The sequence below is a fragment of the Talpa occidentalis genome, unplaced genomic scaffold (genome assembly GCF_014898055.3).
Source record: "Talpa occidentalis isolate TD23 unplaced genomic scaffold, MPIMG_talOcc4v2.1 talOcc4.3, whole genome shotgun sequence".
In the NCBI taxonomy this organism is placed as follows: Eukaryota; Metazoa; Chordata; class Mammalia; order Eulipotyphla; family Talpidae; genus Talpa; species Talpa occidentalis.
In genome coordinates, this window is record NW_023603184.1 from 28,035,375 (window position 1) to 28,088,043 (window position 52,669).

The 52,669-nt window shown below is 49.5% G+C and overlaps 1 protein-coding gene across 1 annotated transcript; it reads right to left on the bottom strand.

Moving 5' to 3' along the window:
• Positions 1–3,601: 3,601 nt before the first annotated feature.
• Positions 3,602–49,383, bottom strand: DKK3 (dickkopf WNT signaling pathway inhibitor 3). The gene is made up of 7 exons (XM_037522671.2): positions 49,148–49,383; positions 42,460–42,597; positions 39,817–39,900; positions 9,528–9,620; positions 8,099–8,243; positions 7,025–7,181; positions 3,602–6,085 (listed from the first exon to the last, which is right to left on the bottom strand). The coding sequence occupies exons 1-7, from the start codon at positions 49,358–49,360 to the stop codon at positions 5,866–5,868; spliced, it is 1,050 nt and encodes a 349-aa protein (XP_037378568.1). The 5' UTR covers positions 49,361–49,383; the 3' UTR covers positions 3,602–5,865.
• Positions 49,384–52,669: the final 3,286 nt, after the last annotated feature.

Genomic DNA, 52,669 nt, shown 5'->3' on the forward strand with positions numbered 1-52,669 from the left:
AATCAATCTTTAAAAAAAAAAAAGAATAACCAACTCATTATTACAACTTGCAAATTATAGTCTAGCGTACATAGAATGGAAGCTAATCTGAATCAAACAATTCTGTGTAATTTTGGAATACCAATAATTTTGTTGCTAGCAGTCAAAAGTCTTCTCAGACCATAAATCCCTAAATACAAAATTGTGTGCATGTGTAACTTTCTAGAGGACTAGAAAATCAGGCACATAGAGCAATTTGTGCCCCAAATAAAGTCACCTATGTTAATGTACATGAAATCAGAAGCTGCTGCTTCTGTGCAATTCATTTGGGGAAGAGAGGGATTATGGTCATTTGATTCGATAGGTGCTAATTTTCAAAACTTGGCCTTCAGATTGTTTCAGAAACAAGAATCCTTGGCAAAATGAAGAGTGCCTCAAAGTATGTGTGACTAGTAGAACAGAAAAGAGCCATGACTAGGTGGCCTCATTATTCCCTCCCCAGCATCTGCCTCCTGCCACCAGCTCATCAGTGCAGCGGAAACAGCTTCTGATTGGTCAGAGCCTGAGAATGCACGAGACCGGAAATGATTGGTGGAACTACAGCCTTGCCTGAAAGGTGAGGACATCTTTCTTTTCTCCCAACCTGCCCCTACCCCCAGTACAGTGGACCCACTTGGTATTCAGTTTAATAAGTGACAATTAAAGCATATCAGCTTGTTGAGATACAAATATGTAATGGTTCTCTTTCCAGTAATTATGCCAACTGTCCTGTACAATGCAGTTTCCCCCTGGAAGTGCACGCATACTCTCAGAAGCTATAACCTTAGTCACTTTGGATTGTTTCAACAATCATGTTAACATTTCAGCCATTAGATTCAAGTTTCTCCCCCATGCCTCCCCGCCCCCATGCACACACTGTCCATAGATGGGAAGGAAGGCAAGGACGTTATTCTCCCTCCCTCCTTTTCTTGCAACAGCTCAAAGGATAGTGAAACAGGTAAGAAAGAGGGGAAAACTCCAGGTTGTCATGGTGAGTATCACCTGGTCACTATTGAGCTTCTAGACTTGACAGTAGATGCCCTTCAGGTCACAGCATTGGCCATCTCTTAGGCAACGACTGTCGTTTCCAACCTGCTGGCAAGAGACAGTCCTCTAAAATGAGTCACTTCTTCCATACCTATGTCTCTGGGGGTGAGGGTATTAAAATCTTTGCCCCTTTTTCCTGGCTAGTACAACCAGCCATCTCTTCCTGGTGTTTCTTCTTCTATACTTGGTAGGTTGGTAACAGTCCATGTCTCCTACAGCTTCTGCACAGCCATCACTGAGGTATCAGCGCTTCCATACAAATTTTGAGGTTTTTAAGTTTTTGTGAAAGTTCCCCTATAGGTTTTAGCATCTAGCTCCCCCTCATGGGAGATCCAGAAGAAGAATAACGGGTCATCCAAATACTGCGATTTTCCAAAATTACCCCCTCCCAGTCTTCGTTATATAGGTCACCTATGCTGCTGCTGCTGGCATGTGCCTCTCAGGAAGCCCTGTATGAAGGTCTCTAGCTCCACAGCTGTTGATCCTCTGAACTTGGAAACCTAGGTTATCTACCAAAAAGTATTTCAAAATAATCCTGTTGCATTTCCTGACTATCTGGAGGAGATCCAGAGAACATACAAATGCCTAATTCCCCTTTTCTCAGCCCATCCTCTTCGTACAGCAAGCTGCTCATGTCTCTCTCCACCTCTGCCATCCCACCCCCACTCCAAAACCAGACTAATGAGGCTGGAAAAACCAGGAAGAGAAAAAGGAGGTACTGAACAGGAAGAGGGAATGTTCTGGGAGTCGGCAGGAGCTGTTTGTGTCCCATCCTCTCTTTCCATTCATTCTGAAACCTGTGGGTTGGCAGGCCAGCCATTCTTGTAAGTGTGAAGGTCAGGGAATAGACTCAGAGGCTGCACCACACCTGCTAACACTGCACTTTCTAATCTTTTACTTTTTCCAGAACTGTGCCTTGGGGTGGTAAAGTGAGTGGAGTGGGACTCATAAAGCCATTCTTTATTCCCCTTGACTGGTCATCTTGCAAGTAGCTCCTGTATTGGAAATGCTTCTGGCTTCAAATAACAGAAGGCTAACAGCAACTTTATAAAAATACTGGTGGTTTCTTTTAAAAGGAGTCCAGATATGGTTGACAGCAGGACTTGTTACTTCCTCAATGTCACGGAGGACTCAGACATCCTTCTGTGGTGGCAGAATAATGATCCCCAAAAGATGTTCACACCTTGTACCTTCATCCTGTGAAAATTTACCCTACACTGTAAAAAAAGGACTAAAGATGTGACTAAGGATAAGGACTTTGATATGGGAATATTATTCTGGATTATCTAGGAGGGTCCAATCTGATCACATGAGTTCTTAAAAGTGGAACACCTTTTCCAATTGCGAAGAACCAGAAAGATGGCACGCTTAAAAAAGAACTCAACCTGTAACTGCTGTCTTTGAAGATGAGAAGCAGCCAAGAGCTGAGGAATGAGAAGAACCTCTTGGCACTAAAAAAAAAAAAAAAGCAGGGAATTGATTTCTTCCCCAGAACTTCCAGAGAAGGCAGCCCTGCTAACACCCAGGAGCATTGCTCATGATCATGGGGTCTCAAGATGGCTGTCACAGAGCCAAACAGCACAGCGCAAACCCCTGTGCTCAGAGGTGAGCAACAAGAAGTGATGGACGGCAGCAGCTTTCATTCTCTGTGCCTCTTTGGTCACTCTGGGAAAGAGACCCTTCCCAGAAACTCTAGCAGCCTTCCCCATACAAGTCCTGGACCAGAACTGGGTCTTGTGGCCATCCTAGTAGCAAAATTCTAGCCTTAAGTCTCCTGGTTTGGTGGGTAAATGGAAAGGGGTGGGAACAGGTGTTGAGCAGCCAAAACTATTGGAACATCTGGTACACCTAAGCCCTGCACTCCCAGGTCCCAAGGCCAGCCCCCGCTCCCAGGCTTGGTGACACAGTCTGCCCTGAGCACCACATGTGCGCCCAGACTCCCAAGGTTTGCCCTCAGACCACAGCAGGCCACCCCTCTGTATGTTAGGCCGACTTATTCCCCACCATGTGCACAGGTTCCAGGTTTGCCTCAGCAACCCAGCTGCCATCTTGTCCCTACAGCTCTCGATCGCTCTCGAATACCTCCTGCCCCCCATCCCTGTTTCACTCCCTTGTGTAAATAAATACGCTCTGTTGTTTCTCCCCACATGGTCTATTTTGAGTGGTGTCCTGCAGATATAATTGTGAGGTCGAGGACCCACCAGCTAACTAGGTCACCCCCTTCTCCCCCCCTGAGTTTTGCTAGCTTTCAAAATAACAATATCCTCCATGGCTTCCTTGGCAGGAACTGTGGATTCCAGAGCAGCAAAGACAATAAGATTCAAGTATCAAAATCTCACCTAAGCCTGACCACGTTCCATTTAGAATGGTGAGTACAGTAGACATATCAGCTTCTCTCTGAGGATTTCTGCCAAGTATTTTGCAAAGCCTCTCATGTTCTTATATTTTTGTGCCCATGATGACAAATTTTATCTCATTTAACATTATCTCCCTGGCACCTAATAGTAATAATAGGGCCTGACATAAATAGGTGCTCAATAAATTTTTTATTAAATGAAATAATTTTCAGCCTCTTCTCCAAATGCTTGTTCAAATTTGTCTTGACTTGAAGCTTCCCCTATATGCCACCCCTCCTTCTATTCTCTCCCTCCCTCCTGTCCGTGCCTCAGAATGTCTCTTCCTCTATCTCTTCCTCTGGCCTCCTGACAAACTGCCATCTTCAGGTCTGGTTTCCATGCAGCTCTCCCAGGCTGAGTTTCCTGTGCAGCTCCCATGACCTGGGTTCACTGCTTTTTGCTCTGTTGGTGTTTGGCTTAGTGTATCTCTGTCACTAGACTGTGCCTTCAGGGGCGGGGCCCTGTCTGGATCGACTTGACATAATCACAGCTTCTGGTTCTGAGCAGCCTTTCCATAAATATCTGTTGACTCATATGATGTAGAGCGATCCTAATGATTTTTGACACTGAGTAGGGAACAACCCTATATTTGATCTTTTCATTATCACTATATCCTGAGCTCACTATACTAGATACTGAATTTTTTTTTTTTTTACTTCTATCAGTCTTTTTAAGCCTCTATTTTTTCATCATTATATGAGGAAAATATTCTTGAATTCAATGAAGACTCAATGAGTTAATATAAGTAGTTTATCAATACCGGAGTCTCCACTCAGCTAGCTGATCTTAATATATAGTAACTTTATAGCCTAAATAGTCTACTGCGTTATGGCTCAGAACTGGATATGATTAAAGAAGACTTCCGTGAAAAGGGTCATACTCACTCAGAAAACAGTGAAGCATTGATCCCCAAATGGTTAACATTTCTAAAATATTTTGATGCTAAAGAAGTGTGCTTCAGTTGTCTGGAAAATTTACTTAGATGGAAGAGAGGGTTGTTTTTTTTTTTTTTTTTTTTTTTGACAAAGTAGGTAATTTTATTTTTTCTGGCTGAAAGGGTTTTATATTTATTCAACATCAAAAGGAAAAAATGTCCAAGAACTGCAATAGTTTAAGTGATTTATGCTTAATTTTTAAATGCAACATATATGTTTATACATAATTTAAAACTCAATGAAAGCATGCTTATACAATCATGGGCAGCTTTAAAATTTAATAACTCTGGATGAATACATGATGGAGTCAATCCCTGGCACCTGGGAATATCATCTATGGAACAGCACAGTCCAGTGCTCTCAGTTTGAATATTACAACCATATTTCACAGAGCCTTGCTTGCTCTGATTTTCCCCATGTGGTTGATAACAGTCTTCAGACCACTTGCTGGTAAGTAAGTCTGCAAATTTCATTTCTAATCTTTACCCTACAATTACGTAAGTGCTGTTTCTAGCAAGCTCATGTACATAATGCTCCAGGCACATACTTTCTGAGGTAACTTCCATGGAGGACAGGGTCAAACCCTTGAATGCTGCCATTTCTAACAGTAGAAGTTTAATCTTACAGGGACTCGTGAACTAGTGTGACCTTAATTCCAGATACGCCTCAAAAAAAGAAAAATTCCATCCTTCCTTATTTAGAGGTTACTTCTGGTGGCACTGAGGCTGGTGAGGAATAGTGAAGAGAGAACTGAACTTGGAGTCACACCTTGGTGAAATCCTGCTCTGGTCTTCACTAGCTGTGTGACTTGGGCTAGCAACTTGAGGTCTCTGAGCCTCAGAGATCCTCACCAGGCTGTGGTGAGAGCTTGAATCAGTCATGGACAGGAAACTGCTGCTCTGGCACAGAGGTAGGAGCTGAGCGACTGGTGGAAAGGATGGATGCATGTACCAAGCAGAACAGTACATCTGCAGCAGCTGAAGGCACAGCTCGCTAGGCCTGGGAAGAACTGCCTGGAAACTTTGTTGCATTTTCCCCAGGTTTATGTTTGCAAAGCAGGGCACTCTTCTCATGTATGAGACTCAACATGATCCCAAAACCCACTATGGGGAAATTCTGCATCCTCTTCCCTCCCTGCATTCTCTTCTCCAGGCAATGGAACAAAAGGAAATGTGCCATCTGCTAAGCAGTATAGGCAAAGTGCTAATACTTGGCCCAGTTTAGCAGCCCTGCTCTGCCTTCACCCTCCCACACCCCTGTGTGCCCCCAGGCACCAGGACTGTGATGTGTGGGGTACGGTCTGGGAGAGTTGGATGGGCACAGAGCATCTCAATTTGCTTCAAGCCAGAGGGGGTATAGTACTGGGAAGAGACCATGGAAAAAGCCTGGTGAACTCGCCCTTGGAGGACACAGCTGGGGAAATAAATTAGCTGCTTCTATTGCACATCTACCCGCAGAAGAGCCCGCCTCTAAATCTCTTCTTCTTCCAGCAGCCTGGAGGCCGCGCCGGGCTCCCCGAGCACCATTTCCATGGACAGGCTCCTCTCCAGGTCCTCCAGCTCCTGGCGCACCTCCTCAATGAAGCCCCCATCTTCGTACTCATCGGGGACCTCCCTGGGCACCAGGCTGTCTCCGTCCTCGTCACGGCTCCCGACAAAGGCTGGCTTGCACACGTACACCAGGTTGTGGCTGGGGAGAGACGGGACTGGGCTCAGTCAAGGACTGTGTCTCCCCATGGAGGCAAACTGGGCTTTAAGCAGGGGGCATGGGGTGCAGGCCTGAAGCATAAGCACTGTCAGTCTCTAAGCACTGTCAGCCACTTCCTCTAACATCCAACAGAGCCTTAGCTTCATGTCCGCATCCTACCTTAAAGGAGATGGCTGAGGGAGGGTCAGTTCTGGAGCATGTGTTATAGTTGAGGGGCGCCCTCCTCCCCATCTGCAGGCCTGACTTCCCGTGACTGTCTCTCCAGCCCAGCATTCCAGGCACAGTCCCTGAGGACGCCGGGTCTGAAGCCCCCTGCCCATCCAGGTCTCCAGGCAGGAACAGCCCTGACCATAAGGTGAAACCTAACTCCCCATCTGCTGAGACTGGGGGGAGCTTTGGGACTCATGGGACCCACGGGGAGTTCTGTCTGTCTGCCCAGTCACCTGGATCCTGCGGGGGCAGAGGGCTGAGCGGTGGTCGCTGAGAGGTTCAGTACAATATGCTTGCAGTGATCGGCCAAGTCACAGCCCTGATGCTGCGCACTGTCTCAGTGGCTAGGGATGCCACGGGCATTGTCTCCATCCTGCTTTCCTGCCACTGCCCTGATTTCCCTCCCGCCTCTGTGCCTGCTCGGTCGCCTCCGCCAGCTTCTTCTCTGCTTGGCCCTGGGTTCCCTCCACATGCTCCCTGGGACACTCCAGTGGACACTCATGAGGCATCTGCACCCCTGGCCATACCTCCTGATCCCCAGTCCTACATCCTGACTGCTAGTGGACCCTCCATCCCAGCGACGTGAGGCTATCTCAAATTCAACCTCTTCTAAGCTGAATGTACATCTCCCCCTACTCCTGCTCCCGAGTCCTGACTGGGTGGCACTTCATGGGATCTTCTCCCCTACAGGGCGGGCAGGTGAGTCCTCACCTGTGAGGCTGGCAGAGGAGGCCACTGGCACATGGGCATCGGTCCAAAGCTCCCTCAGGCTCTAGCTCCCAGGTGATGAGATCCAGAAGCCGACTGGCGGGGTCATGGCACAGCTCGCCCTCCACGGGCAGCGGTGTGCACACAGGAAACAATAGACCTGCGAATGGCCAAGAGTCACCCCTGTGTGACTCTTGTCATGTAGGCAGGTACCAGGGAAGGGAGCAGAGAAAAGAGGTGCAGCCTCCCACAGGTGGAATGAGAGGTAGCAAAATGGCAGCATGGGCTCAGGAGGGAGTGAACCAGGCGGGCTGGAGCAGTTAGGGAGGACTGCCTGGAAGAAGTGGTTTGTGCTGGGTTTTGAGGTCAAAGGCCTGGGGAAATTAAGGAGATCAGTGTAGGTGCACAGCAACAACAAAGGCCTGGGGCTAGGCACAGTGGGAGAAATTGAGGGAGTGAGGGTCCCAAAGAGCCAAGGAGTGGTAGACAAAGAGGAAAAAACAGCAGGAGCTGACAAGGGCCTTGGCAGGCAGACTGACAAGTCTAACTGAAGTGAGAGACCAGGAGGGACTGGAGCTCCCAGAGGAGGGATACCTGGAGGGCCATCTTGAAGAAACCTGCTGGGGCAGCAGGGGCTGGGGGAACTAGGAAGGTGGGGGAGGCAGAGGGAATGCTTTTCAGAAGCACCTGTGGGAGGGAGCCCGGGCCATCCTCAGCAGGGAGAAGAGACCATTCACAGGAGTCAGGACTGAGGTCAGGGCCTCCCTTGTGGCCTAGAGAAGGTGGAGTGGGGTTGGAAAGGGGCTGCTGGGGTCCCACCCATCTGGGGGTGGCCCTCCTTCCCTGGACCTGTGCAGCCTGAAGGAATTTGACTATTTGAGGCATCAGCAGGGTAGGGGTAGAGAGAGACGGACAGACCGAGTGACTTCCGCCCCAGACAGGGCTGAGATACCTGAGTGAGCATTTAGGAGTCTGCCCAGGATGGGGGACCCTAAAAAATAGTCTGGTTGACATGAATAGGGCCCCAGGAGGCCAGTACGGTAGAGCTGGCCCTGCATCCAGCAGGGAGCCACCCACCTCTCTGGAAGGCACAGCACAGCCCGGGTTGGCAGTCCCTCTGGTTGTCGCAGATGGTCCCATTGCCGCCTTTGGTGGCTGTTTTCGTGCAGTGACCCCAGACGCAGAGCTGATCCCCACAGCACTCGCTGTCCCGAGTGCAGAGCTGCGGAGAGGCGGGAGACACCCTAGCCCCCCAGCTCACAGGTCCCAGAGAGCCCAGCGAGTCCCCGCCCCCCACCCCTGCCTGGGAGGTGTGGAGACACAGGGCGCTAATCTCCGTCCCCGACTGCAGAGAGCTGGAAACTGAGACCCGAGGTTGCTGGCTTCCAGTGGGAGGCAAGAAGTGAGGGGATACTGGGCTTGGTAGGATGTGAAGGGGGAGAACCCTGAGAAACGGCATCGGGGGAGTCTTGCTTCTGAGTCTTCCTACCCAACTGGAGATTTTACAAAGGACGGTGGCCCGGCCGTGCTCAGCGATGGCCCCGGGTGGGGCAGGCCGGCTAGTAAGACGCCCTCTGCTGTCTCAACTGTCGTCTTGCTGTGTGTGCTCTTTTTTTTTTTTTTTAATAGAGGCATTTTTTTTTTAATTAATTAATTTGTTTGTTTGTATTTGTTTATACAAGCACTGGGTACAGTCAGAAGCGTGGGAGGGTGAGAGAATTCACCAGAGCCAGAGCAGGGAGCAGAACAGGCAGAAGGACCGAAGTACACTGCTGAGGGGAGCAGCGGGCGGCAGGAGAGGTCTGCGCGCCATGTGGGACCCTCCTCCGGTGGCCGGGGAGCAGCCGGGGATCGAACCGGCACCGCAGAGGCCGCGGGCAGCTTCGCAACCCAGCGCTCAACCGCTGCGCCACCGGGGAGGCCTTGTATGTGCTCTTAATGTTGAGGACGGACTAAGGAAAGTCTGTAAGCCCATCTGGCTGGGTCCAAACATCTGTCTGGTGGAGGAAGTGCCCTCGCCCCTGGCTTCACGCTTCCCTGTGGAGTGTCCCTCAGGGATGTTCTCAGGCCTCCTCCTGGCCCATGCTCTGCCTTTTCCCTTTGGGAAGATCAGGAGCAAGATCTGGGGGACAAGGGGTGCAGGCCAGGAAGGGGAGAGGCTACACTCTTCCTTGCTGGGAGGCTGCAGCGGTCACTGGCCATGTCTCCCGGCCTGGTCTTGCCCAGAGGAAGCGATAGGAAGCAGGCCTCTGCCTTTGTGCTCCCTCCCCTTCTCTGCCAGGTGCGGGGCCAGGGCCAAGGGGCGGTGGGGTGGCAGCAGGCCTGAGGAGGGATTCCCAGGAGAGCTTCTCTCGAGTCAGCTCCCCTGGGTGTCATGCAGAGGCTCTTCCCAGCATGGACAAAGTAGCTCCCTGAAGGGGCTTCTGGAGCCAACTGGGAGCCCCAGATCCCCTTTTCTGGGCCCCCATGGCCTGCTGTGGCAGCCCAGAAGTGCGGGCACACTCACCGCCTGCTGCTCCCGGCACTGCTGGCAGGTGTACTCGAAGCTGGCAAACTGGCAGTACCTGGCGGGCCCACAGTCCTCATCGATGATGCACTCCTGGGAGGGAAGAGCAAGCGCTTCATCAGTGAAGGCAGATCATCAAACCCACAGTGTCCTGGAAGGGCAGGCCCCATTTCATCCCGCAGTCTCCCACGGGCTGAGGGTGCTCAGGAAGGCTCCCCAGTCTCCCCCACACCCAAGTCCTGCCAGCTCCCGTTGTTCAGCATCTCCACTCCTCCGGGCCAGGCCTCACCCACACAGCCTCCAGGAGGCCACACCCAGTTCACACAATCGCTGCCTGTGTGCAGGGCTCCCTGGCACTCACCCGGGGTGGGAGCACAGAGATGTGGGCCCAGTCGGCATTGCAGAGCAGATGGATTTAATAAAAAGAGCTAATGAGTTCCAGGCTGCTGCAGCTGCAGAGCAGGGGCTGGCAGCCAGGCCCCCGGGGGCCCTGCTGAAGGGAAAGGGCCACAAAGACATGCAACTGGTGGCCCCAGTCCTGCCTGGCAGGGAGCCTTCCTCAGGGCCCCGGGTCTGGGGTCCAGGCCTGCCAGGCAAAGGCAGCTCCCACCTTCCACAGAAGGAGGGGGTTTGCCGCTGGCACTGGGCCGTGTGGCTGCCAGCTTTACGGCTAGAGAAATGGGGAGTCAGTCTCCATCCACCAGAGTCCTGGGTCCCGAAGAGCGAGGACATGGGACGTGACCATTATTGTCAGGAGAGAGCTCTCAGCTCTGCACCCACCGTCAGGGTCAGACATGGTGTAGGGTAAATAAAAGGTATCAGGTGGGGCCTCCCCTGGTGGCGCAGCGGTTGAGCGCTGGGCTGAGAAGCTGCCTGCGGCCTCTGCAGCACCAATTCGATCCCCGGCCGCCAGGGAGGGTCCCACATGGCGCGCAGACCTCTCCTGCCGCCCGCTGCTCCCCTCAGCAGTGTACTTCGGTCCTTCTGCCTGTTCTGCTCCCCGCTCTGGCTCTGGTGAATTCTCTCACCCTCCCGCGCTTCTGACTGTACCCAGTGATTGCATAAATAAATAAATAAACAAACAAACAAACAAACAAATAAATAAATAAATCTTTTAAAAAAAGTATCAGGCTTTTCTGCCCTCCCACCATCAGGATAGATGACGGATCCCTGCGGTCCTGAATGCATGCCTGATGGCGGGCACCTGGAGTAGGGTGTGGGCATAGGTAGATGGGATTCACCTGGGCTCACACTGTGCTTATAAGGGCGGCGTCACGGGGACGCCAGCAGGATGAGAGGGCGAAATGAGCAGAGAAGCAGAGGCCACGAGAGAAGGCCGGAGAGCCCAGAGGAGTGAAGACTTGCTGGGGGCTGGGAGACCCTGCCTGCTGTGTGCCTGGTCAATCCCTATAAAAGCCTGCAAAATACACTGAGGGCTCCAGGACTCCTCCTTCACCCCGTCTGCTCAGGTCATAGAGATCCTGCCCTGAGCCTTCTGTCCACGGCACATGGGGACTGGCGACTTCAGAGGGAAAGAAGGGCAGGAGAAGTGGGGAAGTCAAGACAAGGACAATCACTGATGGTTCCCTCGTGCCACCACCGCCATGGACTCCTCACGCCCTGTCTTCCTCAGGATCTTCCCAGGAGACGGCAGGTAGGAACCCCTTCCCCGTGCTGCCGACAGGGAAATGGCTCAGAGAGGCCAAGGTTGTAGTGCTAGTTCCGAGTAGAGGGACTCGTTCACCACCCCTGGGGAGACCCAGGGGTCCAGATGCAGTTCAGAGGCATGTGGATGAGAAAACTAAAGCAGGAACTCTGGGTCCCAAAGAACCTTCTAAAAGGGTATGGAGAAGGGAAAGTCCAGGGCATGCTCATCCTGAAGGCGGATGTGAAGCCAGCCCTAGGAAGACCTGGGTGGGCAGCCTCAGTGAGCTGGGCTGGTCCCCACTTCTGCTCTGTGAACAGAGACTAATGGGTGTGGACAGGGAGACTGGGAACTGGGCCTTCCTTCTAGGGGCCCTGCGGCCAGGGAGTGAGTGCAGCCTGGGGCTAGGCAGGGGCCCTGAGCAGACAGCCTAGAATATGGGGCTCTGTCCCTGGAAAGTGGATCCTCTGGTTGAGGGTGGTGTGTGCTCTGACCAGCATGGCAGGCTGGAGGGGATGGACATATAGCCCTGTTGCAACTCCAGCCTGTGACCGATGTCCTGCCTATCACCCTTTGGAGCAGAGGTCCTACTCTGTTTACCAAGCAAGGCACACCCTACCCGGAAGACCATCGGGCCCTCTGCACACCACCTTCCTGCATCTCCTCTGAAGGGTAATGGGGAGGAGGCCCAAGTCTTCGGCTAACATTGTCAACAGGTTCTTAGGATCTGCAACTTTAAGTGAACAACAAACAGGGAAACCAATTTTACCATGGCTAATTGATATAAACAGGAGCCAAGGTCCTATTTCTGGTCACAGAAAATACCACCGAACTTCTAGATAAAGACCCAAAGCACTTCTAAATATTCAATAATTTGTATTCATTCATTCATTTTCCAACCTGCTTATTCCACTTCGGGGTCTCAGATGGTTGGAGCCTATCCCAGCAGCTCAGGACTCAAGGCAGAATGCAACCCTGGACGGGATGGGACACCCTTCCACGGCAGGACACACACACCTACTCACTCTGCCTGGGACAGTGGAGACACACGCCAGTGCACCTGACACCAATACCTTTGGGAGGTGGGAGGAAACCAGAGAACCTAGAGAAAACCAACATGCCCGCAGACAGTGGCCCAACCCAGTGACTTTGCTCACTGACAGTAGAGCAGAGTGGCACTGGATGAAGCAAGGGTATTCGAGCGCCTGCTGCCCAAGTCACTGCCACGAGCCAGGCCCTGTGTGCACCTGCACCAGCAGCTCCAGAGGAGACGGGGCTGACACCAAAAGAATTAAAGAGCAATTTAGCTGTTTATTGTCCTTTCTCAAAAAGTATTACAGCAGAGCACACTGCCTACCAGTCAGGAAAGCGACCTACAATTGCTCTTCTCTGTACCTAGTGGCTCTGCCCCCCACATGGCTCTACCCGCTGCTCCAAAGGCCGTGGCAAAGAGCGGCAGCTCAGCAAGGGGACTTCTGTAGAGTAAATTAATTAATTCTTTTTTTTTATGCTTCTGGCCTCTGTGACTATCTTGGTTTCCTTATTTGGTGGGATCGTGGGCGCAGGGCACGAGTACCTGACTGGGGACACCTGGGCATGTGTAAGTGTGCACACCTGAACCTAGAGGTGGGGACAAAAGCAGCGGCAGCAGTGGCAGTGAGAGGACAAGTGGTGTGACTACAGACGAGGTGAGATCAAGAGACAACACAAGAGAAAGAACCCAGAGAAAGAGCGCGAAGATTCACTGAGGGCTGGGAGGCTTGTTGCTGCCAGCCGCCCAAGCCCTGGCTCTCCTGCCAGACCCCTGCCTTGCCAACCTACAAGGTTGCCCCACACCACCTCCCTCTCAAAAAGCTGTGTTTCTATTCCCAGCAACCCTAAAATGCCTACATGACACCACTGCTGTTTTTCTGGGTGAGAAAATCAAGACTTAGGGTGGAAGGGCCACCCAAGTTAGGGCTGTGTTGGGGGTTGGGCACTGGTTCTGTTTGACCCCAGAGCCTCTAATGGCCTGGAAAGTCCATGGGCCTGTAAGCAAACCACAAGGCACTCTTTGTCTTGGCTACCACGCCCTCCTAGACACAGACTCAACTCAGTTTAGCAGGAAGTGTCCTGCTATTTCTTCCCAAGCAGAATAGCAAGAGAATAAATGGGGAGGGCTAGTAGGCACAAGCCCCCTCTCTGAATCTGGCTGTATATGGAAGCACTGGGATGCCAATGTGAACATGAGAAGGTCCCTACCCTCAAGGAATTTATAACTTAACTGAAAACAAACAAAAAAGGCAATCCGATAGAAAGAGAGATAAGGGCAGGAAGAGATAATAGAGAGTAACAGAAATTGTTTTGCCTCTTCACACGAAAAAGATGTTCAGCCTCTCCAATAATCAAGAAAATGCAACTCACCCGAGCAGGATATCATGCTTTCACTTAGAATGGAAACAATTTAATAGGTGCTAATATATGTGGTAGGCGCAGGTCTGGCCTCCAGATGTCCATATCCTGCTGGCTGGAACCTGTGGACAACACTTGTTACGCGGCCAGGGGAGACAAGGTTGCTAATCACTGCCCTGGTGAGAACGAGAGTAGCCTGGATTATCCGGGTGCAACCAGTATGATTGTAAGGGGCTCGGAAAATGGAGCGGGGCGGGGGGTGGGGGCGGCGCAGAAGAAGGGTCAGTGTCAGAGGCCACGAGAAAGCCCACCCTGGTCACGGGTCTTGGCTGGCTTGGGAGATGGGAGGGCAGAATCTCTCAGCGCCTCCAGAAGGCAGGCAGCACAATTTGATTTCAGCTCTTTAAGACTTGTGTGGGACTTCTGACTCCAGCACTGTAAGATGTTAAAAACTGTTTTAAAACCACGTGATGTTAAGTTATCACAGCAGCAATAGGAAACCAATAGAAGATGCAATGCTGGCAGGGATTTAAGGAAATGGGCATTGCCAGATCCTCTGGGACTCTAAAATGAAATAGAGGGTTTTGGCAGACAGTAGATCTGCAACTATCACATATTTAATTGCATATATCACTTCCAGGGGACCCTCAGAAACGCTTGCCCTAAGTGCAAATATCTGAAGACAGAGGTGTTTAAGCCTACAGTGTTATATTATTTGTGATCCAGAAATAGTGGGAAGTCCAATAAGCGGAAACAGATTAAATGATTGTACAGTCATTTCAGGGGAAATGCCACGTGGCAAACCTGAAAAAGAATGAGAGAGCTGTTTGCTTTGTGATGTCCACAACACAACTGTAATAGAAACAGTAAGTGGGGGCATGGGAGAACCCCACTTTTGCAATGCAGGATGACAATATGCAAGACAAGTGTTTGTGCCCAACAGCATCTGACTCACGGGGGGCCTGTAGCAGATATTGCTCAATGGATGGAACCACTTGTAGCTACTGAGACGAACAAACTAACCGAATGTTGACCACGAGCAATGTCTTCAGAACTGATGCAAAACACATGCACATTCCATTAATTTGGCTTCTCATTTCCCAAGAATTCCGTAGACTTGCAATTTTCACTGTACACTTCCTCTTCCAGATCTTAAATTAAAAAAATATGAGTTTAGCCCCTTTCAGCAAGCATCTCTGTGGTTCTGGAGTTTACAATCTTCAGCAGGAAAAGTGCACATTTGTCCAGAGGACTAGCTTCCCTTTCCTAAACTGGCGCCTCCATATGACAAAGCATTCCTGCAAAGCCACAGTGAAGTAATTTATTTCATTTCTAGGTATGGAAAAATCTGAAGCATGAGATCTTGCCAAAACAGTTTTGAAAAATCTAAATCCACTAAAGCTACTGGGTTCCTATGCTGATGTATTTCTGCTACTTACAAGAGCTCTGGAGGGTTAATCCAGCCTGTCTCTCCTGAAGAAAGCTCGGTATTTTGCTCTAAGAATCTGTCTGTTGTGGATGTGTGTTCCCAGCAATCCCTAGAAATGCTTTTTAAGAACTGTGATCATAATGGAAACCTTGGGCCTCCAAAGTGTGAAGAAACCCTAGAGGCCCCAAGAGCACAAACTTTGAATACTGACTGGGTGATTTAATTGCAATGTCACCTTAGGTTATTGATTCAACCTCTACAGAAAAATGACGTTGGGAACACGGCCTGCTGCACAGGGTGTTGTCAGTGCTCTATGAATGGTAGCCATGGCAACAGAAAGCTGTGCAGCCTCAGTCCATCCAGTGGATGGAGCTTTCTCCCTCCCAAAAGCCCCTTCCCAGAAGCACCCCTGCCAGGAGGCCAGCTTGAGAGCAGAAAGACAGGTCTAAACACAGGTCTCCACCTCTGATCTCTACTCCTCAACACTTGGGGAGTTCACATCTGACTTGTCTCCACTCAGAGCATCAGAGGCCTGTACTTCAATAGGAATAGTTTCTGGGGCAGAGGAGCCACTTATTGTCTGGAGACCAGGTATTTGATCAGCAGGGTGGTGAGTTTTGGGTCTCTCCTGAGGACCCCTTAGTACCAGAAGGTAGGATCGCACCTTTCTCATGTTAAAGTCCTGAGGAACCAGTCAGGTCCTCCCACCTTGAACAGCTGTGAGGACAGGATGTGGGTTGATGCCCTGCCTCCACTCCCCCCAAGCAGTCAGACCCAGAGCTGTGAGATCCATGGTTTCATTCTCTTCAATAATTCCAGTTTTACTTTATCTGTGCTCCAGGGTTATGCTCACCTTTGGGCTGATGTCTTAAAGAAGCTCAGCACCCTGAGGGACCTGAGCTGAGGAGGTGAACTCGGAAGTAAGGGGCAAGGAGGAGAGAGAGAAAACCCCAGCTGCCTCCCTGTGCAAGGGGCAATGAAGTTCTGGGCTTGAGGTACCTCTCAGGCCCAGCAGACTGGAAGAGGGACTCCACACTGCACTGATATGAAATTAAAGATGCACACCAGTGCAGAATATGGGGGCTGCAGGGCCCCAGGGAGCAGGTAGGTGGGATGCCACCCTGAGCTCCCACCCTCCAGAGCCTGCAAAGCGACCACTGGTACCCTGACATGGAGCCCTGGCCCCGCAGGGCCACCACGCCCACCACTTGGCACAGTTCTCCTTGATGTGGGTTTTAATATGCTCATTGCATATCATAGGAAAGTGAGACTGAGGTGGAGGATCTGCCCAAAGCCGGCAGCTTAGAGGTGAAGAGGGGAGTCCAGAACAGGCGGTCTAGCCCCAAGCCCAGGCTCCCTTCATGACCTCCTGGGAAAACGGTCATATTTCTCTTCCTTCCATCACAGCTTACAGCTTAACAGGAACTGCCTGGGACAGGAACCCGGCTCCAGGCATCCCTGAGACAGAAGGCAGGACCTTTGGGCCCAGAGCACAGCTCCTGGGAGTCTGGGCCTCAGAGTCCCTTCTGACCTGATGACAAAAGTCAGCTCATCCCTAGTCCCAGCCACACCCCATCTGGCCCCATCTCTCCCTCCCAGTCTGGTGGGGAAGTCTGACGTCCTAGAAGTCAGCCATCAGGACTGAAGCCACTCCCAGGATCTGTCTTTGTTGTCCCGAGGACGGAGTTATATTTAGAAAGCTCTGGCCAGAGGCCCCCACATCACTCTGCTCAGATGGGGGAGTTGAAGGGGATGGGGGGAGAAATGGGGCTGATGGGGACACTGGAGACTTTATCTGGCAGTCTCCCCACCCCCCTCCACCCCCACAGGAATGCCCTCCAGTCTCCCCCAACTCCTGTGCTTCCTCGTTACCGAGAAATAGTGGAAAATGGCAAAGGAGTTGTGCTGCATCTTTGATTTTCCAGTTCAGAGCTGATCAGAGGAGAGAGGCTCTGAGGAGGCAGAAGTCCAAAGCAGGGGCAGCGAGGGGGGTATAGGGGTGGGGGGACATCACACGGGAGGAATGGTTGCCTTGGCCTCTGGGTATGGGGCCAGTAGGGCGTGGCTTCTTCATGGCCCTTTTTTCTCACACTGCCTGGGGGCTCAAGAATCCACATATTCTCTGATTTTGAGGCCAGAGGAAGAGGCTACCGGTGAGTGGGGCCTCGAGGGTCTCCTCTCAGCCTGAGTCTCGGGAAGGAAGATTCAGGGGAACATAGGGGCACATGGAAACACAAGCAGGGGCGCCTCCACCAACAGACTGCTGCTGCAGCTGGAGGAGAGGGGCAGTGTGCACTGACATTCAGAAGACACCTACTGTGTGTCTGCACCTGCTAGGGCTGGAATGGGGTCTGATCCCCACAGCACTGGGTGAAGTCAGCTGCCCACTTCACACCCCCCAGCACATAGGCAAGTCTCCGGCATTCGGCGAGAGTCCAGGAAAGAGTGAGCCGGTGGGAATCTCTATTCTGCAGGTCAGGAAATGGAGACTTAGGGCCTAAGGTCATGGCTGGAGTTTGAAAAGATGTAAACCCAGGCCCATTAGAACCCCCAAGCCAGGGATTTTTATCAGCACACTTTCTTGCCTCCACATGATCACTTAGGGCTTGAACTGAGGCCCCTCCCCTCAAATCCTAAGTTGAAAGCCAACTCCACACCCTGGGCATGTGACCTTGTTTGCAAATAAGAAAATCAGTGGGAGAAGCTCCATTTTACAGGCGAGGAGGCTGAGAGGGTGAGACAGTGATGGCAGAGGCTATGACCATCATCACACGGTGCACCCTCGCCCAACAGCCTGGGCGCTTCCGACACAGAAGCAGATGCACGCAGAGGGAAGACAGCGGGAAGAGCCACCGGCAAGCCAAGGAGACAGGCTGGAGCAGCAACTCAACTCGCGGTCCTCCAAAGGCACCAACGCTGCTGAGACCTTCGTTTTGGACTCCTAGCTCCAAAGCCGTGACACAACAGGTTTCTGCTGAATTGCCTGAGTTGTGGTACTGTGTTACTGGAGCCTTAGGAATCTAATACACACCCCAACCAGCCCAGAGCCTCATCTCCACCTCCCAAGCTGGGTGACCTTGGGCAAATTACTGAGCCTCTCTGTGCTTCAGTTCCCTTCTCTCTAAAATGTGGGGCCTCACACGGTTGTTGGACAGGTTAAAAGAGATAACAGGGCCTCCCTGGTGGTGCAGGGGGTTAAACAGCGCACTATGAAGCAATCTGCAGCCTCTGCAGCACGAGTTTGATCCCTGGCAGGCCAGGGAGCTACCCACATGGCGCAGTAGACCTGACTCAGCCGCTGCTCCCCTCAGCAGTGTATTTCAGTCAGTCTGTCTGTCCTGTTCCCCACTCTGTCTCTGGTGAATCCTCTCACCACCACTCCCTCACATCTCTGGCCTGTACCCCAGCTCTTGTATGCATAAATAAATAAATCTTAAAAAAAAATAAAAGAGATAGCATATACACTAGTTTAGAGCACTGCCTGCTCCCCAGGTTTTAGGCCTGGGGCACACCTCTATCTGCACTGCCTCACCCACGGAAGGTTGGGTGACCTTCTGAGCTTACACCTAGGACAGTAGATCAGATCTCATTCGGTTAAAGAAAACATTCTCGACTGAAAAGCTCAGAATGTCAGGTGGAGCCACGACTCTCCATCTTCATCTGCTGCACCCCAGAGCCCTCTGCTAAGGAGGATGATAGTGGAAGGAAAAAGTCACACAGAGCTGCAAGGAGGCCAGGATTGTCTCTCCGACCAAGAGGGAGGAGCGAGCATGCAAGAGTTGAGGAAAAAAAGGGAATATGAGTTCATTGCCCTGGGTGCAATGTCATCCATCATCATGTCATCCTCACTGTCCTCCAAAATCAGAGGGAGAAGCTCCATTTTACAGGTGAGGAAGCTGAGACAGTGAGATAAATTCACGTGCAAAGTCCTGGTAACAAGTGCCAGGCCAGCGCTCAAGCCAAGGGGTTTCACTTAAGCCCAACCTGGTGTCCTATGGAGAGAAAGGCAGACCCTGGGGAGGGGGCTCAGGCAGACGCAGGGAGTCTCTGGGGGAAATAAGGGGCTCCTGGCTCTGCCACCGTGGGAGGGCAGGGTCCCCTCCCCCTCATGCAAGGTGCCCGGAAGATTAGGAGAGGTGCCAAGGGGGAGGGGCAGGCAGCCTCCCTTCATTCTTGGGGATTTCCAAGTCAGATTTTCCTGTTCCTGAGAGTCCTTTTTTGACTTTAAAACCAGGTCCATGGGCCTCCCCGGTGGCGCAGCGGTTGAGCGCTGGGTTGCGAAGCTGCCCGCGGCCTCTGCGGCGCCGGTTCGATCCCCGGCTGCTCCCCGGCCACTGGAGGAGGGTCCCACATGGCGCGCAGACCTCTCCTGCCGCCCGCTGCTCCCCTCAGCAGTGTACTTCGGTCCTTCTGCCTGCTCTGCTCCCTGCTCTGGATCTGGTGAATTCTCTCACCCTCCCGCGCTTCTGACTGTACCCAGTGCGTGTATAAATAAATAAATAAATATTAAAAAAAAAAAAAAAACAGGTCAAACACAGGAGCCAATAAAATTCACATTTGTCTCCAGCTCTGCAGGGCACCCCCAGCCTCTTCTGGACTCTGTGCTGGAAACTTTCAGACAGCTCAGGGAGGGTGGAGGCCCCAAACCTCACCAAGGGCTCTTGTCTGACCCACCAGGCAGAGATTGCCCTATGGAAAATCCCAGGCAGCAGCCAGGAGCAAATGCCAGCTATTATTATCTTCAAGTCCCCATGTCTTCTAAATCCTACATCTCCTGGGGCTGCCCCTGCCAATTCTTTCTTCCCCAAGTCTTGCAGCAACACAACGGGAAAAATCCACCCTGACTGGGCTCAGCATACCAGGTGCTCTTTTTAGCCTGGGGTCTTAAGTATAAATAATCCTGTGGCTCTCCCTTTCCTCCTACCCCCCACCCAGCATATACAACCCCCAGGCCCCCTGGAAGCCTCCTTTCTCCACCAGCCCACTGGGGAGCTAAGGGCATCACACCCCCAGTCTCCACGGATGGAAAGAGGGTGCTCCAGACAAACACTCATTCCTCCTACAGGGATCCTGTGCGGCTGCCAGGCCACAGAGACGGTTAAGCCACACTCAGAATTCCCCAACACATTCTTTTAGACTGAGTGGTATTTCCTCTGGAGAACTTGCATCCATATCTAATTCCCAAGGAAACTTCCTCGTGAGCCTGAGTTGTTGCCCCTGAGTTGTTCCCAGAAGCCGTGGAGGGCGCCTGTTCCACTTTCCCCAGCACACATTTCTAGGGTCTTTGGGCCTGTGCTTCCCCATACTCCATTCCAAAGCCAGGCAGTGGGGTGGAACCACTGATCCCCCCAGGGTGCTTTCCAGACACGCCTGAACAGTTAGCACTCCAGGCAGGTACCTGCCGATGCGGGCCTCTGGTGCCCGACGGAACTTGGGGGTATGGAAGCACCAAAAATGTTATGACAGCCCCTCCTGGTACCCCAGGATGAAGGGCCCAGTCCTGACCCCATGCAGTATCTCCTTGCCTGGGGTTGGATGAGACTCCTTAGTTTGGGGATTTCAAAAAGGATTGAATTAACAACAACAACAGAATTAACAACAGAATTAATTACAACAACAGAATTGTGGAATTAACAACAACAGAATTAACAACAACAACAGCAAAATACATATACATAGGAAGCCTAGTGAAATCTGAATTTCAGATAAGTAACGTCTTAGTACAGTATTTCCTAAGTGCTGCAAAGGGCAGACCTTGACCGACTATTCTCTTAGTATTGAGCAGGGTGTTGTGTGTTTTGTCTGCCAACTCCATCCACAAGGGAACACTCCACAGGTGTGCTTCTTGGAAGACAGAGTGGAGTTGGCTTTGGGCAGGAAGAGGACAAAAATAAGGGGCCTCTAGCCACAGGAAGAGGCGTGGCATTAAAGACATCCATGAAGATAAGCCGAGAGGCCCACACTTGACCTTCAGGCCTTGGTGAGAACAGAAGACCCCTCGGAGTCTGCTGTCCACCAGGGGCTCTGGGCACAGAGGCAGCTTCTAAGTTTGCAGAAAGGTCACTGGATTCCCTCTGCTGATCATGATTCCAACAACGAAATAGTCCTATTGACTGATGCTTTACCATGTTTCCTGTGTGGTGGAGCTATCCTGATTCCGAAGCATGCGTTCATACGTTCATATCACCTTCACAGCAATCTACTGGGAGAGATTCCTCTTCAGGAATCTTTCTTTTATTCCTTTCTATTTCACAGATGAGGAAACTGAGGCACAAAAGCTTAAGTAACTTGTCCAAAGTCACACAGCTAGGGAGTGGAGGGAACAGGGATGTCAACCCAGACCTGTGGTCTCCTACACCAGGTCAGACAGAAAATGGGGGCCAGGATCCAGAGTCTGCCCAGGCTGGGGACCCCCCAGGGCTTTGCCATTCTGAGACAGCCCTGCTGTCTGCCTGCAAACATTTCTCTGTGGGGCAAAAGAACAGCAATGGAAGTAGGGGTCGGAGTCCCTAGAAAAGGTACAAATTGCTCCCATCCCAGAGGGGTGTGGGCCACCCCACCTGGGGCTCCATCTGCCAGCAGCCCTCATGCCAGGGAAGTGGAGGCTGGTTGGGCTGGGCCTTGTTAGGAGCCGCCCCTCTCAGCCTTGCTACTTCAGGACCCACAGATCCTGCAGATGCTGCAAGCCCTGCAGTGCTCCCAGCCCTTGCACGCAGCACAGAAGGCCCCGGGCCTGGTCAACCTGAAGCCCCACAAGGGACTCTGAGAAAACTGCCTCTGGCCTTGGGCAGAGAGCCAAATGCTCACCAGGTTCCCAGGAACTGAATCTGGACTGGGTCCCAAGAGGACATTGAGTGCCAGAGAGAAACAAAGCCAGCTTACTCCTTTTTGCTCCTGAGCACTGTCTGCGAGGGCCAGGAAGTTGGGGGAAAGGAGCTCACGGGAGTGAGGCCACCTCCCAGGCAGGGGAGGGCCTATCTGCCCTCACAGGTGGCCCCACTGCTCTCTGCCGAGGTCACCGCCTTTCTTAGCACGATTGTGGCAGCAAAGAGACTGTTGTGCAGCCACCAGGTCCTCTCCTTCACCAGGCTCCTTGTTGCACCCCAAGTTATCTTCCTAAAATACAAACCTGACGATATTCATCCCTAATTATAATTGTTCTGTTGATAGCTCCAGCAGAGGGGCCCTGAGATTGGAGTAATCCTATCCAACTCCTAAAGGAAGAGACAGGCTGTCTCCAGGCCCTGGGAGGGCTGACCGCTTCTGTGATAGTGGCATCATAAAGCAATGTGACAAGGGGTAGAGTGAGTGAAAAAACAAGTGTGCCCCCCGCTGACATGGGAGGGGGCGCCTGAGTTCTGTCGCTGGCGAGCACTCTGCTTTGGCTGCAGCGGGTGGCTCCTGGACTGCCCTCAATGCCAGTGACCTCTCTTGGCTTGAATTCTCTCTTTCCCCACAACCTTCAGACAACCTGCCTGGCTCCCCCAGGGCCCTGACACCAGGTAGGTCCTGAGTAGGGTCCCAACACTCTTCCCATAGGAGAGAGATGTCCCTCACTCCTGCAAATTAATGACCTGGCATTTTGGCTTATGCATTGGCGAGGCCTGAAAGTAGTTAGCAAGAGGACTGACAATGTCCAGAATCTGGATCTGCGGGGTTCAAGGGTGCTGGATTCACTCAATGATGTGAGTTCCATGAGACCTTCACCCTGAGGACACTCTACCTTGTTACTGTTTTTCCACCTTCCCTCCCAACAAACTCTGCGTGGCAAACAGAGGCCTTCATGGCCAGTTCCCAACCTGCTTTCCAGTCTGATTTCCTAACATGCCCCCTGCCCCAAGACCTAATTTTGGTCCCTTCTTCTAGAATGCCTTCAGCTCCCTGGTCTGCCAATTCATCTTTAAGAAACAGCACAAATATCTTCTCAGTGAACACTTTCCTGACTCTCCCCATTGGGTAGCTAGTGCCTGAATCCTTGGTGCTCACTAAGCTATATCCACCCCAGTGAGAGCTGGGTGAAGAGAGGAATACATTTGGGTTCCAAGGACTGACAGATATTTATAAGACTTGCAAAGACTCCCACAGTGAAAGTCAAGATTCAGGGTATGGGGTGAGAGGGGCTTCATGTACCCCAGTTGGCTTTTCTCTCTGAGGGTGACCCCATCCAACAGTAGCCAAGGTGACTCAAGGCTAGCCGGTCATTGGTGTTTCTAGGTAACCTAGTACGAGAAATGTCTCAGTCACCAAAGCCCCCTGAGCCCTTTAATTGAGTCACTGGCTTCTCACCAGACACCTGCAGAACCTTGGTTGAATTCTTTAAGTTTTTTATAAATCCTGGATATTAATCCCTTGTCAGTTGTTAATGTGTGAATATATTCTCCCATTCAGTAGGATGTCCTTTTAATTTCTTTGCTGTGTAAAAGCCTTTTAATTTGAGGTAACCCCAACTATTTATTTTTGCTTTTATTTCCCTTGCCATAGAGGTCCAGTCTTCAAGACTCTATCATTGTTGTCATGGAATGTGCCGTGTTTTCATCTATATCGTTTATTCTTGCAGGTAGTATGTCTAAGTCTTTAATCCATTTTGAATTTGTCTTTAGTGTAAGAGAAAATTCTTTTCTCTGTGGCCTTCCTGTTTTCCTAACCCCATTTATTAAAGAGACCCTGTTTTCCCCACTGGTCACAGCTGCTTTACCATAGATTAGGTATTGACATGCACATGGATTTATTTATGGACTTTTGATTCTGTTCCTCTGGCCCATGTATCAGTGCCATATTGCTTTAAATGCTATTGCTTTATCGTAAAGTTTGAAGTCAGGTAACAGGAAGCCTCCATTTCTTTCCTTTTTTTTTTTTACAATTTCTTTTACTAGTCAAGGTCTTTTGTGGTTCCATATAAATTTCAATGTTTTTTCTTCAAATACCTTGAAAAACATTTTGGTATTTCCATGAGGATTGCATTAAACTTTCTTATCACTTGAGACAGGATAGCCGTTGTGATTACATTGATTCTCCCTGTCCTCATGTCACTAACTGGTTCCTGCTGTCCTTCTCACTCTGACCCTCTTCCTTCTGATATTCTTGGCTGCTCTCCAGGCCCAACAGGTTTGATGCCATTTTCCTCAGCTGGGCGATTCCCTTCACTGTTGGGAGCAGACCTAGTATTCCTGGAGTCCATGTGGTTTTCCATAGAACATCAGTCCTTGTGAAGTTGCATCTCTGGGATTGGTGACTAGAGGTGCCTCCTGTGGTCCTGGTGGGTCTCTGAGGAAGAGGCCATCCTCCAGTCCCAGCCTGGACTGCATAGTGTTGGACGGGAAGTCTATGGTGAGGTCTCTATGCTTCCTCTTTGAACATAAATGCTCTGGGCAATGAAGGGTGGGCATTGGAAGATTGCTTCTGGGGAGAACTAGCAGGTATTCCAGGTTGTACTGTGTCTGAGAAGCCAAGTGAAAGGGCCTGGAAGGAGATACAGGTGGATACACATTTGGGGAATTATGACCAGCCCCCCTGGGGACAGAAGGACCCGGACTGTTCTGCCAGATCTCCTAGGAGATGCCCTGGAAGTCAGGCAGAAGGTCTACGGAAAGGCAGACTCTGACTCCTGCTTCTCACAAACCTTCAGGCACTGATCCTCAGAGCAGCATCTGCTTTACACCTTCCGGCCTCCCATCCAGACTCATCCATCTCAGAAAAATCTCTATCATCCTCCTCTTTCTCCATTTCTAGTTTAGGGTTCAAACATCTTTGTCGTACATCTTCACCTGTACCCTGCATTCCTTCACCGCTGGTCCTGCCAGGCCTTGGCCACCTTATGTGGTGCTGGTAACCAGAAGCAGAGCGCCTCTCTGTGTGGGCATCTGCCTCACGCATTTCACACTCAGCCTTCCAGGGCAGCAGAGCAGTTGCTACGGTGACGTCCTGGCCCTTTCATGTGTCCGTGGTGAGGGGAGACCGTGGCCAGTGCCAGAGGGCCACAGCCAGGATGATGCTACTAGGGACCATGGCGTGCAGGGCTTTGCGGGAATCTCTCTCCTCAGAAATCCCCCTGTACAGGCCCTGGTGATGTAAGGATTTCAAACACAGCAGTCAATGGGATTAAACTAGTCACATCCATTTCATTCATCTGCGCCCAGTTAAGCCTGGTATTGTCCAGATGATTGCACATGTCCTTCACCAGAGGAAAACAATAATGTAGGAGACAGAGAGAAGAATAGAGTGGGCCTCAGGGGTAGGGTGTGAGTGTCTGCTTACTCTTTTTAGAAATTACAAGTTATGTAGGTTCTGAGAATGTTCTGACTACCCAGTCAGGTTTGAGTTCACCCAGGATTGTCTCTCCATCACTGGGGATGGCTAGCATTTCTCCAGTCACTCGGTTGGTTTCTTGTTTACTCTTTTCATATAAGACAGCGAGGTGACTTGACGTAGCCCAACTCCTTCACAGTTTTCCCTTTGCCTTGGGAAGAAAGTGATGCATGTGTGTCGTCCCTACATACTCTTAAACATGGACCTATACAAGGTCAAACAGCAGATCTGGGACCACCTGTGCAACTCTACATCTGAGATGGACCATAACCCCAGCATTTTCAAGACCGACCCCCCCACCCTCCACCTCCACCCCGCCAAAAGTTGGTGACCAGAATTTGTTCATGCTCCAGCTTCCTGAGAATAGCTTTTCACAGTCCTTAGGATTCAGACCACCTGGCACCACTCAGGGAAACTGTGGGTTAAGTCCATCTTCAGTGGCGAGGCTTCCATTCCAGCGAAGGCCACAGATAGACTCCTGCTGTGAGGTGAGGCCATGTCTCCATCTGAATGACTATGAATGACTGAGAGGCCCCAGCATGTGCACTGCCACTGACCTTTCATAAAACACGAATCTTCACCTTTTTTGCACCATGAACTCCTATGGCACTTAGTGTAGTTTATGGACCCCCTTCTCAGAATAATGCATTTAGATGAACAAAAGAAAACACACAACATTACAAAGAAAGTGATTGCTCAGAAACACAGTTATCACAATATTTTGAGGTAGTGTTTTATGGACTTATTGACTCACACACTGAATACTATGATCTCATGGTGAGTCTGACAACTAAATTTTTAAGTAGTGATGAAAGGGAATGTTATTTCAAAACATGTGCTAAAACAGTAAGACAAAACTATCTGTGATTGCTATTGTTTTTTTTTTTTTTTTTTAGAGAGGCATGTTTTATTATTTATTTTGTTTGTTTGTTTGTTTTGTTTATACATGCACTGGGTACAGTCAGAAGCGCGGGAGGGTGAGAGAATTCACCAGAGCCAGAGCGGGGAGCAGAGCAGGCAGAAGGACCGAAGTACACTGCTGAGGGGAGCAGCGGGCGGCAGGAGAGGTCTGCGCGCCATGTGGGATCCTCCGCCGGTGGCCGGGAAGCAGCCGGGGATCGAACCGGCGCCGCAGAGGCCGCGGGCAGCTTCGCAACCCAGCACTCAACCGCTGCGCCACTGGGGAGGCCCGTGATTGCTATTGTTAACACATGTGCTGCTAATAATAGCATTAGTTGCTTCCACTGAAGATAGTAGGGAAAATAAAGGTATGTTTTCTATCCCATGCATTCTATCTGGGTTGAGAAGGTGATTCCAATGGACACCCAAAGTTACTCACCCTCCTTTAAAAAAACATTTCAAAAAAAAAAAAAAACCTTTAAAGCAAAACAAACGAAAAGTTGTTTCTGAGCAGAAAAATAGTTACTCCAAGTCACTGCCAGGGCCGCTGATCTTCGCCCTGGGCCTTGAGTGAGCGTGCAAGCCCCTCAGCTCTGGCCCCCTTCCTGCCCTTGGCAGCAATTCTTTCTCTCCTCCCAACACTGCCCACAAAGCTCTACCACAGCGAGGACTGAAAAGGGGGCTTGTGGAATTGTTGAAGCTTTCAAGTTGAACCACTTATGTTAATGAGCCTGGAAAGGCCTTAATATGTTTCAGTTGTGGAAAAACAGATGCTTTGACCTCATTTTGCTCATAAGTGCCTGTGTCTTGCTTGGCTTCACCTTCATGGGATGGCAGGGGAGGTGGAAAACTCCAGCTCCCAGGGGAAGTCACATGCAGTGGCCTGGGCACACCTGAGTATCCTGCCCCACTGTAGGGTAAGGTAAAAAGTGTCAGGCTTTTCTGCCCTCCCACCATTAGGATAGATGATGGAACCCTGTGGTCCTGAACGCATGCCTGATGGCAGGCACCTGGAGTAGGGGGTGGGCCTAGGTAAATGGGATTCACCTGGGCTGAGACTGGGCTTTTAAGGGCAGCGTCACGGAGACGCCAGCAGAGAGAAGAACCACAAGGAGAGCTGAGAAACAAAGACCACCAGAGAAGGCCGGAGAGCAAGAAGGAGTGAAGACTTGCTGGGGGCTGGGAGGCCTGCCAGCCTCCCGGCCCCCCAGCACTCCTGCCTGCCGTGTGCCTGGTAAACCCCAATAAAAGCCTGCAAAGCCACCCGAGGATTCCAGGACTGTCCTTTACCCCGTCTGCTGGAATCACAGAAAACCTGCCCTGTGTCATTCCTGCTGCTACACCCACCCCCTGGAGCCACCACCGTCACCACAGCCCCAGGGCTGCAGGCTGAGGGTGGGCACCGAGGAACCCAGCCACACCAGCCCCCTACACGAGCACGTCCCAAGCCTGCTTCCTTCCTCTATTCTCCTTGCTGGGCAAGCCCAGGTAAGTCATTTAATATCACAGGGCCTCCATTTTCCTCATTTGTCAAAAGGGGGAGATAAAACCCAAGCAATGGTGTTGCCAGAAGTTCAAGGGTGACAAGTGTGTCCACATATGGCACAGGCCAGACGTTCCGTTACTAACAGTGACCTTCCCGCTACGAGGCAGTGGTGTAGCTAGGCGTCTGGGCTTTGGGGTGAGGCAGGCTTGTTTCCAAACCCTAGCTCTGACACTTACTAGCTGTGGAACCTTGACAAGCTGCTCTCTGCTTCCTTTAAGATGGGACTAGTGCTCAGCTTTACGTGGGTTTCGTAAGAGTGAAGGAAATCAGCTAATGTGAAACGGTCACGCAGTACCTGGCACGTAGTAGGAGCACAATAAATATTAGTTCTATTTCCTCTTTTTCACTCCCCCACATCCTGGTAAACTACTGGCCAGAGGGGAGCAGCTCTGCTCAAGGGGGGCATTGAGGGTGGCCACTGGGGTCTCTGTTGCACAGTGTGTGTTCCCTGTGGGATGAAAGTCCTTGCAGACATGGCGGAGGCAACAGGGCACGGGAGTGACAGGAACAGTCAAATCCTGGGGAAATGTGTGAGACTGAGCTCAGTGGCTGACCAGCTGGAGCCGCGGGGGACCCACCAGCTGGGGTGCAGGCCCTCCTCCATCTTTGAGCCAGGATGTCTCTCTGTGCTTACCACTGCTCACAGGGGGGCGCGGGGCGGGGGTGTCCCTCTGTCTTTTGTGCCTGCTTGCTCTTCTGGGAGGCCCTGAATGATGAGACTATAGCAAATTCAGTGATTATATTTTCCACATCGCATCACTGAAATGCGTCAGTGGCCAAGCACCTCAGCTACGGCACATGCCACCCACTTAAAATGCTCCTCTCCAGTGGCAGCCAGTCTGATGCCCGATAACAGGGAGAGCCAAAGGAAGAGGGTGAGAGATTCCTCAGCTTCCTAACCACGCTCCCTGATGGTCCCACTGATCCCAAGGGCGCTGCCATCCCAGGAGGGAAAGAGCCCTGTGTTTACTGCCAAATGGCTGTTGTTTGCGATGTTAGTTTCTCATTTTGGGTGTGGGAGGGTTTTGCTCAATGACTTTTTTTTTTTTAAGATTTATTTTTATTTATACAAGCACTGGGTACAGTCAGAAGCGCGGGAGGGTGAGAGAATTCACCAGAGCAGGCAGAAGGACCGAAGTACACTGCTGAGGGGAGCAGCAGGCACCATGTGGAACCCTCCTCCAGTGGCCGGGGAGCAGCCGGGGATCGAACCAGCGCTGCAGAGGCTGCGGGCAGCTTCGCAACCCAGTGCTCAACCGCTGCGCCACCAGGGAGGCCCTCAATGACTCTTGATATAAATAATAGGAACATAATCAGGTGATAGAAAGTTGGCTATAACCACGTCAAAACCACCCAGAACTATGGCTGCAAACAGCCACGGCTTGTTCCATCAGAAATACAGCTTTTTATTGAAAAGGAAAAAAATTTACTTCTGGCTTCATATTCCACTTCTAACATTTGACCATCTCCCATGACATTGGGAATTGAACTTCCTTAGACGCCAGTGTCCTCATTTGTAAAATAAATCTACTCTTTGTTACAAGGATTAGAAAATAAAACATGTAAGAACATCTGGTATACAGGTCAACAGTCGGTGATCTCTAATGAGATGAATGAATGAAGGCAAGAAAAACATGCAGAAGGTTATTTGTAAAAAAAAAAAATAAAACTCATTTGCACACTTGCAGCCCTTCGATGAATCTTATCTTCAAAAACTTCTGCTCCTGTCTATATTCCCCAGTGTACTCTGGTCACACAGTTGGCATCATTAAATGTGTCCACCCAACGACAACCATGTCAGTGCAGAGTTGCACAGAACAGATCAAGCGCCTGCCTTCTGCTCTCTGCTGGGGATGGGGCCAAGAAGAGAGGTTTTGTCCCTGAACTGGGAGGCCAGCTCTGCTTATCCTGTTTGGGTCATGACTGAATCCCCAGAGAGCATTGCACCTGTCCCTGGGGATTGCCCCCACCCTGCCCCGTTCTGGCTCTGTCCTGGCTCTCCCCACAGGAAGCCCTTCCACTGGTGGGAATGAAAAAATTGCCCCTAAAAATTCTCTCCTTGGGGACCAGGAACCCCCCTGAAGACTGTGATTCTCCTAGGAAACCACAGTGAGAATTTCATAAGGGAGGATGTGGAGAGGGGATTCCTAATGGTCTAGAAAATCACATCTTTGGATCCAGAGGTGAATTTCCAGGATGCAGCCCAAGTCTGAGTACCCCCAGCCCGGGCAGTTTTCAGCTTGTGGGCTAGAGGTAGGAGGATGGTGTATGAGAACTGCTGATTACTGACATTATTCACACCACAAGTCTCCCTACCCCCATGAAAGGGAGGCTGCCACACCTCAGAGACAAACACTGGGACCTACATTGGGAGGCACTGCCTTGTCCAAGGGCAGCAGAGATCAAGAATTTCCATACAGCCCTTTAGCTCAAAGAGGGCTGTTGAGTCCCCAAGTGCCCTCTCTCAAGGAAACTGAGAGATGAAAAAATGTTCTACCTTGTGCTCTGCTGGTGGGAACATACAATGTGCAAGACAGTTTGTGATTCCTCAAAGAAAATACAGAATTATGATAGGATCCAGCAACTCCATTTATGGTATATACCCCAAAGAACAGAAATCAGGGCCTCTGCCCAGTCGTGTAATAGCAGCAAAACTCACAATAGCCAAGAGGTAGAGACAACTCAAGGGCCCACTGATGGATGAATGGAAACTAAATGGAATATTTTCAGACTTAAAAAGGAGAAATTCTGACACTTGGTACAACACGGGTGAACTTTGAGGACACCATGTTAAGTAAAAATAAGTCTGACACAGAAAGACAAATACTGTCTGATTCCATAGACATGAGGCACCTATAAAGTAGTCAGGTTCATCGAGCAGCAAGTAGAGGATGCTTGCCAGGGGTGGGGAGGGAGATTGTGGGGCCACTGCTTCATGGGTAGAGAGGTTCAATTTGCAAGACAGCCTTCTGAGATAGGCTGTCCGTCAATGTGACACACATAACAACACTGAACTGTGCTCTTAAAATGGGTTGGGATGATAATTAAATGAGGGAATGATGGAAAATGTGACCCCCTTTTTTTTTGCACAGAAGAACTGGGGTATAGGCCAGAAGTGTGGGACAGGGGGTGAGAGGATTCATCAGAGACAGAGTGGGGAGCAGAAAAGGGGGATCTACTGAAATACACTGCTGAGGGGAGCAGCGGGTGAGACAGGAGAGGTCTGCTGCACCATGTGGGTCAGCTCCCTAGCCAGGGATTGAACTCAGTCTGTAGCAGTGATAGTGCCAAGACTTAACCCTTAAGGCACCAGGGAGGCCCCTGTTGTGACCTTTGATGCCATTTTTAAAAGGCAAACTAAATGGATCCCATGAGCTTTGAGTTTTCAGAATGAAGCTAAAGGATAAGGAAGAGCAGGACCATGTATGGTACAGGCAGGAGGTGAAGGCCCACAGTGAACGTTGTCTGGGCTGATCTGTAAGGATCCTCAGGACCTAATAGCAGTGGGCAGCCAGACACCTGCACGGGGAGTACTTCAGTCCCTCACAGACTTAGAAACCACAGAAGCAGTTTGTTCTGCAGCCACCACCTAATGAGATTTCAAGTTCAATCACTGTCACTTATCTGGCCTGCTTACTGCCACTAAGCAAAAGCAGAGTGTTTCATTCTAAGAGTTTCCAGATTGCAAATCCTGAAGCCAGGCCTTCTGCAAGACACAAGTTTTGCTGCCCAAAAGGGACTCAGACTTGAAGCTTTAGCAGACAAGCAAAATCCTGTCCCCACCAAGGTCCACCATCCAAACCACACCTCCCTGGCTCTTTCCTTGGGGGATTGCACAGGGCCTCAATACACTGTGCATACAGTACAGGGCACATGAAAGCACTTCAGATGCATGATATATTCCTAATTCAGCATGTGTTTCTATTTCTTTGACTGTCAAAGCCCTTCCTGATCTAATTCTTGCCTCTCCCCAGCTATATCTGCTGCCCCCCAAATATATCTCCAGCTCTGGCATCCTCAACTATGTAGTGGTAGTCAAACACGTCCTTGTTTTCCCAGGCTTCTTTGACTTTGAATACTTCTCCAAGGAATGTCTTTCCTCTCCATAACTGAGAATTCCTAGTCATTGTTCAAAATACAGCTCAACTGTCACCTCTTCCAGGAAGGCGGCCAAGACTTTTGAAGGGTCTGAGACTTGACTTGCAAGGCAACGAGTGAGCCTTCCATAGTTTCATGGACAAGATGAGACTCCTGGTTCAGAGATAAAGGACTTAATTTGCCGACGCCCCAGATACAGCCCGAGCCTCACGTTGGCATCAGTCTCCCTGGCCAGATTGGGGAAGCAATGTGGAGGTGTGCCCAGGTGAGTGCTGTGTGTGCAGTGGGTCACAGCTGAGGAACGCCAAGCATGGAGAACCTGAATCTTTCCTCATGGACTGCAAGCAAGCCTGCCCTCTGCCAAGGAGGAAGAGCTGTCTCTGTGTCCCAAGGCTGCTTGCTATGCCTTGACAAGATAGTCTGGAACAAGCAGGCAATGAGTGCCTCTGCTTAAAAAAGAAGCAGAAATGACAGAGACTATGGGTTGTCTCACAGCAAAGTCTTCCTTGGCTTCCTGATCTGAGGCCCACACAGTGCTCCCTAGGAATTATGAATCCATGTTGTAATGATCTGATAATTGTTTTTTTATCACATTAAAAAATTTCATTCTTAAGTGAGGTAACATTGGTTTATATTATTGTTGTCACTTTGGAAGTATAGCCCTCCCGCGCCCAGGTGTCACCCCCATAGTGCCCCCTCCATCAGATCACCCACAGCCCTTTTGGCTCCCTTCTCTCATTGGTCTCAACATGCCCCAGCTGCTCGCCCCCGAATGCCTTGGTTCTGTAGTCAGCTTTCAGGGGCTCATTTTCTTAGCTTGTCTTTTTCTAACTCTTTGTTTGGTTTCTCTATATTCTGCACATGAGTGATACACATCGGGATCTATCTTTCTCCTTCTGACTTATTTGTAATACTTTGGTATTAGCTGCGTGGTCTCTGATGTTAGGGACTGTCTGACATTTCTCTGCCAGACACAGAGTAACTGCTCAATGAATGTGCAGATAAATGAGTAAGTTGAGTAACTAATGCGGGGGATTTTGATAGCCATGTTGGAGTGTCATCAAATGATAGTAAAAGGCTAATATATATTGACCACTTATTCCTGCTTATTTTTTTTTAAAGATATATTTTTATTTATATAAGCACTGGGTACAGTCAGAAGCGTGGGAGGGTGAGAGAATTCACCAGAGCCAGAGCGGGGAGCAGAGCAGGCAGAAGGACCGAAGTACACTGCTGAGGGGAGCAGCGGGCGGCAGGAGAGGTCTGCGCGCCATGTGGGACCCTCCTCCAGTGGCCAGGGAGCAGCCGGGGATCGAACTGGCGCTGCAGAAGCTGCGGGCAGCTTAGCAGCCCAGCACGCAACTGCTGCACCACTGGGGAGGCCCTATTCCTGCTTATTCTTGTGTACTAGGCTCGGTGTGGTGTTTTTGACATGGATTATTTTTTCTTTAATTTTTGTATCCTTATGACTATATTATATAGATGGTGCTTCTCTGAATCCCACTGTGTATATAAGACCACAATTAAAGAATTTAATCAGTCACGAGGTTCATAAGCAATAGAGCAACGCTGTGAACTGGATCTGCCTGTGCCCACGCCCTTAGCCACCCCACTCATGTCCTCCTCCCACAAGGCATCTAAGCATTTGTTTGGGGTGCTGGTAGAGGTGTGGGGAGAAGCAGGGTGCCTGTTTTCTTGTGTGTTTTGGTTTTATAGGGCGGAGGTGGTAACCCCATGTCCCCATCACCTACTCCCTGGTGTGACTCACAGCCTTTAGCCACCTACTGGAACGTCACACCTTCTTAATCTGCTCTGCACCAGGGCAGACAGCCTGGAATGCAAAAATGACTTTTCTCTTTGAATAAAGGAGGAAAAGTGGAGATAAACTTGTGGAGCTGTTTGTTCCAACTTTTAATTCTCAAACAGCCTGCTCTCTTGGCCTTAATAATCCAAGAAATAAAAACAAAAAGATACAAATGGTCACCCACTGTCATGCCCACTATAGGTGACAGCTGGTGAAGCAGGCTCAGAAATGCAAAGTAAAATTAGTACATCTTTTCAGGAGGAAAATTTGGCAGTATCTCTCTAAATTTTAGAATTACCTTTGACCTGGTAATTTAATTTCTAGGATTTACAAGATGAAAATACTTGCAAAACTGCCCAGAAATATAGACATATTTACAACAAAATTGTAAAGAATTCACCAGCTTTTTTAAAACATTAAAAATACATAGAAACCTATAAAGGAAAAGTCTCTGCAAATTTCAGTTCCTTCAGAGATATCTACGATTAATGATTTAGTAGATATTTTGCCAAGCTTTTTAAGGCTAAGTGTTTTCCAAAAGTGAAGTATATTGTATATATAAACACATATTTCATATATGTACTGTTCTGCAATTGCTTGTTTTCCTACTTCATATTTTACAGCAGACCTATATCTATACCAATTTATATGACACCTACATTAAACTCATTTATTAACCTCATAGTACTTTGATTTTGAATGTGGAATATTCATATTCTATGAATTCCTTTTGAAGGATAATTAGGTTGAGGAGAGAAGAACTTAATTTAGTTAGGGGTTATGCTAAAAAATAAATGACTGCTTAAAAACTGCTCACCTAAACGTCAAGGAATTGGGGAAGGGAATCTTATATTTACAACAACACAAACCAATGTTACTGCAATTAAAATATAAATAGGTAATAAATAAAATTAAAAAAATCCCTCGCCTTCATCAACTTTATTTGGGATTGTTTATTCATTTCTCACAATGATCCAGAATTCTTAGATGTTCACTATAATTTTGTCCTACTGGGTTAAGGCATAAGGGCCATACAGAGGGCCAGAAATCACAGTTGACTCAAAATATAAATCTAAACACAAAAAGGTACCCAAATGTCTGGTCACAGGATGGTGGAACTGCAGGACTATGTCATTACTCTCAGAGCTCCAAGTCTGTTGTTGTCCACAGAAACGGGTACACAGACGCACATCCTGCCCACCTGGGCCCCGTCTGGGAACCTGTCAGCACCTGTCCATCACCTATTCTCTTGCATGACAGCCCACCCTCCCTTCTGTTGCCATCTCCATCATCCAAACCCAGCACCTATGACTCGCAAGCATGAGAACAGTGGGGTGAGTCAACCCTGCGTCAGGAGCACAGAGCTTCTGGCAAAGCGCGTGACTCAGAGGGTGAGGCAGGCGCTGGAGAACATAGCCCACGGCTGCCGCTACTTGTGTCAATAGGAAGAGGCCTGTGGAGGCCTTACACGCACCCTCCGCTTCCAGGCAAACTCTGTTCTTCGTGCAGTAGGCTTATGGGAACCAGGAGGGAACCAGTTCGAACCCAGTTTTGATTACCTGCCATAATAACGAGGACTTACAATAAGAGTTTTACTGCCTGAACTTACTAGTTCTCACCTGGTTATGTATGGGAGTTGGGAGATTATCAGCCCCATTTGATAAAGGACAGGGCTGGCCAGGGCCAGGGGTAGGGTTTGAAGTCAGGTGAGTCTCACACCTGGTTTGGACTTCCTCCTTGTCTGGAGACTGACAGGGAAGGACTAGATTTTTTTTTTTTAAGATTTATTTTTATGCATGCAAGAGCTGGGGTACAGGTCAGAGATGTGGGGGGGTGAGAGGATCCACCAGAGACAGAGTGGGGAGCAGAACAGGCAGACTGACTGAAACACACTGCTGAGGGGAGAAGCAGGCGAGAGAGGAGAGGTCTGCTGCGCCATGTGAGTTGCTCCCTGGCCGGCCAGGGATCAAACTCATACTGCAGAGGCTGTGGATTGCTTCATAGTGTGGTGCTTAATCCCCTGTGCCACCAGGGAGGCCCAGGGTCTAGATTTCCTTGGAAGTGGCCACCAAACTTCCCTCAGCAGGGCTTTCCAAGGGACAAGGCCTTTGGGCACTGACTGTGTTTTCCTAATAGGTCCATGGCCTATTTGAAGGCATTTCCATTCAGATAAACCCATGACTTGTCATCATGGTGCCCTCTTCAATTTCCTTAAATAGACAGATTCCAGCACCAGAAATCAGGGCACAGGGAGCAAACAAAATGGTGCCCCAACTGTGTTTATCCTGTGATGAGACAAGTTGGGGCAAGGAAGCCCCTGAGACTGATGGAGAAGGAGGTCATTCCACACCCTTTCTCCTCCTGCACCCTTGTTGGGTCCCTCTGGCCTTTGAAGTGATAGGATGTTCACTATTCTATGGGAAGCAGACAAATCTTTCAGAAATTCAGCCATGGCTTCCCACCTCAATTCCCCTAGACTTTAACACAAGTAACAAAGTATCCTTACAACAAACATTTGGTATATATTTATTGTAGAGAATTCCATTGTCCTTGTCCTGATGTGCTGTCAAAAGGTACTGTCCATTCTGGTCATATCCAGGGCAAGGACATCACTGACTCATGCAAGTTGCTATTCTCTGGTTGTTCTCAGTAGTGAAATTTGTCTACCTGTTTGTCACTGAAGCCTTGACCAATACCTTGGAGTTGGTTATAAATGACTGAACCTGCAGGTTCAGAAGAAAGATGTTCATCTAGAAAAATAAATAAACCTACTTTTTAAAATAACTTATTCTGGGCCTCCCCTGGTGGCGCAGGCAGTTGAGCGCCACGCTGTGAAGCTGTGCGCAGCTTCTGCAGTGCTGGTTCGATCCCGGCCGACCGGCGAGGGTCCCACATGGTGAGCAGACCTCTCCTGTCTCGCCCACTGCTCCCCTCAGCAGTGTATTTCGTCAGTCTGCCTGTTCTGTTCCCCGCTCTGTCTCCAGTGAATCCTCTCACCCTCCTGCACATCTGGCCTGTACCCCGGTTTTTGTATAAATAAATCTTTAAAAAAATAAAATAACTTATTTTAACATGAAACTAGAATAGACAACAAATGCATGGTGGGCTAAGCTTTGTGGCTGTGAGCTGTGTTTTCAATAGAGTATGTGTCCCTTTGAAATGGCACCTTGGTTAATTGGGCCCGATCCATCATATTTGGGGACACAGTGCTACATATAAAAGCTGCTCTTTTGTGCACAATGGCTTGTCTGCTCTTGTATCTCCCAACTGCTTTCTTCTTAACCCCCTGCACAAAAGTAGCACAGCATCAGTCCAATCCCAGCCAGTGAAGAGACAGGCTGGGGGCTCAGCACAAAAGCCTCAGGGAGCTGTCAGCCCTCATCAGCCTCACCAGTACGCTGGCTCGGGTGCAATAACAAACCTCGATGTCCTTTCAGATTTGAATGTAAAAACAGACCAATACCTTGCACACACTGTGCTAAATTTTCTAGACAGGCATATAGTATTACTGTCTGTAACTTTCCATGAGCCTCCTCGGGTTACCATACATATTAATACACACAATGGCATGTGAGGAAAGGAAAATTCCGGGTGTTGGTGATGATTGTTAATTGAATTCATCTGGGAATTTTAAATTCTGAAAATTTAGTCCTTGCTTACAGTATTTTAAAGTTATGACCAGCATACGATTTTGTCCTTTGAATGGCAACTCTCCTGTTTCCCTTTAAGAGCAAGTTTCTTCAGTATGTAATGCAGTGCAGAGCCAGTTGTAAAAATTAGTCAATCACAAAACCATGGAATGGGACAGTGTGACAATGTTTGACCTTTTGCGTTCCTTTGATGTCTGTGAAGACAAATAGTCTTTACAGTTTCCTTCTTGGAAAAGTAGAGCAAATGTGTCTGTAAAGATAATTCTTGAGCCCCAGCTCAGTTGGTGCAGATAAAGGTAAGCCAAGAGCAATATGGGGAGTTGAATGGGAAATTCTGTGAGCATCTGAAACTAGATCTCATGTCTCTGACTCTTGGCAAGCCACACTGACAACCAGTGTTTCTGTCAGAAGGTAACACACTGCCATTTCTGCCACAGGATGTTCCTTTCCCAGCTGACACGAAAAGTCCCCAGTCTGCTGTCTAAAGACCTGTAGGATCTCCCAGGCCCTGGCAGGACAAGTATCAGATAGCCCAGCTCTCCTTCTAACTAATCAGATTGGAATTGGTTCTCACAGAGAAACCCAATAAGTCTCGAGCAGGAATCATGGAAACACTTGGTTGAGTCTCTACCTTCCGAGATTCCTAGATCATCTCTCCCCATTAACTCTCTGTATCCTTAGTGTGTGTAAGCAGGGCTCAGATTATGCCCTTCACAAGGAACCACGTGCATGTCTCCATCACATGGTGGACAAGGACTGTGTAGGCAGGCATGGAGACTCGGCCTCCCAGCTGAGCCAAAGCATGGACAAGTGTTAGTACACGGGCTCAGGCACACTCAGGAGAGCAGCATAAACCTGTTGGCTGCCACACACAAATGCAGGCTGCTGCTCCCTGACCAAGCACACTCTTGGCATACTTTGACTCTTGTCTCTCACCTGCCAGCATGGTCAGAGTCTCGATCCCCTGCCACAGGCCTCAGACCTGACATAGTCACTTCACTCTGGGCAGTGAAGGGGGAGCATGGCATGAGCCTGTTGCAGGCCACATATGCACCAGGGCCTCTAGCAGGTGCAGGAGGGCTCACCGCCAGGGCTGCTACATCTAGACTCTGGGAAGTTCCCAGGGGTCAAGGTGTATAATACACTTTTTTTTTTGGGGGGTGAGAACAAAGGCTTTTTTTCTCCCCTAATTCATAGTCCTAAGAGTTCTACTTCCCCACCCTTACTATTCAGTAGCCCCTGCTCAGGCCCTCCTCCTCATGGGGCCCGCCTCCTCACGGATACTCTAAAGCTGCTCCCTCCTATATTCTCAGACTGTCTGTTTTTGTTACGCTTTGCTCCCTTGCTACCTTTGAACGTGGTCTCTCTTCTTGATCTTAATCAAACCTCCAAGTTTCACAGGCTGTGGATGGAGAGTTTGGACAGATGACCTTGTTTGAAGGCGGGAATCCCAGGTGACCACTCATAAGGGGTACACTCATGCTTCCAGCCTATAGCTCTTTCCATGCCCCACACCTTCTACTGCCACCGGGGTCCCTTGAACGGTCACCATCATGACACACAGCTGATTGGACCTTCCCTGCCCCCCAGCCTACAGGAAACTTCTGAGTATGTGCCAAACACCAACAACCTACCACATCAGCGCCATCTCCCTAACTATCAGGGTTAGCAAGGTTCTCTCTCTGGGATAAGGCCAAAAGAGATGAGGAAAAACATCCCCCCTGAAGGTGGGGGACACATACTGCACCTCTGAGGGAAGAACTTGTAGCTGGCAGTTCGCATATGGTGCCTGGGGCAGAAAGGTTGGTGCTGCAGTCCCCCAAGGGGATGCATTTGTATTCTGACCTCATTGTGTGGCAGGCACCTGGCCCTCCTCCCCAGGCATCTGCAGTAGCTGCCTTTTTGAGAAGATGAAGTACAAGGGAGTCACCTCTGGGACCCCATGACTCCCACTGGGCACCAGATCTGCACCCATGTTTTCCCTCTGTGAAATGATGCCCCTCCCAACTTTAGGACTCTATAATTCTATAAGACCACCCCGAATCTGAACTAGGCAGCAGGCAGCAGGTATGACCATAGCGGGACAGAAAGGGAAGCCTTGAGAGGAGGCAACTTTCCTTAGGCCGCTAGGTTGCACTTGAGGTTTTCTTGCATTCAAACTATCTGATCTGGGCTGAGATTCTAAAAGGTATGCACAATGCCTCAGGCTTTAGGGGATTGCACAGCCTCATGTACCAGGTTCTCAGTCAATGTCCCTGGTACCAACTTGTTCCCTTTCAAGGCCGCAGAGCCATACAAATGGTAACTGGATCTAACCTCTGTGTTTCTGATACGAAGTACATGGAGGTATAATCTGACTGCATCAGTCAGTCAGGAATATAGAAACTGGAGAATCTTGGTAGAAATGAGGCAGTTGAGGCACATGAGAGTCAGTTCCCTCCTGCCCAAGGTCTAAAGTCTGGGTCACCCTAGACAGGTGCGTGTGCCTTGGGCTATCAGCAAAGGGGTAAGGACAACTCACGTGGTTCCTTTTGCCTTCTTCGTCTCCCACGGATGTAATGACTGTCTCTGAAAAGACCATTTGTCCAGTCTGGTTGTTGGTGACCTATTGTAGAGCAAGAAGGGTAAATGAGAAATAAAAGGAATTAGGAGGAAATCACACAAGTTTTGTTTAATTTAATTTTTGAAACCTGGGTTATCCAGCAAAGTGAAAGGAATGCCTGCTCCCTCCTCGCTGAGTCCCACCAGCAGCACTCTGATGGGCAGCACCCCTCCATGTGGTGAGAGGAGAGACTATGGAGTCCCCAGTGGGTAGCTATGGAGGACAAGGTGGTGCATAGAAAACCCTCAGCACAGAGCCTGCCACCTAGCAAAAACTCACCATTAGCTATTTTTATCATTTTTCAGCTCATCATGTGAAACCCATTGTCAACTTTCTTTTCCATGATGACAGGTCTGGGAGTCTAGGCGCATGTCTTTCATGAGAAGCAAGCAGTTTTAGTGACAGTCCTGATTCTAGTGGATTTTGTTTCATCAAGTGCTTGAATCCAGTGGGAGATTTGGTCCAACAATCCTCTATCTCTTCTCTGCCTCCGATTCTGTAATCAGGAGCAGGTGTCTCAAAGCTGAGCCTGAGAATTCAGACACAGTACCCAGGTTGTTCATGAGCCCCATCAGAGGTGAAAACATGTGGACTGATGCAGAACAGAAAGGACTGTGGTTCAGAGCTGTGTTCTTTGAGCCTTAGCTGCAAACAGTCATCTAGGATGTAATCTGGAACAGTTCATTTCTTTTCTCTGATTCATAATTTCCTCACTTGTAGGTCATCTTTAAAAGTTCCTGACAACTCTAGTATCTCAGGAACCTACACCCAGACATTTGCAACCATGGATCAACCATGGATCTCAGCCTCATTTGCAACCATGGATCACGACCCAGTTCTGAGGCAGTAAGGATCACATCTTCATCAACATAATTAAAATTTTTATCTATATAATTCATCTCCTCAGCACAGCACAGAGATATTGTTTCAATCCTCTATACCATATTTTTATAGGATTAACCAATGCTATATTTAAAAGAACTCTAAAGTATTATACATACTCTTTGCAGACCTTCTCAGAGCCTTTACCATACTAATGTACACCTTTATATCTCTAGGAGGACAAATAGATGCAAAGTTTTCAAATATATTTCATCACTCCAAGTGCTCCATGGAACCCACTTGAAAACTACTGTGCTGAGCTGCTAATGTAATGTTATTACAGCAAAGTAGTAATAAGATCAACTTGCTTCTGCACAGCACTTTTTAGTTGAGAATAAACTCTCATATACTCTAGATCATTTGACCCTCATAAGACGGTAGTGTAGATGTTGCTAACCCTACTTCATAATATGGTTAGTGAGGGTCATACATTTAAATAATTTTGCAAAATCACACTCACTACTGGTAGGATGCACATTTGGTATTCCGACACCTTTGAGGAGCAACTGTGAGCAGCAGCCAAACCTGCTGGCTAATTCTTGTCAGAAAAGATGACTTAATATTGGTTTTGACAAGAATAAGAAAATCACTTCTGAAACAATCTCAGTCTTCAGATCAATAACACCAGGGTGTTCTGTTCAGCAGGTGACTCACTCATTTACCCCGGGGAGGGTGGATGGGTAGAGAAGAGAGCCTCTGAAGCTGGGCCCATCAGCATGCACTGGGAGAAAGGCCACGCAAAGGCTATTTCTCCTCAAGGTGATGGTTCATGAAAATTGGCAGGCGTAGACGTGCTATTACTCCAGTCAGCTCATTACGTGAGTGCTGGACTGACAGGAAGCCTCGTAGGTGAGAGCTGCCATGGCCTTGCATACAGGAGCTGAGACGAGACCAGCGGTCAAGCTCCTTTGTGCTCACAATAGAATGTCAACACTATAGCCCTTCGTGAACACGTGCACAGCAGATTCACTTTGAGAAAACACAGAAACTTCCATGGTTTGCTCTCAAAATGGTGCCAAAATTCCACTGGAGAAAACTCATAGTCAGGAAGGTTAAGGCTCTGTTTCTTTAGATTTGCCATGTTTTCTTCCTCAACTCAGATTAGGGACAAACATGCTTGCTTCTCATGCAAGATACTAGACTGAGAGACACCTAGAGATGTTGTAGGGCAGGAAAAACTTTGCTACAGAAGTTTGAATGGAAAACCAGAAAAAGAATGAATGTTTCCTCTGTGACAATAGAGGCTATCCCTTCTGAAAATGTCACATTTGAGTTCCTTTTAAGGGCCAGTGAAGATCTATTTATGTAACACGGTGTGTATTTCAACACTCCATGGAAGCACACATGAAACTTGGAGATGAATCTCCCAAATTCAATACCAGGAAAGGATCTCTTTAGATATTGGTTTGCTTCCTTATTTCCAAGTGATAAAAATCCCTCAACATTCCTTTGCAATTGGCCTGGCAGAAAGCTTGGAGTTCAATTTATTGCTAAATTACAAAAGCAATTTAGGTTTTTGATACACATCTTTTCCCTTTAAACAGTTCCCTCACATCCTTTGGCTTTTACCATCCTCATCTGTGCTTTGGCTTGTGTATCAAACATGTAAATAAGTCCTTAGTTCGCTAGTGGGGCTGGGCGCTACAGAAAGGAGGACATGCCAACCAGGACCGCCCTTACCTTGTGAATTTCTTGGTGTACGTGGATGGTATTATTTCCAACTTTCGTCTCCGTGTTGGTCTCATTGTGATAGCTGGGAGGTAAGTTTGCCAGGTTCACTTCCGATGATGTTTTGGCAGCAGCTTCTTCTGCCTCCATCTATTAAATCAATGAACTTAATGAGTAAAATAGTTTTCTCTTAACATAAATCAGAGTCCATTGGAAATAAGAACCACTTCTCTTTTCTTCTGCAATGACAAATAATAATGGTAAAGTTAGGTATTCTTCATTGAGCACTCCCTTGGACAAAACATTGTACTAAATATTTTACATACATGATAGCCTCTGATCGCAAACCTCCCTCTGAGTGTTGAAGGTTCCCATTCTACAAAAGGGCAAACTGCTTCAGAGAGATGGGATAATAACCCAAGACTCTCAGGGAAGGGCAGAGTTAGGATCTGAATGCCTTCCCATTGAATAATCTTGGCCCCCATACAAATGCTGATAGGGTCACGCCCATCTCCCTATGGACTAATTCCTAGTCATCTGCATTCAGTTCCCTTACAAGCCAGCAGCCAACTCTCTCTCTCTGATGGTATTTTCTTTTTTTAAAGATTTGTTTTATTTCTTTATGCATACAAGAACTGGAGTGTAGGCCAGTGGTGGGGGGACAAAAGAATTCACCAGAGACAGAGTGGGGAGCAGAACAGATGGAGCTACTGAAATACGCTGCTGAGGGGAGCAGCGGGTAAGACAGGAGAGGTCTGCTGCACCATGTAGGTTAGCTCCCTGGCCAGGGATTAAACTCTTGCCCCAGTGGCTGGCATAGCTTAATAGCGCTGACTTTAACCCTTGTGCCAGGGAGGTCCTCTGAGGGTATTTTCTAGCTGCAAAAAGATGCTCAGTCTGTACAGGTCTCAAGTGCTAGGGAGTTAACATACCAGGGACAATCCCTGAATACTGAAGGACTGGGTGTGGGGGTAAGCTTCCTCTCCCCTCAATGGGACGGTCTCTCTGAGGATCCCCAGAGGGTCCTAGTTGCCCCTAGAAGTAACGTGCTCATCAGTACAGCCTTTTTTGCCTTGTTCCTGGTCCATCTCACTTCCTCCTAGTGTTTCTGGGAACAATTCCCAAATAATCAATTTGTTCCAAATCTGTGTCACAGGGTCTGGGGTGGGGGGTGGGGCACCCAAACTAAGCCTTAAGACTAAGGCTGTCTTAGTTTCCTGTGTCCTTGCAGGTTAAGGACACAGCTATGTCTTCCCTACCCTACCTCTTGGGTATAAGAGGGACCTTTGTACTGTAGAAAGACACTGGACTAGTTTCTGGGGACCCCTTCTTCTGGCTCTTCTTGCATATGTGTCCTTCTCTGGTGTCAGGCTTTGGAGGCTACTATCCACAAATCCTCCAGTCTCTTGAGCCTCCATGACATCTTTACCAGACAGTCAGCATGTCTACACCCAGTTTCCCCTGTCAGATTTTTCACCCCACCCTGCTCTCGATGAGCAGGCAGTTAGCAACATGAACCACTCACAGCTCTCTGGACTCAAAAGGAGGTCACATCATGGCCTGCTTGAGCCAATAAGGTACTCTCTCTAGGAATTTAAAATGAGAAGCATGAAAAAAAGTTCTGGCTGGTGGCTAGCAATTTTCTAATAATGTGTCTTTGACTGGACTATTTTTATTTCTTAAGACTAATCCTCAAAAAGATTTTCCCATGAAAAATAATCACTGTCTTCTGTCCCCTTACAAATTAGATGAGGCCCCTTCTTTTCTGCCTCTTCCAACCAGTTTGGGGAAAGAATTCCCATGTTTTAATGTAGAACTTAAAACACTCACTCAGAAGTATGAAGAAAGCCTGGTAGGCACAAAGGTTCAAATAATCAACTGAGGACTTGGTCAGTGACTATTGTGTTTGACCCTGAGACAATTGCTGCAATATATAAAACTTGATCACTGGCTTGATAATAACAACAGTAATAATAACAACAATAACAGTAGCCCCCATGTTGGGCATCAGCTGTGTCTGAGCCCTTACACCAAAACCTTCCATGTCTCCTAGAATGTTCACAGCACCCCAGTAGAGGAAGGTGTTATGACCTCCTTTTGCAGATGAAGCAAAGGAGACTGTGAAAGGTGAAGGGACCTGCCTGAGGTCACCACGCTATTAGTACATGGCAAAGCTGGGATTAGAATTCAGGTCAGTCTAACTCCAAATTATGAGCTCTCTGCTTCCCCATGGGATTCTGCACCCCTGGAGCAGCCTATGCTTTCACTGGGGTGGGGGACAGGAAAGTCCCACACAAACCATTTTCAGGATGATTATGACCCTCTCTAGAAGCAAGTCTGGGCTCCACAGAACAGACAAGAAAGGTTTTCAGAAGGAGGAGGTGGCAGGATGGGGCTGGTCTCAGAGAATGTGGTGTATATCAGTAGACAGGAGAGCAGAGAGGACAGTCATGGCAGCCTGGACAAGAATGGGAGTGCATTGTAGGCTGGGGCAGAGGGTGCATGCAGGGCACCAGAGGCAGTGATCAGAAGAACTGAATGTGCCTGTCAGGAGAAGGATCACCGAGCAGGTTCAGGGGGGCCATTCTAAAGCAGAGGGTACTGGCCCGGTTCTCAGCCAGGAGAGTACAGCAGAGTCACACACACCCAAAATATTTTAAAAATTAAAAAAAAATCTATTATCTCTCTCTCTATCCCTATACCTATATGCATACATCTCTATCTGTAGCTATCTCTATGGCTGTATTTATTACCATATCATCTGAATCCCTGCCCAGACCTGCCAAGCTAGAATTTCTGGGGGTGGGACCTGATATCCATGAACCTCTCAGGTGATTCTGAGGTATTCCCTTTCCACCATTTGCTCCAAGAACATCTGCTGCATGGACTGGAGAGAGCAGCATATTCTGAAGACTAGCTGGGAAATACAGTTGACCCTCGAGTACAGTGGGAACAGCAAGGGTCCACTTACAGCAGATCTTTTTTAGCCTCAGTTCTGCACCCACAGATTCAACCAACCCCAAAGCTGACTGGTTAAATCCTTAGCTGTATGGGGAGGCCAGCCATAGGTTGGAAGTGGAATTTTGAAAGCAATGAGGGTCTGCACCCCTCACCCCATGTTGTTCAAGGCCCAACTGTAATGTAGGGTCTAAAGAATGAAGCGAGCAGGGGACTGGGCTGAATCAGATCTACAAATAGAAATTATATCTGGGGAGGGGCCTTCCAATGAGAATCACTCCTCATATCTCTGTGCGCTGGCCACTGCATTAGGCAAGAGGTTGCCCAGCTTGTCTGCACTGTACAAAGTGCCAGGTTTCTGGAGTCAGGTGAGGTGGGGCAAGTCCTGGATCTGGCATGAAGCAGACGTGGAACCAAGGGCAAGAGACTGTATGTGTCTAAACTTCAGCCTCTTGTTTGTCAGGTGGGAATGATCCTACTTTGTTCAAAGGATCATGAAATCGAACTGCTCGGTACGGTTCCTGCCACCCAGCAAATATGTAATATATTGCTATTTCATAATATTGTCCCTTAAGAGAGCAGTTTTAGAAGTACTGGCTTGCCAGGGAATGTTTGGGTACTCGTGGAAGGAGCAGATAGTAGATGTCATGTGTTTGAAGAGTTTGCCAAAAAATGGAGAAGAAATGGAAGGGAGCTGGGATAGGAGGCAGGAAGGGCAAGGAACATTTTTGTGTTGTTTGTTTTTTGGTAAGCAAGAGATCCTGGTGTGTTTCGTGATAGGAAATACACAGCTGGGAAAGTGTAGGAGATTGGTGATGCTAGAAGAAGGGAATCTTCTAATGCTTTTTAAATTCCCATCAGAGTCTAAATCTTCCACTTTGGCATTTAAATAGCAATAGACAAATCATCCAGTCTAGAGTTTGCTTTGCTTTGAGCAGATAGCCTTTTTCTAGAGCCTTGTCCCTCTCAGCCAGTAGTTATTTCAGTAGGCTGAGCTAATTTCTTTAATGGCACCATGGACTAGAAGTGCAGTTTACAATGGAAATTTCAACCACAACTATTACTTTCACTAGCAAGAGAAACTTAAGCCTGAAGCCATAGGAGTTATTTCATAGAGGAGGAATGTGAATGTTTAAAAATGGCATTTATGGTTGGTTGGATCTGTGGGTCTATTAAAGGGGCATGGTAGGAGAAAATGGAGAAATAAATCCAGGCTTGGTATTGGGGTTCTTCTTAGGAACAGGTGAGAGGATAAGAACATTCTAAAACAGGCCAGCTACAGATGTGGCAATGAGTGGGTGTGGAGAGGGGAGGGAGGGAAGGAAGTAGTTTTTTCCTTAAAATACATTGTCTGTAACGTATAGAATCATAAAACCAAATTGAACCATTTAAAGATTTACTTCCCCCAATAATGGCCCAAGTAGAGTTAACTTTGTCTTTTTTCCTGAAGCAAAATCAACAGCTTAAATCAGCTGGAATATTTAAAATGTCAGGAAGTTGCTTGAAAGCAGATTCATGATGCAACTATGTAAACAAGCAACGCATCTGGCCTTGTGATTTTTGGGCTTTCCCTGGGACAGCAAGTACATAGCGACTATCTGTGTTTGTGAGATTGAAGGAGTGCTCGGCTTCTAAAAAAATTAATACTATTAGTCACAATCCATTGAGACTCTCTATAGGAGACACTAGTGGTTCTTTGTTATTATTGATACTGCTATTATTAATATTATGATCATGATAATCATTATTTTTTATTATATAATGTCCTGTATTCCTCAGAATCCCCTCCTAAGGGGAAGACTTGCATTACACCTATTTTACAACATCATTTTAGGTGACCAGGTAACATGCTATGTTTGCATCCTCTCATTTCATGCTCCTCTTCACCCTAAGGGTAGATGTTTTTCCATTTCCAACCCTGAATCCCACCAACAGAAAGTGGCAGGACTGGGGTGGGAGGAAGGAAAGTTGGCCCCAAGCAAGGATCTCTCTCAACCTGCTCCCACGCCCTGAGAGGAGACTCTCTGGGAAACAACTACTGGGCAGCGCAGAGTTGACTGTCAACCTCTCCCTGGGGGCCAACTTCAGCCAGTCTACCTGCACAAGCCAGGCAGAGTTCCACTTGGAGGGAGGAAGCCGGGCACAGCCAAACTGGACACCTGTACTCCAGGGAGGACACTGCTGCGTGGGTCCCACTGAGCCCTAAACTGCTCTGACCAGAGAAGCCTGAGGAGTTCCCTGCTACTCCCCCATCCCGCTCTCCAGGAGCTACCCTCAGCGCCCCACGCTGCCTGGGCACAGTCCCACTGAATGAAACATGGCAGCTACCTTGCCAGTCTCCCTGGGAATCCCGGAGGCAACACTGAGGTGCCCAGATAAGGAAGGCAGATAACCTGCCCTGGAAACAGAAGGGTCACAAGCACAGTTTCTTTTGAAGAGGTAAAGTTAAGAGGCCTTGGGGCCTGTCTGACTCCTCTCCTCCTTTAATTGTTGCATATCGTGATTCTTGTGCTGTCTCGAGGATGTCCAGGTATAGGCAGCCGTACAACCGCCTCCTATCCCAGCGTGTCTTTCACTGCTAACTCCATCAGCTCAACTGTTGTTGGCAGGGAGGGGAAATAGCCTCAAAATACACAGACTAGAGCCAGCACTGGAGGCTTTGCCCAAAGGGGCTTTCAAGTTGACAGAGACGTGGAGATGGCTCATCTACAGGCCTTTCGTTGACTCCTTCGCTGGCACAGCTGGCTTCTCTCCAAAGACAGGGTGTAGCTAGAGCTGGTTTCAACCATCATCATGCCCACCCACCCCAGGGACCAGGGATAGTGCCACATCTGGACTGAGGGAGCTGAGCCAGCTTCACCTCCTGCCAGGCATCCCTGGCAATGTTTAGGTGGGCACCACTGAGGACAGAACAGGATTCATCCACAACGCCTGGACTTGGAGGTGATGGGATAAAGCAGCTGTGCAAAGCTATGCAAGGTATCTGGTATTTGATAATAATAGCTGCTATCTACCACACACCTATTTTACATCAGGTACTCAAAGCATTTAATTCTCACAGGAAACTGAGTTACAAGATGTTAAGGGATTTCCCCAATGTCGCTATGACTGTGAGTGGCAGGGGAGGACTTTGAACCCGGACTGACTCCAGAGTACTCTAGGAATGAAGATGGGACAGCCGCTCAGGTTGGCCCCTCCGCCTCTCACTCACCACTCTGATCATTCTCCCTGGGATTCGGGATTCTGATTTGCCTTCTCTGCTTCCACATGGAATTTGGGAAGCCCTCACAGACTGCTAGCAAAGTTCAAGGTTCTTTGTCTCTTTGTCCCCATGCAGCAGGCATCCTAACTCTATCTTGGGAGGATGGCACAAGTTCAAAGTCCAAGGAACAAGCTAGAACTTGAGCTGCCTGAAGTTTCCTGTGCTTCTTAGCAAAACTGCTGGCAAACCAGAGGCCTTGCAAGCATCCCTTACACTACGGGAAGGCTAATGCACACTTGCAGGTGGTTGTAGGGTGTGGTGGGCAGCCTGCAAGGCAGGTGGTGACTCTGGTTGGTGGTGGACAGGCTCAGATCCAGTTTGGCAGGAAGACAGAACCATGTGCGAGTGGGGATCACCCTGAGCTGCCTCCAGATCACTCCCATGCTGCCCGAGGACGCTGGCCAGCGCTTGGAGCCGGGGTTCCCTCCAGCCTCCCTAGTCCCCAGTCTCGCGCTTCCAGGGCCCCCAGGGCTCACCAACCTCCTCCACGGCACTGCGCAGTTTGTGCTGCGTGTCCTCCATCAGTTCCTCAACCTCGCGGAACATCTCGTTGAGGGTGGCCTCCTCCTGCGGGTAGCTGAGAGCCGGGCCAGGCCCGATAGGAGCCGAGGTCGTCGTGGGAGCCGGCGCAGGGGCCGTGGGGACCGCCGCGGCCAGCAGCAGGCACAGCAGGGTGCCCCGGAGTCGCTGCATCGCTGCTCTGCGCCCTCCGCCGCCTGCGTCCGGGAACGCGGTCAGAGGCGCGCAGACCACCCCCTGCCTGCCCAGCGGACCAGCCCTGGGTATGAAGCGCCCCTCCGCGCGGAGCCCCTCCTCCCCGCACCCACCCCTGGTTGAGAAGAAATACAATCCCCTCTGGACTCAGCAGCTCCTCCAGACTGAGCAGCACCCCCTCGCTGCGTCCCGCGGGTACCGACCCCCTCGGAAGCCCCACCCTTAGCCTGGAGCACAGGCCGAGCTCCACCACGGTCCCCTCATTGGAGCAAAGGACCCGCCTACGCTAATAATGCGCACCCCCCACCACCTCTGCTCAGTCCCAGGTTCGAGCCTGCCCCCTCCTCCACCAGATCAGAGTGCAGCCTGATCCTGCCCAGCCCCAACCCTATCCCAGCCCCCAACCCGGCGCCGGAGCGCAGGCCCGCACCCTCCCCTCGGATGGGAACCCAGTGCGCCTCCGGCCCCTCACCCATTAGCTGAGCCAACCCCCAACCCCGCAGCCACCCTCCCCGTCTGCCGAGCTGCCCCGGGGCTGGACCTGCCTGCTGGGCTTGGTCTGGAGGCCGCCTTCGGGCTGCGGGAGCTGGCGCGGGCCGCGGGAGCTGGGAGCACGGATGCCGCAGCGCTGGTACCCGGCGATCCCGCAGCGCGCCCCGCCCGCCCCGCTAGCCAGGCCCCGCCCCGCGGGAGGGGCTGAGCCCCAGCCGCCGCCATTGGCCGGCTTGGCCAGCGGCGATCTCACGCCCCAGACCTGCCTCGCTGCCTCCCCAGCGACTCCACAGGAAGCCGGCCCCGTCCCTGCACCCCGCTCCTCCAGGCGCACGGTCCATTGTCATCTCTGGCCTGGATTCTTGCAACCGTTTGCGGGAGGGGAGAGGGTCTTCCCGCACCCCACCTTCCTCTCTCCAAGCCATGCTGCACCCAGCATGTAGTCCTGCAGGATAAAACCCCAGCCCTTCGCCTGCCATCCAGGCCTGTCGCTGGGTGGGCTTGATGTACCCGCCGTGGCTGATGCACTCCAGCCATGAAAACTCACTTGTGGCTCCTGGAACAAGACCCTGGAATGGCAGGCAACAAGCTCCTGGAGGGCGGCTCAGCAGAGTGGTTAAGGCCAGACAGTCACACCCAGACTGCCTGGTGCGATCCCAGCTCTGCTCCTTAGCCCTTTGCCAATCTGGCCAATTTAGCAGATTTGTCTGCGTCCCAGCTATTCCAAGCGTGACACGGAGGCTGCCGTAGTAAGCCCCCTGCACGGGAGGGCAGTGGCTGCCTGTGCAACGCGTCAGCTGTAATGACAGTGGAGTTCTGTCCTGTCCACAGCAGTCTCCCAGTACCTAGAATGGGGCACTCACTGTTTTTTTTTTTTTAAACATTTTTAAAAATAAGTGCATGTCTAGAACAGAGAGTACTCATACAGTTTCTGAATAAATGAGTGTTTTTTGGGTCCTCCTATTTCCTCACATTACTCTTTCTGTCGTGACCATCCCTCCTCCTCTCTGCCTGGCTCACTCCTCCCAACCTATCCCTAGTCTCCCCCTTCTGTCCTCTAGGTCACCTGACTTCCCACCATCTGCCTGGTGACCCACCGCTTCATCCCCAGAGAATGGAGATCGTGGGAGGCAGGGTCTGACTTGTTCATCTTTGTGTCCTGAGACCTCAGTTATAATAAACATTTGGTCCCTAAGAAATGGAAGGACTGATCATTATATCAATAGCTATTGATATAACCAGGTATCCACACCCTTACTGAGCACTCACTGTATACCAGGAATAAGCACTGTGAATTCTTGAACGACATCTGACAGTGGGGCTAGTTTTATTTCCCTTTTACACATAAGTAGACTTGGCTAAGATCCATAGCTAGTAAGTGGGATTTGAACCTAGGAATCTAGCACCAGAGCCTTCCCCCTTCACTGCCCAGCTCCTCTACTATATATCTGACTGGGGCATGTGGGAGCTGAGTTGGGAGTAGGGGACAATGGTTTCTGTAGGTGACCACTGAGAAAACATGTTTGGGGAGGGAGTGCAGGATATGCCGCACCAAGACATTCTGCTTAGGCAGATTGATTATTTTGAGCTGAAGGCACTTGAAGGCAGCAGATTCGAGAAGGGCTTTGCAATCTCCCCTTTTCTACCTTAAAACAGACCATAAAATGTCCCATGGGAGAGATGCCTTCCCTGGAAGAGAAGAGTATCCTTATCACCAGATACTGGAAGGAATGCCAAAGGGATCTGTGCAAACACACTTACTAAGATAACCCTTATCTCCCGCCAGTGTCCACCCCCACTCCCACATCTCTCTCAGGCACGTCCTCGTAATTTATTGTCCCTAGCCCAACCTCCTTGCCTTGCCCCTTCTTCACAATTTATCTTTTGTCTAAAAGGTTTATTAGCTTTTTGTCTTGGTCACTTCCTCAGATATTTATTTTCTGGTGAAGGCACCCACGTACATGTAAAATGTTAATAAAATATGTGTGCTCCTCTCTTCTTCAATTTGTGTTATGTTAGTTTAATTCTCAGGCCCAGCTAGAGACCCTAGGAGGGTGGAGGAAAAAGTTGTTCCTTCCCTACAGGAACCATGGCCATGGCCACTTTGTTACGTTCATACATCCGAGTCCACTGCAGAATGTCCATCAGAATCATAACTGGGGCTTTCTTGACATTGACACTGTGCCTACCTCGACTCTGTATGGGAGGGCTTAGAGACTCAGGGAAGTTAGGCCATCTGCCCAGAGCCAGCCAGCAGGGATGGGGCCTCCTGGAAGTAGACTTTGTGCTCTGATGCTCTCTGTGACTGCTTTTCTTTGCAAAACTCTCTGATCACTGTTAACTATCGTGACATGGCTTCTAACCATGTTCTTTTCAACTTTTGGGCTTCTGGGCAGGGGCCTTCTGAGAATCCAGGGAGAGCCCTCTCTTTGCCAGCACCCCCTGGATAGTTGCTAAGCCTGACTCAGCTATTCACCAGTTTTGGGGGATGATTGAGCCCATGCAAGGAACCTGGAGCTGACTCTCCAGATAACGCCCTTGCCACTTCAGGCACCTCATTAGGAAGACGCTAAAGCAGAGCTGTAAGCTGCTTCCAGGAGGCACAGTAGGGCCAGGCCCAAAGTTGAATGGAGTATATTTACTGAGCAACGTGCTCTCCCTGCTGCCACACTGCGACTTAAAAGACTGGAAATTTCCCAGAATAAGACTGATTTTGTTAGAGACATTTTGGGTTTGTTTGTATTTTTTAGGGTATTAGACACACTGTCTGGAAATACTTAAAATTCTAAGTTCTCA

Excerpts from the sequence above, each read along its gene's own strand:
- DKK3 (XM_037522671.2), bottom strand. The coding sequence starts at position 49,360 with ATGCAGCGACTCCGGGGCACCCTGCTGTGCCTGCTGCTGGCCGCGGCG. Across the intron at positions 42,598-49,147 it reads TGCGCAGTGCCGTGGAGGAG|ATGGAGGCAGAAGAAGCTGC; the intron begins GTTGGTGAGCCC and ends TTGATTTAATAG. Across the intron at positions 6,086-7,024 it reads CTCCTCTGCCAGCCTCACAG|CCACAACCTGGTGTACGTGT; the intron begins GTGAGGACTCAC and ends GTCTCTCCCCAG.